Source organism: Sodiomyces alcalophilus, assembly GCF_042370955.1.
Source record: "Sodiomyces alcalophilus JCM 7366 unplaced genomic scaffold ACRALscaffold_10, whole genome shotgun sequence".
In the NCBI taxonomy this organism is placed as follows: Eukaryota; Fungi; Ascomycota; class Sordariomycetes; order Glomerellales; family Plectosphaerellaceae; genus Sodiomyces; species Sodiomyces alcalophilus.
The window spans coordinates 1,172,095-1,235,902 of NW_027263541.1; the positions used below are offsets into that span (position 1 = coordinate 1,172,095).

The 63,808-nt window shown below is 41.7% G+C and overlaps 5 protein-coding genes across 5 annotated transcripts; 3 read left to right on the plus strand and 2 right to left on the minus strand.

Moving 5' to 3' along the window:
- Nucleotides 1-28,714: 28,714 nt before the first annotated feature.
- On the plus strand, nt 28,715-31,940 carry ACRALDRAFT_1083760 (uncharacterized protein). Its single transcript, XM_071019505.1, has 3 exons — nt 28,715-29,593; nt 29,660-30,380; nt 30,436-31,940. Exons 1-3 carry the CDS (start codon nt 28,896-28,898, stop codon nt 31,789-31,791), a joined length of 2,775 nt encoding a protein of 924 aa, XP_070871281.1. The 5' UTR covers nt 28,715-28,895; the 3' UTR covers nt 31,792-31,940.
- A 374-nt stretch (nt 31,941-32,314) lies between these two features.
- On the plus strand, nt 32,315-34,718 carry ACRALDRAFT_1078263 (uncharacterized protein). Its single transcript, XM_071018750.1, has 8 exons — nt 32,315-32,699; nt 32,770-32,839; nt 32,895-32,930; nt 32,996-33,128; nt 33,189-33,281; nt 33,354-33,410; nt 33,493-33,964; nt 34,031-34,718. Exons 1-8 carry the CDS (start codon nt 32,662-32,664, stop codon nt 34,062-34,064), a joined length of 933 nt encoding a protein of 310 aa, XP_070871282.1. The 5' UTR covers nt 32,315-32,661; the 3' UTR covers nt 34,065-34,718.
- A 116-nt stretch (nt 34,719-34,834) lies between these two features.
- ACRALDRAFT_1078264 (uncharacterized protein) lies at nt 34,835-37,057 on the minus strand. Its single transcript, XM_071018751.1, has 2 exons — nt 35,851-37,057; nt 34,835-35,777 (listed from the first exon to the last, which is right to left on the minus strand). The coding sequence occupies exons 1-2, from the start codon at nt 36,835-36,837 to the stop codon at nt 35,193-35,195; spliced, it is 1,572 nt and encodes a 523-aa protein (XP_070871283.1). The 5' UTR covers nt 36,838-37,057; the 3' UTR covers nt 34,835-35,192.
- On the plus strand, nt 36,885-37,201 carry ACRALDRAFT_213720 (uncharacterized protein; the record flags this gene model as incomplete). The annotated part of the gene is made up of 4 exons (XM_071024127.1): nt 36,885-36,958; nt 36,993-37,022; nt 37,113-37,130; nt 37,162-37,201. The coding sequence occupies 4 exons, from the start codon at nt 36,885-36,887 to the stop codon at nt 37,199-37,201; spliced, it is 162 nt and encodes a 53-aa protein (XP_070871284.1).
- A 44-nt stretch (nt 37,202-37,245) lies between these two features.
- ACRALDRAFT_2114469 (uncharacterized protein) lies at nt 37,246-37,395 on the minus strand (the record flags this gene model as incomplete). The annotated part of the gene is made up of 1 exon (XM_071023686.1): nt 37,246-37,395. A coding segment is annotated over one exon (150 nt), but the record flags the coding sequence as incomplete, so codon positions are not given.
- Nucleotides 37,396-63,808: the final 26,413 nt, after the last annotated feature.

Here is a 63,808-nt window from a genome sequence, read left to right on the forward strand (position 1 = left end):
TCGCTATTATTATCGCTATAGAAACCTCTTACCTTAAAGCCAGTTTAACGCTCCTATATTATTATAAACGCCTTTACTTCACCTATCACTATTACCGCCTTCTTATCTCTAAGCCACCTTATATAGCGGTAGCCTATATATTACTTAACCTAGTGGATAACGTATTTATATTCTCCGAAGGCTAGGGGTTTAATCTTAAAAAGGTCTATATAGAAGTCTCCTAGAGTTAATAGAATTAAGGGTCGGATCCTAGATAGTTATTCCTTAGATTTAGTAAGATAGTAAGCTTTATAAGTAAAGCCCTCCACCTAGCTTACGTTAAACTTGACTCCTATCCCCTTATAGGCCTTAACGATCCGTGTTTTGCCTATATACCCGAGTCTCTTATACCACACCTTAAAATCGGCTTTAAGATACTTTATCGAAATAGCAGCATAAGCCAGGGCCTCCTCTACGTCGTAACCGTCTTTATCGATTTAAATAACTATAATATCCTTCCTCTAGTTAATTTAGGCTAGATATTAACCTGTCTTCCGTAGGTAAAGGGTTTCCTTATTATCGTCGTACCTAATTCCACGGCTACGGAGATAGCCTACCGCTACTAGGTTCGGTATTAGGGTGGTATCTAATATCCTTTAGGGTCTATTAGTAAGGTTTATTTATCACGGGGTCCGTTATCTTAAAGAAGACTATTCCAGTTCTAAGAGGACGGGCTCTGCTACCGTTTATAACCTTTATTAGGGGTCGTCTCGTGGTATATATTCCTTAAACCACTTAAGGTTATTAAATGTTATAGTCTAGCACCCCGTGTCCTAAATTATTTTATCGGTATAGACCCCTTATATCGATATAACTACGCCTATTATAGTATTATATTTAAAAAGGGCTTTATAAAGGGACTATTAGTTTAATACTGCACCCCCTAATTTAATATAGACTCCTTATATATTATTAGTATCCGTTCTAGATATAGTAGAATCCGTAGTGGTTATCGGTGGGACGTATTATACTTTCCCTATCTCCTTTTATTTAGTATATTTCCGCTTAAAGATATCCTTAAGTTATAGAGTCGTTACCTTCTCTGGATAGACTACCTAGTAGTTATCTTTCTTATATTTACCTTTATAGATCTTATACTTCGGTTTAGCTAACGCTATAGGTGTCGAGGATACTAGAGTCTCCTTAGCCTTAGGTGTAGAGGGTTAATTCTTAATCACGGCGTTAACGGATAAAATCTCGTAGTCTTCTAACTTAGCCTTAAGTTATAGATTATTAATAAGGCTCCTCCACTATATCTTTTTCTTAGATATATACCTTTCGGCCAGGGCTGGATATTTACCTTCGATGGCCGCTATGATAGTATAGACATCCTTCTTATCGTTAATAGATCCGATCTGGTTATCTAGTTGTTTTCGGATAGCGTATATTCGGGTTAGATATGCCGAGGTGGATTTAAAGCTCTTTACTCGCATCGTGTTCTATTCTTTAATAAGGGCCTTAACTGCTTCTTCCGACACCCTAGGTACTATTTCCTTAACCACTTTAAATAGTTCGTACGGACCTATATTATTCTTATTCTATCTAGATCCCTCTAGGCGTTATCTTACCGGTTTAACTATAGCCAGTAAGGCACTATAGACTATTATTCTCTCTCTATCTCCGGGCTCTCCTTTATTTACCGGAAAATCAAGAATATCCATTAGACCGTGGCTTATAAGGAAGACTCTAACGTCGTGTTCCTAATCTTAAAAGTCAGTATCGCTCTAAAGGACAGGGAACTTAAGTTAAGCAGGGGCTATCCTGCCTATAATAAATAGTGCCTTCAGGATATTATTCTATTATATAGGCTCTGGTTATAGGGTAGGATATAAAGGGCGTAGACCCCTGCGATTAAGAGATTACCGGATACTATCTCGGAGGTTATCTAGTAATTACGGGCCTTATACAGGGAGTCCCGTGTAGCGTAGTCCTGTCTAATATAGTTAAGGAAATCCTGTAGCATATCGATATTTTCCTCTAAGTATTCAGCTTACTCCTTATAGGTTAGAAGTTATTCTTCTTCTTAATCTGCTTTATAAAGATCTTAGAGGTTCGCTTCCTCTTCTTCCACCGCCGGTGGTAGAGGTCTAGAGGGAGCCCAGGACGGAGGCCTGGATAGGCCCCCTATATACTCATAAGCTATATCGTGAATTCCGATTAGCGCCTATCTTTAAGAGGTGGTTAGGTAGATCGGTGGATCGCCCGGCTCTATGCCGTTTAACCCTCTACTAAGCTTATAGGCGCCTAGTTAATCCTCTGCCACGGTAATCGTTAAATCGATTATTAAAATAGCTTACCTCTTACGGAAAAGAGGGCTTATAACCTATTAATCAGAAAGCTCAGAATTATCTATTATAGAAGGCAGAAAAGCTAAGCCTAAAGCTAAGCAGCTAGAACTCTGGCTATATTAAAAGCTGTTACCTGATTAGCTGGCTGGATGACTTTGTCGGTCACGTGACCTCCACATCCACAACAGTTCTTAGGATATCTAAGCGTATCCTTCCTACTTTATTAACGCTTCTCTTATAATACCTCTACACACCTTCCTATTCCTAGTATATAGGATTTCCTTTACGTTCTATTCGTTTTCTTCTAGACCGTTACGAATCGGGCTAGGCTAGGGGTTATATAGAACTTAACTAAGGAGCGGGTCCTTATTTACGTATTATAGGAGGTCTATATAGAACCTCGGGTATATAGTCGAAGGTATGTTTAGTTCTATTATATACGGGTTAATAACCTTAGCTACTCTATACTATAAGCGGCTAGTTACAGGTTAATCGCACTAAATAAGGCCGAATAATTATATTAGCTAGAATTAAGAAAAGGAAAGGAAAAGGTCTACGGAGAAGTGCAGGATTTACTAGGTTTATACGAATCCGCGGTAAGGGCAGCGCGAGGTCCGAGTATCGGATCTACGTGCTAATTAGCAGTTCCGGCCTAGTGCCGGAACTATACTTTTAAGGGGTTAACCCGTGATATTACCCCCCTCCTCCCCCCCCAGGGCCGTAATAACTAAGGGCCGGTTTCTTTTCGCTTAGACGCGACGCGAGGGAGGCGTGTATCCTCCCTTGTATCGGGCAGGTACGGGTCATGCGGCCTTCGCGGCGACTTTGCTTATAAGTTATTAGCACTCCGCGTCGCGCCGAGTACCTACCCGTTATATTAAATAATACCCGGTTACTCCTTCTTTATTCGTAAACTGCTATAATAAATAGCTCTACGGGCTTTTATCGTATTCTATAGTTTAATATTATAGTATAAGCGTAGTTTTACCCAGTTTTTTTATTTATAGTTAGTTTTTCTTTCTATAAGCGTATAACGTTATTTTAGTAATAAGCTCTGTTATTAGTTTTATACTAAGAACCCTGTTATCCCTCGCTAACTCGCGGCGTAGTCGTATTATCCTTATAGGTTTTCTTTCTTTTTTAATTTTATAACTCGTATTATTCCGTTTATTCTATCGATTATCGTGAGTCTCTTAATAAGCCCTCGCGTTAAGATAACAGGGTCGTAGCTAACGGCGCACGTATAGATATCCGCCCCCCGTTATAGTGCCTATAACGCCCGCGAGGGTAGTATTATTAAAGCCCCCGCCTCTAGCGACATCACGCCCCCCCCCCCCTCCCCCCGCCTCTAGTAATAAGGAACGAAGTTAATTAGTTAAGAGTATAGCTAAAAAGGCCCTCGCCTATATAGCGAATACCGGTAAGCGCCGAGCTAAAAAGGAGGTTCGTGATAAGGCCTAGTACTTTGCTACGAGGATCTTACTAACTCTTTACTAGGCTAGCACGCCTAATAAGCGATAGCGCGGCCCGAGCTACCGCCCTAGTCGTTACTATAGCGATTTTTACTGCCCCTACGCTAATTATATTACGGGCATTAAAATAAAGTTTAACTAAATATATTATAACTAGTCCGGGCCCGGCGTAGCCTATGAAAAGCCTAAATACTATAAATACGCTATAGGATCTTATATATACCACCTAGTACGTTCTTTACAATCCGAGGGCTAAATAGTCACGACTAACCTCCTTAGCTCCCTCCCGGTGCCGCTAAATTCGTTTATCCTATAGCTACCACGGGTCACGCTATATATAATAATCTAGACGATAATAATATAAGTATCCCCGAGCTTTCCTTCTAGGTCGCCGCTAACTCTAGTCTAGCTCCGCGAAGCCTTTAAGTTAGCTCGCGGCGATTACTATACCTCGTTATCTAAGGAGCCCTCCGCTACCGCCGCTACTACTACTAACACCGCCCCCACCTCCGCCCCTGTTAATAATAGCGAGAGTCTGCGCCGCGAGGTAAAGGCCCTCCGCTAAGAGGTTTGCGACTAGGGCGCCGCGATAACGCGCCTCCTAAAGGGTATTCTCGCCGCCCTCTAGGGGGGTAGTAATACTATTACCGGCAGTAATAGTAATAGTAATAAGGGCGGCTCGGGTAATAGTACCGCCGACTAAAGTCCTTTACGGAGGCACTATCTACCTTTTTAGGAATCGGTAAGGGGGCCGGTAAATCCCCGCCCTTTAATTAACTTACGACTAGAGGTTATCCTCCCCTCGTATTAGGGTCTCCTTATCTTCGTGTATTCCTTATAGTATAATCTTATAACGGCCCGTTATTCTTATTAGCGGGGCCGTATTCTGCTTCGAAAACATCTAACGCCATAGTATCCTTTACGGTATCTAGTGGTTCTTAAGTAGGTTTAGCGTATCCTGCCTAGTATACTAATACCTCGCGTTATACGCCGCGACCTTACCGTTTATTCTATATATATAAGATACTTTCTACCTCCTACTCTTCGTTACCGTGGAGGGCGTCCTGGATCGATTCGGGCTAGGGGTTAGTTATTACTTATCCAGGGAGGGGGTCGCGGCTAGCTTATATTAGGATATCGATATAAAAGTAAGAATATATCCCCGATGGCATATCTAACTTAACGATATAGGAGTTAATCACTTTCGTTACTCTATACTTTTAGTATAGCCAGCTTAGCTTCTTCGAAGGCCTAGGCGTAAAGTAGTTAGCTATAAAAAGCTAGGCGAGGTCTCCTACTTCGAAGCGCTCCGCTAGGAGTCGCCGCTTATTCGCGGTTTTCTTATCCTATAATTACTTTAAGGCTATAGGTACGTATACGAACTTTATAGCCTCTTATAAGCGACTTAGTAGATTATAAGCGGCGGCTATTTTCGGGCATACGGGTAAAGGGTTATAGATTTAGATAGGGTTAATATAGAACCCGTGTTCTAAGAAAAAAGGGCTTAGCTTGGTCGTTAAGCTCTTTCTGCTATTAAGCGATAACTATATAGCGGGTAATAAGCGACCCTAGTCGTCCTAGGAATAGTATATAAAGGCATAGAGGTAGGCCTAGATATCTTAGTTTAACTTTTCGGGTCCTTTATCAGTTTAAGTATAATAAGCTATACTAAGTCGCTCCTTAATCCTTATAAGTTTATAAAAGTATCGCTAGAACCTCTTAGTCTAGTTCGAACCTTAGTTATTAACGATTAAGAGGGGTATACTATAGAACTTAAAGTAATAGTTTAGGAAGCGTTCCGCGTAGGCCTCCGCTTTTATTATTTTTTTTGATAAATTAGGCTACGAGTAGTAGGCTGTACGCGCGGAAGAGAGGCATATCAAGCAAATAGCTGTTGAATTCGTAGATCCGTAGGATTACTGCTTGTTTCACAAAACGTGTAAAAAACGTGTGTATATAGAACTGACTTCTGGGATTTCTTCCTGGATCCGGGGCTGGCAAAAGACCCTGAAAGATTGGGTGGCGACTGTTACGTCAACAGCCTACGCGGCGGTTGTCACGCCACGTTATTAGCTTAAGTAATAACTAAGATATCGTATTTACGATACCTAGTATATTTATATAATTATTACTTATTATAAGTATAATATCAACACCCCCCCGTAAGCTGACTCTTATATAATAAGTGCAGCTTAGTCAGGTTATACTTATAGTTATGTTATATTATAGCGCAGTAATCCTAGTCTATCTAAGACTAGAATACATAGAGGAAAAATTAAAAAAAAAACCTCTTCTTTTTAATTCAAGGGAAAATTCAAAAACCCTTGTTATTATTGTAGTATATTATTCAAAGGAAAGTTCAGAAAAACCTTTAATATCTAGGAAAACCCGAAGGTAAAAAACCTAGTTATTCCCCTTATAAAGAACTAAGAATACTAAGTATTAAAACCTAGTATTTTAATTCTTTAATATTATTATAAGGCGGCAAATCATACTCAGGCAACGTATCGTCCTTATGACCTAGGTTTATATAACCGCAAAGAGTATTATAAGTCTCTTTTACTAAACCTTTAGTTATTATATCAGCTATATTAAATTTCGTATTTATATATACGATCTTTATTTTATTATTTTATAGCTATTGCCTATAGTAGTGATACTGCCTATCGATATGCTTTACCCGTTTATGAAATTCAGGGTTTTCGGCGAGCTTCTTTGCACTCTCACTATCTATTAAGATAGTAGGAATCTCGAGAGTATTATTATTATTATTATTATTATTATTATTATTATTATTATTATTATTATTATTATTATTATTATTATTATTATTATTATTATTATTATTATTATTATTATTATTATTATTATTATTATTATTATTATTATTATTATTATTATTATTATTATTATTATTATTATTATTATTATTATTATTATTATTATTATTATTATTATTATTATTATTATTATTATTATTATTATTATTATTATTACCTCTTATATTAGAATCTAGACCTGGATTCTGTAGTATATCTTTATATAGATTATAAAGATAGATTCCTTTTTTAGAAGCTTCTATAAGAGCTATATATTCGGCCTCTGTTATTAATAAAGCAACGACTTTTTGTTTAGTTAAGGTCCAACTAACGGGGTTATTTACTCCTACGCAGTAAATATATCCTAAAGTCGAGGTTCTATCCTCGATTATATCTAAAAAGCTGGCATCAGAATAACCGTAAATACCAAGGTCTTCTTTATTACAGTTATATAAAAGACCGATATTAGGATATGTATTTATATAAGCCCAGATTCGATTCAACGCAGTAAAGTGGTCTTACGAGGGATTACTTATATAGCAAGAACACTAGTTAACTGCGTAAATTATATCTGGTCTTGAATACAGGGCTAGATATAATAAAGCCCCGATTTCCTGTTAGTATTTATTTATATTATTAGTTAATGCTTGTTTAAGATTTGGTACTAGGACCTTCTTATGTATACAAGGGGTGTTAACCCTTTTTAGACTTCGTTTATTATACCTTTTAAGTATCTTATTAGTATAAGGTAACTGACTTATAGAAAGAGTCTTATTATCTTTATTTATATTTATTATATAACCTAGAAAGGTATTTATTTCACCTAAGTCTTTAAGTGTAATATCTTTAGATATTTCCTTAAAGAAATAGTCTAAAGTATCCTTAGAAGGGCTTAGAGTTATTATATCGTTAACGTGGCATAAAAGAATAGCTTGTTCTTCTATTCTTTTAATTTTATTATATTTATAAAAGGTAAAAAGTCCGTTATTATATTTAGAGACTCGGTAACCTAGTTTAGTTAATATCTTAACCAGGTAATTATACCAGAGTCTAGGACTTTGTTTCAACCCGTACAAAGCTTTATTAAGCTTGTAGAGTGTTATATAATTATTATTTTTATTTTTGTTATTTTCTAAGCTATCTTCTTTCTCGAAGCCTGTGGGTTGTATAGCGTATATCAGGGTATCTATATTAGCATGAACGAACGCGTTTTTAACGTCGAACTGCCTGAATTTCCAGCCGCGTGATACGCCTAGTATTAAAGCTAGTTTATAGCTTTCTGGCCGGCAGGTAGTTAAAAAGGTTTCTAGATAATCAAGACCTAGAACCTGATTAAAACCCTGAATAACCCACCGAGCCTTATATTAAATAGCTTCGCCAGAGCTATTATATTTAATTCTGAAGACCTAACGACCTCCTAGTACGTGGTAGTCTTCTTTTATTTTATTATAATTATTAGGCGTATTTTTTATATTTATTAAGTCCCAGGTCTTTCTCTTTTTAAGTTCTAATATTTCTGCTACCATCGCGTCTATCCATTTATCTTTATCTAGGCAGTTTATAGCCTGTTTATAGGTAGCTGGTTCGTTAATCGAATTTATAGTTAAAAGAAATAGGGAATTTTCTTAAAACTATAGGTTTCTAAGTATTATATCTTTTATATAATATAGTAAGTGCGCACTATTATTATAGGATATTAAATCCTTATAGTCCGGTTTTAATGGTTCTGAAGGTATTTGGACTTCTAGCCTGGTACTCTGGCTACTGTTATTATTGGCCGGGCTGTGGTTGATATTATTATTATTATTATTATTATTAATAGCTGGAACTTTATAGCCCGCTGCCCGCAGACGAAGACTCTTACGTCTATTATTATTATTATTCTCTTCTTTAGGTTAAATAGACTTAATAGAACGTTTCGAAGCGCGCGAAGGAATATTTTATAAAAATTAACCGGTATTTTCACTAAAAGTGATTCCTTTATTATACTTAACGGGTTAATAAGGCCCGCGGTTAGAAACCTGATTATATGCCTGAGTATTAATATAAGGAGGGAGGTTATTATTATTTTTAGGCGTATAGTTATTATTATAGTTATCTAAAGAAGAGTGAAGAAACTAATTCTCTAAGATATAAACGTCTCGAAACTAACTAGTCTTTCTAGTTACTGGGTTATAAACCTTATAGTTATAGTTATTAAAACCTATTAAAGCACCTCGAAGTGCTCTTATATCTAGTTTCTTTATATTCGGGTCGTTGTTTTTATAATAAATAATAGAACTCTAAACCCGTATATTATTAATATTAGGTTTCTGACCTTATAAAAGCTTAAAGGGACTCTTATATTTAAGAGCTAAATTAGGTGATCTGTTATATATCTAAATAGCTGAAAGCATAGCTTTACCCTAAAGGTATCGAGGCAGCCCTGAGTGGAAAAGAAAAGCTCGAACCTTTTTTATTATAGTTCTTATAACTCGTTTAATAGAGCCTTAAGCTTTATAAGTGTACGGTGGCTTTATATTATGCTTTACACCTATAAAGAGGCGTTAAAAAAAGGCGTTATTAAATTCTTTTCTACCGTTAGTATCTACTTCTTTAATAAAGAAGTGATATTTATTATTATTATTATTCTTACTTTCTACCTAAGCTTTCCACTCTTTTATAGCTGTAACTACCGTCGTTTTAGACTTGTCTAAGAGTAGTTATGCCTATAGAAACCGGGTAGAACGGTCTAGTATAAATAAAATCCAACGCTTTTTATTATAAGAAAGAGGTTCGATCGGTCCGTAAAGATCTATATAAACCTTCTCTAAATAGGAAAAGTCTTTATATTTATTAACTAAATCTTTATTCGTAAGTGTAATAGACTTACTCTTCTTATAGGCATCATAGCTCTGTATTTTAGTTAACTCTTCGTTGGTTATATTATAATCTTTTTCAAGAGTATTAGTATAAAGACTTTTCAAGGTAATAGGGTTAATATAACCTATCCTGTTATACCATAGCGTTATGTTTTTAGTTATAGAAGTAGTCCTTCGACGGTTATTACGGTCTCTTTATTTATAAAGCTCTTCTTAAGGTTAAAGAGGTTAAGGTTTCTTTATTATATTATTTCTTTATTAAGGTTTAACTAACCCCTTTCTTATATTTCTTTATTTATTTAATTTCTTTAAAGCCTATTCTTTAAACCTCTAAAACCTCTTTATTCTAGTTAAGTCTTGGGACTATTCTTTAGGTAAAATACCTCTTTATAACAGTTTCTTTGTGTTTTTTCTAGTATTTATTATATTTATTTTCTAAGACTTAACCCCCCCGTACGATAGTGCCCGTGCTATAGCCTAGTATAGCCCGTTATAAAGCAGAGCCGTTATATAAAGAAAGAGGGGCTCTTTATTATTAAATAATAAAAGCTTTTTGTTTCTAGTAAGACCGCGAGCTTCACTATTAAGATAAGAGAGACTAATAATATTCGTGCCTATTTCCGGTATATAAAGGCACTCTTTTAAAAGCAAAAGCTTTCTAGTATCCCTGAATTTTATAATATAGTCTCCTTTATCTTATATCTTTATTTCCTTTGCCTAACCCTAACAAATAGTTCTCTTTTTGGAATTATAAGTAAAAAAGAGTCTTTTATTTATAATAATATACGCTATAGCCCCGCTATCTATATAGAAATTCAGATCTAATTTAATACTGTTTTCTGCTTATATTTTATAAATCTTTTCTACTAACTAATCTATATTAAGGTTAGTATTTTTATTCTTTTTATTATTAACTTTAGAAGAGATAATAAATACCTGATCTATATCTATTAAATCCTGTATAAAAGGATTAGGACGGTCTGGAAGAGGAAACGGAGGAGGGAGGACGTCTTTAAAGATAACGCCGGCCTCTTCGTTTTTATTATCGTCTTCCTATTCTTTTTCCTTTTCTTTTTCCTACGGCTAATCCTATTACTAATTCTGTTAATCTATAATTATATTAACCGTAGCAGACTCGTCGTTCTCCTCCTTTAAAGACGTATCTAAGGCATACTGTTCCTTTACCTTTAGTACGAGGTTTATTATACGCTTCTCTCTTTAAGAGAGACTCGTCTTTCCTCCTTTCTTTTCCTTTAACTAAGACTTATTTACCCTATTCTGGGTATTTTTCCTTAATCCTAAATTATCCTTTATTACCCAGTTCTTAGGTGCTTTTTCAGGATAAAGAAAGTAATAGTTAGTCGGCGTATAGCCAGGCTTCTTATAGTTCTTATAGAATAAACCTTTAGTTTTTTTCTAGGGCTTCTTATTCTTCTATAACTTCGAACCTTATATAAGGAGGGTATTCGACGGCTAATCGACCTTTCTTAAAGCGTCTATTAATTCCGCTATTAATTTATCTAGTATATAACTAGTAATATCGTGACGGAGAGCTTAAGTTATTTACCTTACTATAGATTCGTACCTCTCGTTAAGACTATTAAGAATCCAGGTAAAGATCACCTTATCAGAAAAGGATATACCTCTTTAATTTAAGATAAGCAGTCTCTCTTATATTTTATATAAATACGCTTCGAGATTAGGGAATTCAGAAAGCGAGAGGTTAAAGAAAGAAGTCAGGACGATATAATCGGCCTGGAATCCCTTTGCTTTATATAAATCCTTTAGCTTTTCCTATACTTTTAAAGCTTCGTTTATTCCTTAAACCTAGGTTAAGGGACTGGCTAAAAGAGCAGAGAGAATATCTCCAGCTGCCTTTAGAGACTCCCCCTTCTGTTTTATAAAAGGATTTACTAGAAGGGGCTTTATAACGTCTTTAATATATTTTCCTTTACGAGCGAAGTGAGCGTGTATTCCTATAGTCTAGTTTTAATAGTCTATACTGCCCTAGAGCTTCGGGACGGAAATTTCTTTTCTAGTCTCTTATTAAGCTATTTTTAAGTAGCAGAATAATATTTTTTATTATTTATTTAGGTTAAAATTAACTAAGTTATTTAACGATTTATTTTTATTATTTTTATTCGTTTTCCTTTATTCCTTTTTCTTTATTACGTTATTAATAAAGGATAGAAATAAAGAATACTAAACCAAAGGTCTGATTCTGATTAGCCTAGCTTCGAAAAGTGGGTCTAAAAGTGGGTCTAAATAGTAAAGCTATCTATAGATCTCGCGATATAAAGAAAAGCGATGCTCGTATAAAGCGAATAACAGGATTTCTATAGGCGGACTTTTTACTAAAAGCTTATATACCATATTACGATATCCTGTTATTATAGGCAGCGCGGTAGGTCAAGTAGCTTAATTAATATAGCTATTATTCGTGGAGCTATAATAACCATAAAAGCAGCTACGTTTAATCCACGTATTCGTTATCCTTTTTCTTCTTTTTCAAAAAGTCCCTTTATAAATAAAGGAATAGTATATCCGATCGTGACAAAGAGTCTTATTCCGATCGTGTAGTTTTTCCCGGTTAAGAAGAGCTTAGCACAGCTCTTAGTAACCGTATTAGGAAGAATAAAGAGCTTTAAACTATAGTATCGGAACGAACGGTTCGATTCGATTAGCTATCTTCGGGAGATAAAGGGATTTTGTACGGTCGGAGATAAGGATCTACGACCGGGGGAGGATAAAGGGATAGCCTAAAAAGGCAGGTGGCCTAAAAAGGCAGGGAGTCTTTTTAGTATTTCGAGTAGAATAAAAGGGTAGAAAAAAGTAGATTTCCTTCTTTGCTAACCCGGGCTTATAACCTTTTAATAAATTAGGCTACGAGTAGTAGGCTGTACGCGCGGAAGAGAGGAATATGAAGCAAATAGCTATTAAATTCGTAGATCCGTAGGATTACTGCTTGTTTTATAAAACGTGTAAAAAACGTGTATATATAGAACTAACTTCTGGGATTTCTTCCTGGATCCGGGGCTGGCAAAAGACCCTGAAAGATTGGGTGGCGACTGTTACGTCAACAGCCTACGCGGCGGTTATCACGCCACGTTATTAGCTTAAGTAATAACTAAGATATCGTATTTACGATACCTAGTATATTTATATAATTATTACTTATTATAAGTATAATATCAACAATTTTTATCGCTTCTAATATTACTATCTTTATTAGCCGGTTTATAATTACCTATAAGAACCGCGCCCTGCCCTTACTAGTAGATAGTAGGTCTATTATAGAGTCTATTATAATATAGCTACGGATTCGTTTTAGTACCGGTAATAGTTTTAGTAGTCCGCGCTTCGTGTTCCGCTACTAGTCACTCCTATTCTACGGATTATAGTTATAGACGAATTTCCGTATATCCTTATTTATACCGGGCTAAAAGAATTATCGGGGCTATTATAGCGATTATATTCTCCTTACCCGGGTAGCCGCTAAGAATAGAGTCGTGGATCGCTTATACTAAGCGTCCCCTTAGCGGCGAGTCTTCTCCGAAGCCCGGAACCTAGAGACGATCCCGGAAGGTTATATATCCCGGGGAGTTAGGAGAATATTCCGCGATCCATAGCTATAGTCTAAGAGATAAGTTAAAGCTACGAGCTTTTATAGTAATCGCGGCGAGGACCCCTTAATACTAGGAGTCGGTCGTTATAGTTTTATCCTTAAATCGTTAAAGGTCTTTATTTACTTCTAATACGCGCTTAACGGATATCCTCTATATTATCGGCTCGGGGATCGTTTTCGGGATCGCGGAGTTAGGTATTAGTTAAATTACCCGCCCCTATTCCCGGTCGTCTAAACTATCCTTCGGGGCGTCCTATTCGCGATAAGAGAGTATATCTGCTATAAAGTTCTTAGTACCTTACCAGTACTCTAATATAAAGTTAAACTAGGCTAGTTTACCGGCTTAATAGCTTTACCTTTTAGTAGGGCACCGTTTAGTTATAAAGTACTTAAGAGCCTTATAATCTAATAATATCGTAAATTACTCGTAGCTAGTTAGTTCTGCCTTCTAGGCGAGTATATAGCTTATAATTACTAATATCTCCTTATTATAAATAGGGTAATTATACTCCGCTAGGGTAAGCTTATACGAGTAATATACGATATATAGTAATATCCTAGCTTATTTATATAGAATAAGATATTACCTAACACGTAGTATAAGTAATCGATTTCTAATATAGTCTTATAGTCTAGGTTCTATAACTATAGGACGGCTTTTATTTAGAAAAGTCGTTTTAGCTCCTTAAAGGCAGCGTCTTCTTCGGCCCCCTACCTAAAGAGTTAGTTTTTTTTATTAGTGCTAAGCGGGGGGCTATAATACCTATAAAGTCGTAGATAAATATCCGGTAATAGTTCGTGAATCCTAAGAAGCTTTGTACTCCCTTTAAGGAGGTAAGCGCCTCCTAGTCGCGGATAGCTTTTAACTTCTTAGGGTTATAAGACACTCTCTTATCTATTATAATAATAAAGCCTAGATATTTTACTATTATTACGCTAAACTCGTACTTAGCCGGGTCTAGGTTTAGGCCGGTGTCTATAAGCCTATATAGCACTAATTAGACCTTCGCCTTATAGTCCTTATAAGATCTACTCGAGTAGATTAGGATATTATCGATATAGGCTATAATAAAGTCGTTAAGGAACTCTTATAAGGTCTAGTTAATATACCGTTAAAAGGTTGCGGGTACGCCGCTTAGTCTAAAGGGGTATGCTAGCTACTTAAAGAGACCGAAGCGCGTTCTAAAGGCCGTTTTACTTTTATACCCGGGGGCTATACGGATCTTATAGAAGGCAGCGACTATATTAAGCTTTATAAACCACTTAGCGCTAGCTAGGTTATATAGGGTCTCGGTTATTAGAGGGAGGGGGTAGCGATCTCGCTAAGTAATCACGTTTAGAGCTTTATAGTTACAGTAAAAGCGTAACTTGCCCCCGAGCTTCTTTACGAATAAGACCGGCGTGGTAGCCGCTAAGCTACTAGCTCGTATAAATAAATCCCTTATCTATTAGGTTATTAAGTATCTTCCGGAGCACTAATAACTCTTCCCCTAATATACTATAAAGGGGCCCCCACGGCAGGGTCGGCTTAAGTCTTTTAGGACCTTGTTTTGGGGTGATTTCGTAGTTAACGCCTAGTCTGTAAGGGGGTAAGTCGTTAGCCTTATCGGGTATAAAAAGGTCGCCGAACTCTTATAGTATATTCGTAGGGATATAGTCCCGAGGGTCTACTGGTTCCTTTTTACAAAGGGCCTTATCGATATCTTATATACTAAGAGCCCGGATTAAGGCGTTAAACCCGTCTCTTTCTTTTTCCTTTAACTCCCTTTTTATTTATTATATCGTGGCTATAAACACTAATCCTAAGACTAGTCTTACTTCGTGGATAGCTTATATATCGGCTAGTTCTTCTTCGCCTACTAGTTATAGGTTAATATCGGTGACTCCGTGGTATAACCTATAATTCTTCGCGTAATACGTTATATTCCTATATTCTAACTATAAGTTCCCTGGGAATATATCCTAATCTAGTCCTTTTACTATATAGGTAAAGACTTATTATATATAGCCGCTAATCTTAAGCTCGAATATAGCGATCCCGGTGCTAGTAGCCGGCTTAGACGTATCCGAGAATCCTTTTAATAGTCGTTTCCTTTTATCGACTAATAATAACTAAGGTCTTTAAGTAAAGCGTTTATTTATAGTAGTATAGTAGTTATAACCTATATCTAGAAGAGTATATATATATCTTCTATTTACTCGCGTTAATATTAGGCCTAAGTCGCTGCTAGCTAGGTGTTTAAACGCCTCCTACTCCTGCCGTAAAGCGGCTATTAGCTTTAATACCTATTTTCGCGTTAAAGCTATTCTTTTTCCGACTCTTTATTATCTAAGCTATCCGAACTTATAGGGACGTCGCTATCCCCGGTCTAAACCTTCGCTACGTGGGCGCCCTTAGCCTTTAAGCTCTTATCCCGAGACTTATAGTTTATACGGATATATCCCTTCTTCCTATACCCCTAGCACTCCTGGTTATCGCGAAGTTAGTCTATAATTATATCGGGCCGGACCTAATTAATCCCGCCTATTATAACGTCTCCGTTAATATTAGTCTTTTAGTTCCGGGTTTAATTCGGTATATAAATATTCCGGCTAGTTAGGCATAGGCCTTCTAGCTTCTAGGCGATACTCTAAACCTTAGTTACCCAGCTTATATAATTATAGGGTAACTTCGTGGTAATTAGGGCGCTATATAGCTTCTGGCTTAGGGCTCCCTTAAGGAAAGTGATCTTCGCTGAGTCTCCCTACTCGCTACCACCTATTTACATAATCTATTTCTTAAATTTCGGTAGGAACTATATAAAGGTTTATTCCTCGCGCTATCTAAGGGAATATAGCGTAAAGGCTACGTAAGGCTATTTATTCTAGTCCTTATATATACGGTCTAGGTAGGTAAGGAACGACTCTAGGTCGCGGGTACCTCCCGACCCCCTAACGGTATAAAAGGCTAATACCACTTACTAGGCACTCCCTTCTAAGTATAAGTTAATATAGTACTATATTTCGGCTCGGTTATTAAATAAGTATTCGTCTAGCAGGAGCTTATCGCGTATCTACTACGACTAGGTAGCGTACTCTATTCGCCTTCTACTAAACTTCGCGGGGTATAGTAGAGGCTTAGTATATAGCGGGTATAGCTTATATAGGTCCTATAGGACTATAATCTATAGGGGAGCAGAGGTCGCCGGAGTCAGAGGGCCTGCTACTAACTCTATAGGTATATTCGTAGGGGCTCCCTCTAAGGGAGGCGCGAGGTTAGGGGTAGGTTACTATAGGGCCTCGGCGTTCACGAGACCGTTTATAAGTCGTTAGAGTAGCTCTTATTATTAAGCTATCTATTCCTATAAGGAACCGAGTATCGTATTAATAGCTTTAGTAATCCTTCTATCCGTCTACTTAGCTAGCTCGGCGGGGTTTATAGGACCGCCGCCGCCTAATAGCGCGTTTATATCTAAGTCTATACTAACGTAGCGCGTGGGGTTCGCTAAATTCTAGTTATATAAGCGGCTGGTTATAGGTTAATCGCACTAACTAAGGCCGAATAATTATATTAGCTAGAATTAAGGAAAGGAAAGGAAAAGGTTTATAGAGAAGTGCAGGATTTACTAGGTTTATACGAATCCGTGGTAAGGGCAGCGCGAGGTCCGAGTATCGGATCTATATACTAATTAGCGGTTCCGGCCTAGTGCCGGAACTATACTTTCGAGGGATTAACTCGTGACATATACTTCTAGTATAGCTAGCTTAACTTACGCGATAATCGCGGGTTAGAGTAGTTTGTAAATAAGAGCTATATAAGGTCGCCTTCTCGGAACCGTTTAGTGGGGATATAACGCTTAATTGCTAACTCTTCTTATTATAGTTATATAGCTACTATTATAGCTTAGGCGAACTTTATAGCTTCTTAGAGGCGGCGGAGCAGGTTATAGGCCGCGAACTCCTAAGCGTCGCTACTTAGTTCTTTATGAATCTAGATCGGGTTAATATGGTATCTATGCTCTAGGAAGAAAAGGCCTATCTTTATAATTAAGCTTTCCTAGTTATTTAACGCTAGTTAGATTATAGGTAGTAACTTATGCTAATCGTCTTAGGCATAGTAAATAAAGACCTAGAGGGTACGCCTATACCTCTTAATTCGTTTACTCGGTGGCGCTATCGGTCTAGGGGTAGTAAGCCGTGCTTAATTATTATTCGATTCTGGCTAATTTATACAAGTATCGCTAGAAGCGACTTATTTAGTTAGAGCCTTTATCGCTTATAATTAAATAAGGTATACTATAGAACCGAAAATAATAGTATAGGAACTATTCGGTGTAAGGTTTTGCTTTTATAGAGTTTATCACTTTAAGGGTAATAGCCTTTATAAGCCGATCGGCTATAACCTATAGGTACCTATACTTCTTCTTTTTAGTAGGAGGTAGATCCGTTATAAAGTCTATTAATAGGTCGCTCCTTATTCGTTTAGGAATCGGGGATGGTTTTAAAAGCCCTTATCGAGTATTCCTCTATATATAGCTCTAGTTATAGATATCGTAGTTACGTATAAACCTACGTATATCTTTATTTATCCCCGGCTAAAAGAAGTGTCTCGCTATAAGAGCGATTATATTATCCCGCCCCGGATAGTCACTAATCGTATAGTCGTGTATAGATTAGATTACTCGTATTCGTAATATATTCCTTTCTTAACCTCCCGGTACCTATAGGCGGTCTCGGAACGTTAATAGTCCTTATAAAGTGGTCCTATATTCGGTAATCTAGGCTCGGAGACCTAATAAGGGAGGAAACTATCGATTACCCTTAAATACGGCTTATATAACTTAGCGATACTAGTTATCCTCCTTTACTATGATATCCTATAGCCGTTATAGCTTATCGTTAGCTTCGAATACCCGTAGGTTCTTATAAAGGAGGCGGATCTTTAAGGGGATTAAGGTCTCTAGGATTAACTATATATATTATGCCCATTCCTATTTATTAGAGAAGTTCTTTAATTCGTTTTATTCTCTTCGCGAGAGAGTATTAATAATATAATTATCGGCACCCTTACGGTATTCTAGTTATTAGTACTATACCCAGGAAATAAATATATCTATATACGGTATAGTACGATATACGAAACCTCCTATAAGTCAGTGACTTCCTGAGTCCTCCAGGGTGCTCCCGAGTCTCCCGGGACCCTAGGTGGACTCACGGACCTCTAGGTAGGCCCACGGACCTTTAGGTGGACCCATAGACCTTTAGGTAGACCCATAGACCTTTAGGTGGACCCACGGACCTTCAGGACCTTCCGAGAAACCCACAGACTCTCGCCTATACTTCTAGGGCCTAGATACTAAAATAGTAGCTTGAATAAACATAGGAAAGGGTTATATATACTAGGCTACCCTCCTCCCTCTTTCTTTCTATTCTCTCTCTGTGTATCTTACTTCTATAGTCTTTATAGTCTTCTATAATTTAAACTGCCTCTTTTCCTCTAGATCTTCCTCTTCCGTTCTATCTCTTTATGGCCGTTATAAAGGTTATAATATAAGCCCGGGAAAGCAAAGGAATTTCTAGATCTCCCTTTTCTTCCACTCTCGAAGTCCTTTTTAGGTAAACTCTACCCTCTAAAGTCCTCTCCAGGCCGCTAGCAACCAGTTCCACCTCCAAAGCCCTCTTCAGGCAACCTCCAAAGCCCTCTTTAGGCCACCTCTAAAGCCCTCTCCAGGCCACCTCTAAAGCCCTCTCCAGGCCACCTCCAAAGCCCTCTCCAGGCCAACCCCTTTTCCTTTTTTTCCTTTTCCTTTTTCCGAAAAAACGGAAAAATATCATAACGGGACCCCGTTCCGAACAGTCAAGTCTTAGCATCCATACCCCTTACACACTAGCTATACCTCCCCACTATACCCCTATAAAGGCTATAATATTACGTGGCTTATAAACCCTAGTCTCTAAAAAGAAACTAAGCTCTCCTTTATAATATATAAGAAACGGCTCCACTTTTTTAATATTCGTAAACTATACTACTATATGGCCCTACTCTTCCCCGCTTTAGACCCACTTTTCACCTCTATATCCAACTCCTCGGGTAATTAGAACCAGAAATCGGGTAATTCCACTATTCCCCTTTTAATACTAGCAAAATAACCATAGTTTTAAAGCTAGGAAGATACTCAGCAAGGATTCTATCCCCACGGTTAAGAAACTATAAGGCAGTGCCGATTTTCCTTATTAGGGGATATCTATACACGCTTATTTTGCCTATAAAGGGAAATTCCTAAACGATATAACTAAACCTTTATAGAATCCCTCTTAGAAGTAGAAGGAAGACTCTCTTAAGCCTGCTAGTAAAATACTCTCTACCCTTTCCGAAGGACCTCTCGCCTAGGTTTAAGGGCTAGATACGGCCCACGAAGTCTAGGAAAAGCTAAAAAGCCTATACGAAAAGAAAGGCTTCTAAGCTGATTTTAATACCCTAGGAACCTTTTTTAATAATTCCCCCTTAGACTATAAAATCCTCGAATCCTTCCTATATAAGGTTTAAGAAAATCTAATAGCTCTAGAAGGAAGGGAGATTTCCTTTCCTAATAAGGTGATTTATGCGTGGATTCTTAACGCCCTGGATAAGAGATACGACTCTATCACTAACCAGATCACCTAGTCCCTCCGTCACGATATCCAGAGTTATACACTAGATAAAATCGTTACTGAATTAATAGATGCCTCGCGGAAAATAGAGCGTTCCCTAGTAAATAACACTCTCCTTATTAATGGGTCTAAAAAAACCTGGAAAAAGACTAAGGGACTATTCTGCGAGAACTATAAGAAACCCGGCCACGTCTCCTCTAACTGCTATTTTCTCTACCCAGACAAGGCTCCTAAGGGCTGGGTTATAAAGGAAAATACCGGAAGAAAGCAGCAGAATCGGGTCTCTAAGAGCACTAAGTCCTCCTCTTCCTCTAGGGGCAGATTTAGGTCTTTAAATCCTTAGTATAAGGAAAGGGAGGACGCTATTATGGCTCTCTAACTAACTGCTTTAGACGCTCGTAAATAATAAGGATTCTATGAATATAATCCTTAAAAAGTAACCTAAAGAATCCAAAGAAGAAGAAGATAAATCGATTATATTCGAAGATATCCTCCCGAACCCGGAAGCCAAGGATATAATAAACGTTAAAGAAGTAAATATAATAACTTAAAATCCCTAGAATACTCTAAATACTAACCTGAATATAGGTAGAATAGTTAAAAGGATTTTTAGGATTTAGGCAGAGCATAGGTTTAGTTAGAATTAAATTTTATATAGATAGCGGAGCTACCTCCTATATAATAATAAATAAATTTCTTTTCTCTATATATAAAACCACTACCAGGCTCGCTAGTTAGGGAAAAGTAAATATAATAAAGATAATAGGCGTAGGAAACTATATTATAAAGTTTAAAGATACTAGAAAAACACTATTTCTAAAAGAATACCTTTTTATTTCTAAACTAGGAACTAATATAATAAGTCTACTAAACTTCGATAATAAAGTCAGAGGTTTATCTGGTAATAAATAGCTTATTCTTTTTAAAAACGAAATAATAAAAGAGTCCCTTTATATAGATATAAGAGCTAGACTCTTTAAAGGTCTCTACTAGGCTGCAGCCAGGCCAGTTATCCTAAAAAGTAGGAATAAAGAAATAAATATAATAAAGGAAATCCTATAAAGCTTAAAATAAAGAAACCAGAAAAATCTAGACCTTCAGAAACAAAGAGACCAAAATAATAAGAAAAGAACTGTAAAAATAAAGGAGACTATATAACTATAGTATAACAGAATAGACCATATAAATCCTGTAGCCCTAAAAGACCTATATAATAATACCTCTCTCTTCAAGGACTTTAAAGTATCAGAACAAGAAATCATAGATATAAATAGCTATAATGCCTGCCGCCGCAGTAAGGCTATTATACTAGCTAATAAAGATTTAGTAAATAAATATAAAGACTTCTCTTACCTCGAAAAGGTATATATAGACCTCTACGGCCTAATAGAACCAATAAATTATAATAAGAAGCGTTAGGTCCTACTAATTATAGACCGTTCTACCCGGTTCCTCTAGGTTAAACTACTACCTAATAAATCAGAAGTAACCGTCGTTCTAGCTATAAAAGAGTAGAAAATACTAGTAGAAAATAACAACCACCATATAAAGATAAAAGAAGTAGATATAGATAGTAAAAAGGAGTTTATAAACGCCTCCTTTAAGCGCCTCTTCGAAGGCGCAAAATATAATATAAAAACACCATATACCTATAAGACTAAAGGCTTAATCGAACAAGCTATCAGAACTATAATAGAAAAGGTTCGTAGCCTGCTTTTCCACTTAGGACTACCTAGACACCTTTAAGGAGATACTGTATATTTAGCAGGATATATATATAACAGGACCCCGAATTCAGCCATAGGTTTCAAGACCCCTTTTAAGATAGTTAAAAAGAAAAAACTGAATATAAACTATATTCGGGTCTAGGGCTCTATAGCCTACTATAAAAATAACAACCCGAATCAGAAGAAACTAGATAGCAGAGCTATTCGCGGCGCCCTTATTGGCTTTAACGATTATAACTATAAGATATATAACCTGGTCTTAAGAAGGATCGGTTGGTTTAGAGACGTATATATACTTAAAAATCAGTTTCTACACTCTTCTTTAGACCTAAATACCAGTAATATCTCTCTCTAAGAAGAACAGGTTTCCAGCCTAGAGCCTTATCAGCTTCTAGAAAAACCTATATAATAACAATAACAGGTCTTAAAACGACCTTTTAAGTCTATCTAAACTAAAGAAGAAAATAATAATAATAACTTATAAAATAGACCAAGGAGTCTACGAGCAGTATTAGGCTACGATAACTCAGATAGACCTGAACACACCGGCCACTCTAGTATATAAGTTAAAATACCGTTAAAACCGAAGTTAGCTTTTAAAGACTATATATCAGTTAATAATAAAAATAATAAGCGCTTATTATATTTAATAGAAGATACCACTCTCGGAAACCTATAATTCTAACTAAAGCCTTACTACCTCTTAACTATAAACTCTTTATCAGAACCAGCTACCTATAAAAAGGCTATGCAAAGCTTAGATAAATCATAATAGATAGACGCTATGGTAGCAGAAATAATAGAACTAGAAAAGAGAAAGACCTGGGATTTAATAACTATAAAAGATACGCCCCTTAATAACATAAAGGAAAAGTATAACGTCCTAGGCGGACGATAGGTCTATATAATAAAACTAAATAATAAAGGAGAACCAATAAAATATAAAGCAAGATAGGTTATATAAGGCTTTAACTAAATACTCGGAATCGATTACTTAGAAACCTTCTCTATAACCTGCAGACCCGAAATATATAGACTTGCCTTCCTATTAGGCGTTTCCTTAGGCTAGAAATTCAGATAGTTCGACGTAACGAACGCTTTCGTATATACTGATATAGATACTCTGATATATACCGTTTAACTAACGGGTTTTGAAAAACAAGAAGGTAATAATATAACTATCTGCAAGCTGAATAAAGCTTTATACGGCCTGAAACAGAGCCCTAGACTCTGGTATAACTTTCTAGTTAAAATCTTAACTAACCTAGGTTATATAGTCTCCGAGTTTAATAAAGGACTCTTTATATATTATAATAAAGAAGACCGAGCTATATTCCTCTACCACGTAGATAATATCGTGGTTATAAGTGCTTTAGATACTATAATAAACCACTTTGATAAAGAAATATCCAAAGATATTTGACTAAAAAACTTAGGTAAAGTATATACCTTTCTAGGCAACGAAATAAATATAAATACAACCACAAAGACACTCTCTATAAGCCGACTGCTATATATAAATAAAATACTAGAAAGGTATAATAAACGAGCTGTTAAAAAGGTAGATACCCTATGTATTTATAAACAGGTCCTAATACTAAACCCTGAATAGGCGTTAAAAGAAGATATAAAGAAATATTAATAAGAAGTAGGAGCTTTAATATATCTAGCTCTTCACTCTAGGCCCAATATAACCTATACTACTATTAACAAGTATGCCCGATATATAAGTAATCCCTCGAAGGAATACTTTATGGCGTTAAATAGAGTGTAGGCCTATATAAACGTATACTCTAATATAGGTCTTCTATATAACTATAAAAGAGATAATCTATATATAGAGAGTTACTTAGACACTAGCGTTTTAGATATTCTTAAAGATAGAACGTCTACCTTAGGATATGTATACTGCGTAGGAATAAATAATTATATTAGCTGGACCTTATCGAAACAGAAAGTCGTTGCTTTATTAATAACAGAAGCCGAATATGGCTCTGACCGAGGCTATAAAAGAAGGAATCTATATACATAATCTATATACTGAACTTATGGATAACCTTAATATAAGATTTAGTAATAATAAACCGAGGATTCCTACTATTCTTATAGATAGCGAGAGTGCTAAAAAGGTCGCTGAAAACCCGGAATTTTATAAAAGAGTAAAGTATATCGATAGACAGTTTCACTTCTATAGATAATGACTATAGGAAAATAATATAAAGGTAGTATATATAAACACTAAATATAATATATCCGATATAATAACTAAAGGGCTACTAAAAGAGACTTATAATACACTCTGCGGCTATATAAACCTAGGTTATAAAGACGATACACTACCCGAATATAACCTACCACCTTATAAAGAAATAAAATAACTTAAATACTAGGTTTTTTACCTATAGACAGGTTTTCCTAGAATAAAACTAAAAAGGGTTTTTAATTTTTTCCCTTATACTATAACAAAGATAGAGGTTTTCTTTTTTTTCCTCGCCTTAATAATATATAGACTGTGAAATAACAAGCTAAGATAGGAGTTAGCTTACGGGGGGGTGTTAGTACTATATCCAGAAAATAAATATATCTATATACGGTATAGTACGATATACGAAGCCTCCTGTAAGTCAGTAACTTCCTAAGTCCACTAGGGACCTCCCGAGTCCCTTAGGGGCTTTCTGAGTCCTCCAGGGTTCTCCCGAGTCCCCCGGGACCCTAAGTGGACTCACAGACCTCCAGGTAGGCCCACGGACCTTTAGGTGGACCCTAAGTGGACTCACAGACCTCCAGGTAGGCCCACGGACCTTTAGGTGGACCTATAGACCTTTAGGTGGACCCACGGACCTTCAGGACCTTCGGAGAAACCCACGGACCCTCGCCTATACTTCTAGGGTCTGGATACCAAATCAGTAGCTTGAATAAACCATAGGAAAGGGTTATATATACTAGGCTGCCCGCCTCCCTCTTCCTTTCCTTTCTCTCTCTCTGTATCTTACTTCTACAGTCTTCACAGTCTTCCATAATTCAAAGTGCCTCTTTTTCTCTAGATCTTCCTCTTCCGTTCTATCTCTTCGTGACCGTTGTAAACTAGTATAAAGTCAAACTAAGCTAGCTCGCCGGCCTATCGGCTTTATCTTTTATTAAGTATCTTCTTTATTATAAAGTACTCTAGGGCCTTATAGTCGGATAGGATCGTAAAGCGACTATAACTTAGGAGCTCGGCTTTTTAATACGTTATATAACTTATAATCGCTAATATCTCCTTATTATAAATAGGGTAGTTATACTTAGCTCCTATAAGTCGCCGCGAATAGTAGGCGATTATATAACGACGTTCCTATTTATTTTCCTAAACTAATACACCTCTTAGTATAAATCCCGAGTAGTCAGTTTCTACGAAGGTCTTATTACTTAAGACCTATTATCGTAAGATCGGCTCCTCTTAGAACTTCTTCTTAGCTTCTTCGAAAGCCGCCTATTTATTAAGACCCTAGGAGAACACTTAGTCCTTGTTTATTAGTCTTATTAGGGCGGCCATAATATAAGCGAAGTTCTTTATAAATATATAATAATAGTTTATAAAGCCTAGACAGCTTCGTACTCCCTTTACTAAGGTCAGGGCTTCTTACTCTTAGATCGCTTTTAGTTTATTAGGGTTACACGAAATACCCTAACCGGCGGTGACTATAAATCCTAAGTACTTTATAGTCTTTACGCTAAACTCGTACTTCGCCGGGTTAAGCGTTAATCTTGTATCGCTTAGCGATTATAAAACCAGGTTCACCTTCTTTTTATAGTTACGGAGGGATCTACTTAAGTAAATTAAGATATTATCGATATATACGGTAATAAGATCGTCTAGGTAGCGCTATAGCGTTTTATTAATATATCGTTAAAAGGATAGGGGGGCATGACTTAGTCTAAAGGGGTATACTAACTACTTAAATAAGCCGAATCGGGTTCGGAATACCATCTTCGCTTTATAGCCAGCGGCTATTCGGATCTTATAGAAGGCGGCGACTATATCGAGTTTTATAAACCATTTAGCTCGCTTTAGGTTTCGGAGTATCTTAGTAATTAATAAAAAAGGGTAATGGTCCTTTTATATAATCGCGTTTAAGGCACGGTAATCGTAATAGAACCGTAGCCTACCTCCTAGCTTCTTTACAAATAGGACTAAAGCTTTAGTAGCAGAGCTATTAGCTTATATAAACCCCTTATCGATAAGGTCGGTAAGGGTTTTTTATAGGGACTAGCAGCTTTTCTTTAGATATATTATAAAGGGGGCCCTAGGGTAGTTCCAGCTCCTTACTATCAGGCCCTTATATTAGGTTTACTTTATAGTTAACTTTAGCCCGATAAGGAGGTAGGCGGTTTATTAATAAGTCGGGGAATAAGTCAGAAAACCGTTATAGGATCTCTTCTAGGATATACTTTAGAGGGTTAACTAGAGACTTACTCTAAAGGGCCTTATTAATATCCTTAATACTAACTACGTAAAGCGCGAGTTCTTCCTTTCTAAACTATTATTTCCTTTATAACCAGTATATAATACTGGTAAGTACCGACCCAGTTACTATTTAAGCTCTATAAATTACTTAGATATTATCAGGCTTTTCTTCGCCCTAGAGTCGGATATCTATCCGAGCTACTCTATAGTAGAGGCGGCGCCTTTTTATATAATAAGTGATATTATTATATTTTATCTAAGGTTTCCCTAGAAATATATTATAATCTAATCCTGGTAGTATATAGGCAAATAGTTATTTTATAAATCCACCGATCTTAAGATTATATACGGCGATACCGGAACTCTTAGTGGACCCTATAGTATTGGAGAACCCCGAGAGGGGTCTTTTAGTCTTATCGACTAATAGGAGGCGGAGGGACTTTATAAGACGTTTACTTATAGCTACGTAATAGTTATATCTAGTATCTACGAGAGCGGTAATTAACTTTGTATTTATCTGCGCTTATATAAGAGCTAAGTAACTACTATGTGACTAGGATATAAACTCTTTTTAATCTCTTTATTCCGTTATAATAGGCTCTAGTACCCGTTTTTCATATTAAAGATATTCTTTTTCTAAGTGTTTATCGTTATCCGTGACTCCTGTATAGGTTATCTCGTTATCCAAGGTTACTAAGACCTTAGCTATACGGCCTTCTTTCTAATTTTTGGCGTCCTTTTTCTTTAAGCGGTATTTTTTAGTAAGGTATCCTTTCTTCCCGTAGTTATAGCACTCTCTCATCTCTTTTCTCTTGGTCTATACTCGATCAACTCCTCTTATCTTTACGTTATTATTATAGTCGCGGGTATAATTATTATTATTATTATTATTATTATTATTATTATAAGATGCTTAACTAAAACGTGGCCTTATAGCAAGGGCTTCGAGTCTTTAAGTAATACTCTATACCTTAGCCACCTAAACGGGGTAAATATCTAGTAGTTCGCGGTAATAAGGGCAGTATAAAGGCGATTACTAAGAGCTCCCTCTAGGAATATAATCTTCACCGTATTATACTATTAACCTCCGCCCGTAACAGCTAGCTATTATTCGGACCTAGGTATAAAGCTACTAAATACTTAGTCTTCGTGTTACTATAATATCCGTAGGGCGTTAGCCGTGCGAGGTTATTCGTTAATATCCTTATATATACGATTAAGGTAATTAATAAAGTCTTTAGAGTTATAATAACCGTTAATTCCGCCTACCGCCTAAAAGGAGGCGATAATATAATAAGGGGCTTTATCTAGGTAGGCGTTAATAAAGTACTACTTCTCGCGAGGGCTCTAGAAGAGGTATTAATCTAATAGGAGCTTCTTATATATCTTAGATAACTAGCTTATATACTCCGAACGTTTACTATTAAACTTTTATAGTAGTAGGAGTGCCTTAGTTTATAGGTTCGAAACGGGTATGGGATCGGGCGTGGGTATCAGGGCAGGCGTTTAGGAGCTTTATATAACCTCCTCTAATAAAGTGGTTAAGCGCGGCGTGGCTATATATTATTAGTTTTATATCGCTTATAGTAGTTAATTAATAGCGTTCTGTTATTCTTAGATCTAGGTAGTTAAGGTGGCGACCTAAGTCTATAAAGGGTTAATAATCTCCCTCCTCCACTCCGTATAGGCGACTCGCTACTAGGCGTGACAGAGCGCCGGGAGGTAGATCGAACTAATAATCTATCTCTATTAGCGTAGCGTATGGGTTTCGCTAAGCTTTAGATATATAAGCGGCTAGTTATAAGTTATTTATAGAGTAAGGCCGAATAATTAAATTATCTAAACCTAAGGAGAAAAGAAGGAAAAGGGGAAAACTCTATAGGTGCTTACGACCTAAATATAATATCCCGGCGACTCGCTAGGAACACACTATAATTAGTCGGAAAATCCAGTGCTTTACCGGACTATCTCCACTGGGTTAACCCGTAATAGATAGATTACTAAGACTCTATCTTAGTAATAATAACAGAAGAATAGAGACTAAGATAAAGTTCTTAAAGTAATATATATATATTAGTGGTTTTATAGTATATATAGTCCTAATATAGCGGCTATATAGTGCGGCGCTTATATATATAGCATAACTTTTGTTATTATAAAGTGGAAGGAGTTTTTATCCGAAGTGCTTTTCTTCTTTCTAGAATCTAAGAGAGACTATTACCTAGAAGGCTAGTCTAGTATTAGCTAAGCAGTAATAGAGTACGAATAAATAAACATTTACTTAGCAGGTATATTATATATACTAGGCTATAATAATTATAGAATATAATTTTTCTATCTTAAAGTAGATTTAGATTATTTATATAATTATAGATAGAATTCTGTTACTAAAATCAAGAATATTAAATGAGTATATTAAATTAAGAAATCTACTATTAATTTTATAAATACTAGTTATATAAAATAATATAATATATATTTCTAAGGTTATAGTTTATATATAAGATATTTTATATAACTATATTCTTTTAGATTAAAGTACTAAAGATAAGTTAAATAAATACGGACTTATTAGTTAGCTATCCGAGGATTCTATATATTATAAGACTATAATGCGACTCTGATTTCCTACGCATTGATTAATCGGATTCGGTGAACCTTCCTAACTACGATAGGCGCTTGCAGGGTACCGAACAGGGGTTATGCGGGATACTGTTACTCGATCATGACCAAGATCACCTGTACGAAGTATATAGCCCCGATGACCGCCCTTTGATGTGGATGGCCCACGCTCCATCAGTCCATCCCAATTTCGAACACATAAACACCAACCAACTGCCCTCCGCTGCCGCACTGATTAAGGACTTTCAGAACACAACTGAAGAGCGAGCAGAATCCGTCGCCTCCCTAAGCCTCTGTCTGGTCATGACAATCAGATCCTCTTCTCAAGGGTCCCCTATTTTAGGGCCACTTGCCCAAAATTTGCCATGACTTCGACCAACGTCTCTCACTTTTCTTCTTCTGAGGGGGAAATGAAATCTTTCTACGAAGAGCTGAGGGGTCAGGAACATAATAATACACTCATTGGGAACCATTTTGGCACAGGAGTAGACGAAGAGAACTGGAATCAACAATTCCACGACCAGGATCTCGATCACGTCACATCCGTTAATTCCGACAAGAATCACACTGGCGGAGCAAACCCAATAAGAACAACTCACAGGGTCTCTCGACAACAAAAAGACGACCATGGACTTTATAGGGTCAACCGGGCTCCGACTTGGAAGAACCCCAGCAAAGATGATGATGGGGATAATGACGTTCCGGGTTCACTATTAATTGAACGGCATGACAATGGGCAATCAAATGCACCGGGTGGACGAAAGCCGCCGCGCCCAATTCTGCTTGCCGATATTACGCCAGGCCGCCCATCCCATAAGTCTCGTGGTCACTCGGGACAGGCTCAAGCAACCCAGCAGAGCTTGCCACATGAGGTTCCATCATATCCAGTCGAGTCCAATTCTTTCTCTACCGACACTCGCGGAATTACAAGTCACATGAGAGAGAAGGCTTTATGGAGATGGATCAACGTTACAAACCTTGATTTCTTCATGAAAGATGTCTACGAATATTACCTCGGCAGCGGTTTTTGGTGCATTATCTGCGAAAGGGTTTTGCATCTGGTGTATGTCTGGATCCTCATGCTTTGAGATGTGTTAACGAGGCGCTTGTTTTCTAATCCATGGCACAGACAATCTAGTTTCCTCGCAGTATTCCTAACGTTTTTGACACAGTGCATCGATTATGGTTTAGTACCTCGAAGCAAAGCGTTGTCGGATGTGGTAATTCCACAATGTACTAAGAACATGACTTGGTACTGGAACCTAGGCCTCTGGCTCTTCGTGTTCTATATCATCTGGAAAACGGTTCAGTTCACAGTCGACACAAGGCGCCTCTTGAACATGCGAGATTTCTACACTTACTTACTTGGAATTCCCGAACAAGATATGCAGACCGTTTCTTGGCAAGATGTGGTTGCGCGTGTCATGACTCTTCGAGATGCAAACCCGAATACAGCCATTAACATGACGCCATTGCAACGACAGTGGCTTCGGGCGCACTCCAAGCAACGGCTTGATGCTGTGGATATTGCCAGCCGGCTGATGCGAAAAGACAACTACTTCATCGCCATGATCAACAAGGATACTTTGGACATGACTCTTCCAATACCGTTCATGCGACAACGCCAGTTTTTCTCTGGGACCCTTCAGTGGTGGATCTACTTCAGCATCATAGATTTTGTCTTCGACCGTAGTGGTCAGGTAAACCCGGAGTTTTTAAAGTCCGGTCGCCGGAGTCTCTTGAGTCGCAAATTGCGTGAACGATTCATTGCCGCCGGGATTCTCAACCTTCTATGCACTCCCTTCTGGATTGGCTATCAAACCTTCATACATTTCCTGAACTATTACAATGTGTGTCAAACCCCACTGCCTAGCTTCCTAAAGGCATTGCTAAAGGTCGAAGTAGGAATACAGGAAAAACTCTGCGACTTTGAGCGACAGGCGATACACTGCCCTGGCTCGATGGAAATTTCGGGAATTCAACGAACTGCCTCATCTTTTTCAAGAGCGGATCAATATGTCATATCCATTCGCGAGCCGCTATATCGACCAGTTTCCTAAGCGCCTCACTGAGCAAGTGGCTCGATCAGTCATGCTTATGTCGGGTGCCATCATATTTGTTCTAACAGTGGCTTCCTTCCTCGATAATGAGCTCTTCCTCGGTTTTGAGATCACCAAAGAGCGAACTGCTCTCTTTTACATCGGTGTCTTTGGTACTGTTTGGGCTCTGGCTCGGGGTATGATACCCGAAGAGACTACTGTTTTCGATCCAGAGTACGCGCTCAAAGCTGTTCTCGACTTCACCCACTACATGCCGGACCATTGGCGGGGCAGGCTGCACAGCTTTGATGTGAAGCAAGAGTTTTCCCAGCTGTACAAGCTGAAGGTGGTAATCCTGCTGGAAGAAATAGCGGGCATATTCCTTGCGTCGATGGTCCTTCTATTTTCTGCGCCCAAAAGCAGCGACCAGATCATCGATTTCTTCAGAGAATTTACAATTCATGTGGATGGACTCGGCTACGTCTGCTCTTTCGCCGAATTCGATTTCAAGGAAAAGGTCGTGGGAGGTAAGGAGGGGTTGGACAGGCCTGATCCGCGAGATGATTATTACTCGGCGAAACATGGAAAGATGGCCGCGTCATACTTCGGCTTCTTGGAGAACTACATGGTGAATCCAAAATCGAGTCAACTGGGAGGCCATGCGCCTGACACCACACGGAAACCATTTCGACCGTCCCTGGCCTTATCCGGTGTCAAGTCTCCCGCCCTCATGACCGAAATTCAGGACTCAAGAATGGGGAGACGCATCCGTGCCAGAGGAGTCATAGGAGATCATGGTCAGCTGGGCGGATTGTCAAGATTACCACCACCTTTAACGACGCTTTCTCCAATGCCGTCAGTGCTTCTTGACCCGCGCCATCAGCCACACGGGGTGAGTTTAAATGCCCATAACTTATATGCTCCACGAGGCCAAGTGGCGCTCCCTGGTGGTCTCACGGGGAAGGATATCCTTGACGAATCAAAATCAATACAGGGTGGCGGGCATGCCCAAACGCAAACCCAGAGCCATGCGGATGAAGCTGAAGATGTTTTTGATAATGAGGGAACACTAGGAGAATCTGCATGGCAGACTTCACCCTCCAAAACAATTAGCCGAGACAATAGTGAAGTCGAGACACTGGGCCAGGATACTGGCGTTCTCGGGCTGATACATCAACTTCAACAAGCCCAGCGAGACAATCGATTGGGTGGAGTTTCGTAGGATGCGATGTGTTAGTCGTTGGCTTCGAAGACGATAAAAAAAACCATATGTGCGTGCCCGCTCCACTTCAATGGTCACTGGTAGGACTCGCACCTTTTTTAAGTTAGTTCTTTTCATTATAAGCAATGAGCAATGATACTACATGGTCGCCGATTACAGTACCGTTAGGCAACGAAATGGAAGGCAAGTAGTGTAAGCGATCCGCGAGTTGAGACTTAAGTATCTCAACATCGATTTATCCGAAATCACAGTATGGCGTGTATATAATCTCTGTGAGAGAGTACAGTGGGTTAGCATTAATAACGAGTAGTTTCTTAGCCACGTACGAAGTATGCACATTGCCTACTCTTCACCTATGCTTAGTCACATGCTTAGTCACTAGACCATTATTACCAGAAGGGCCGAGGTTTTGCCACAGTTAGTTTGTTTGTCGGTGCACTCACTCTCTAGGGCTTAGACACATAGATAGTGACCTATCCGAGCGTGATCTGGTTCAACTTCTTCTTTGTACCTATGGAACATAAAATTTTTGGTCGTTCCTCTTTGACGACATTCGACGAAGGCATTACGGCCAACTTTTCAAGATCACATCCATCCCCAATCGCTCTGGCGAGCATTTTTGGACCAATCTGGCAACCCACACTACAACTACTACCGTCGTGCTGCTGCTTTCGTCGCGTGGCAATCGCGCAACCAGCGGACGTGGCTATCTTAGCAATCTCCTGACGTGGTGTGGGCTAGTCACGATCTTCCAACTGCCATCCTCGCTTTTCAGTCTCAGGACATCGTGTCACCGTCGTTTTGACAACTGCCAACCTGGCGAGCTTGCGACCCAAACCTTACGGCGAGGCATCTGAAGCTGCGGCCGCAATGGCCCAGCCAAATGCGGAGCCCGTCGAGGAATACGAGTGCGCGATCTCTCCCTTGCCGGTCGTCAGCATATGGGTTGAATGAAGGTTGACTGACTTTGCGCGACAGCTATGAATCGCTCCCACCTAATTTTTCCCTTTTACAAAACATGGCGGCCGGGGCGTTCGCAGGCATTGCCGTACGACGACGAATGAACCCCTGAACACAACGTCAAGAAGCTAACATGTTTTTAGGAACACACAGTCATGTACCCGATTGATGCGATCAAGGTACGTGTCCTTTCCATACAGACTTCTTTTCATATCAGGCTTTATTAACGCGACTTCGGACATAGACGCGAATGCAAGTTCTGACATCCGGTCCGGCAAATGCATCCAATGGTGCCATCCAGGGTACATTTCGCATCGCTAGCGGGGAAGGGTTTCTCAGTCTTTGGCGAGGCGTGTCGAGTGTTGTTGCAGGAGCAGGTGGGTATTGAACCATCTCGGATGTCTCCATCTCATTTACCTGTGCTAAACCACCACAAGGTCCCGCGCACGCCGTGTATTTTGCGACCTACGAGGCTGTCAAGCACATCATGGGAGGTAACCAAGCCGGGGTGCACCATCCTCTGGCTGCTGGTATGCTTTAATCACCGGTCCCCCTTCTCAACCGTGGGCTCGAGTTTGGATTGACTGACAGGTGTGCTCTAGTAACGAGTGGGGCCTGTGCCACCATTGCCAGTGACGCCCTGATGAATCCTTTTGATGGTACGGCAATGACACTGCGCCCGGCGGTGCCTGATGAATGAAACTTGGTTGGTATTGTGCTGACAACTTGGGTATTGTTCAGTTATCAAACAGCGAATGCAGATGCGGGGTTCGGCCAAAATCTACCGGTCCATGATGGACTGCGCGAAATATGTCTACCGAACCGAGGGTCTGGGTGCATTTTATGTATCCTATCCCACGACACTCTCCATGACGGTTCCATTCACGGCTCTGCAGTTCCTCGCCTACGAGTCTATATCAACCGTGATGAACCCGACGAAGCATTATGATCCCATTACTCATATCGTAGCGGGAGGCGTTGCTGGAGGGTTTGCTGCTGCTCTCACGACGCCAATGGATGTGATCAAGACAATGCTGCAAACACGGGGGACAGCGGCGGACCCAGAACTGAGAAGAGTCGACGGATTCATGGCTGGGTCAAGGCTGCTCTTGCGAAGGGAGGGCTTCAGGGGCTTCTTCAAGGGAGTTGGTCCAAGGGTGATCACGACCATGCCAAGTACCGCGATCTGCTGGTCGGCCTACGAAGCCTCAAAGTGCGTTTGATTCCTTGTCCCCTGAACTGGACCCCTTATGGGTTACCGCTAACATTATTATGGCAGAGCATACTTCATCCGACAGAACGACGCACTGTAAGGATACGGCGACTGACTGGCGCTACAGCACATCCGCCGACACAGCATCACAAACAAATCCCGCAACTTAATATTACTTGGAAGTATGGCAAGAGGCCGATGCTCCCGTGAAGACGCCGGATTGTTCAGGTGCTCAACCATATAGAAAACCTCATGCCTTGGCACTACGGATCTTGGGCCTTTCCAGACCGTTTTTTTTACTGGATCTTGCATGGCTACTTCCTAGTTTGGGGATCATGGGCTAGTTGTACAAACCATTGTAAACAAACCATTCGGAGCATAGGGCGGTGGGCAGGCGCTCATTCCATCAGTGGCGTGGAAGTGGGCATGTACAAGATATACTGGAACTAAAATATGCGAACATCTCCTCTGGTCATTTACGATCGTTTGCCTGTGATGGACGCCTAATCTCCATGCGGGCGACCCCGAAGAGTTGGTGTCCTTCAATTCAATGAGGATGATTCACGGCCAGAAGGGTGCATCATCAGCTGCGACGCCTCTAAACCCACCAGGGCCGAAGCACATCATTCGAATACGGCTCAGACAATCCACCGAGTCTTATGTCATGATACGCGACGATTGCGCCGGGCCTCTTTTCTGTGCTCATGTAGGTGCTTGGAGACTTTTCCATGGCCAATGTATTGATTGACTGGTGGTACAACAAACCCGTAATGACCTCAGTGAAATAACAATCCAACTGGTATGGTAGTCAAACCAGCCAGATGTCAAGGGGATCGAGCCCTCCACTGGGTTGGAAAGGGAATGAAAACCCTTGGCTGCATTTTGAGATGATCAGGTCTGGAAACTATGGTTTCTTAGGCTAACGCTCGGTCCAACTGTTCAAACAAAGTCCTAAGTAGGCCTGACATACAAATTTCTTATCCATTGGTATTGTTAACAATGTTACTGATACGGCTCCTACTCTACTCAGGCAGCAGATTGCTCAGCATAAAGGCAAAGAGCCTCTTGCCGCTTAGCCTGATTAAAACAAATCCTTCAAGACGTAACTCCCCAACTCCTCTCGCTTGATCCTCTTCCCATCCCAGGCATAGCCACAGCGGCTAACCGACGCGTCAGGGGGGCAGAGCCGCGCTCCCGAATAGCGCTGGGAGGCTTTTGTGAATACATCTTAAAATGGAAATCCGCCGAAGCCACCACCGCGCCCTCCGTAATGAAACTTGAACTGCTCCCCTCCACCACCTTGTTGGAACATAAAAGGTGAGCCGAAGGGGTTTCCTTGTTGGAAAGGATTCCCCCGCTGTTCTGTATCGTTTGGGTCATCGCCGTGGTCAAACCGAGCACGCAATTCTGGATTACTGAGAACTTCGTACGCCTCGTTGATCGACGCCATCTTCTTTTCGGCCTCCTCCTTCGTCATGCCCTGCCTCACAGCCTTGTCCGGGTGATGTATCTTGGACAGCTTACGGTAGGCCGACTTGATTTGACGGTCATCAGCGTCGCTCGGGACGCCGAGGACCTTGTAGTAATCCTTGGTTTTGCTGCGTTTGAGGGCCAACTTCGCTTTTTGCAAGAGAGGGTGGATCACATTTCGTTTGTCGGGCCTCAGATCCTCGAGCTTCTGTAACGTCCGGACGGCGTCTTCAAATTCCTCCCTTGCCATCAAGTCCCGGGCCTGGTAGAGAAGGCCGAAGAAAGAGTCCGGATTAAGAGCCAGGGCGTCGCCGCAATATTGCTTGGTTTTTTTCCCGTTCATCTGCCAGGGAATACAAATGTGAGAGATCTTCAATCACCCAATATGCTATGACGGGAGATGTGAGTCGACTTACCTCGTAATAGCCTTCGCAAGCCATCTCTACTACTCTTGCGTACAGACGAGAGGGTGCTCGTGGGGGGATAAAGCCCTTCTGCCTCAAGTCCTCGTCCTGAGCCTTGATGCTGCTGATCAAACCATTATCGTCTGCAGTATCAATGAGCAACTTGACGCCTGTCATAGGTTGGTTCTTTTCGAAAGCTTTGCTGACTTTGCCGAGGATTTTGTCAATGGCTTTTTGCTGCTTGAGCAACTGCTTGCAGGGCTTCGAATCAGGATCCGAGTGCAGACATTTTTTTATCTGCGCCATGCCATTCTCCAGGTCACCCAGACTGTGAAATGTCGTCGCAGAGACCGTGAGGTGAGGGGTGATATCGCCCGGCCGTAGCTGTAAAACGTGTCGTAGATCGCCCAGACCCTCCTCCACTTCACCACGGGCAAATCGACAGCGAGACCGTATCTCGCGCAGGGAGACTGCTCGGTTCGCCATCATCAAGGCCTGTCCAGCATGGTGGACGCAGGCCTCGTAGTCCCCGGCTTGCTCGGCTGCCTCTGCTAGATGAGCTTCATTCTCTGCTTGGTCGAGAGCCGCCATCTCAGCTGAGGAGGCATCCTTGTTCGCCTGCAAATAATGCGCCCTCGCGCCAGCCCAATCTGCGCTTCGCGACTTGATCTTGGCAAGCTGGACATGAGCTCCCTCAAACCCAGGCTTGAGCGTAAGAACCCTGTTGAAGTCTTCCGTCGCTTGCGATGTTCGACCAAGGGAAAGGTAAGTAGTGGCGCGCTTGAAGAGAGAAAGGTAATTGGATGGGTCACGAGAAATTGCCGCGTCGTAAAACACCAATGCGTCGCTCGTCTCGCCCCTAGAGAGATGACTTTGTGCAGAGTCGAGAAGGGCGGAGACGGGAATATCGACGGGAATACTGTCTGCCGAGAGGGCCGATATCAACGTGGCAGAAAGGAGTCCCGCAGCTAATGCGAAAGTTGAGGCGTTCACAAACATGGTGCATGAGAAATATGCCAGGAAGGAGGAATTCGGCGAGAGCAAACATGCAATTGAAGACGAAAAAAGGAGGAGGGGGAGATGACAAGAGGGCGGTCGATGGCGCGCCGAGTAAGCAACTGTAAGTTTCCGTTATAATTGTGTGTAGGTGGAAGCTTCGCGCGGTCAAAGGCAGTTATACTTCAGTGAACAGGGTGCCCCCTTCGTAATGTTAACAGAGTATTCACGCCTCCACTAATTCATATCCCAGCTGACCTGCTTCCTGCACACTTCAGGAAAGCTGTCCTTACTGAGTACCGGTAACCGAGTACCACTATTTGCAAGCGGCCTGTCTACTATTTGCAAGCGTCCCAAACCCAATTAGGAAGGTTACGCGAGCCCGCGCAGTAGTCTATATACGCCACGATCTTAGCTGCAGATGTCCCGTACCGGTACATAGGTACATAGGTACATAGGTACATAGGTACATAGGTACATAGGTACATAGGTACATAGGTACATAGGTACATAGGTACAGAGGTACATAGGTACATAGGTGCATAGCAGACGTTTTGTATACGTAAGACAGCCGTCAATTAATATAACTTATACACCTCTCCAAGGATTAAATACGTTAGTTTGTGACTTGGTCCCACATCCTAAGCGGTCATTGGTTTATACCGCCGATCGGTATCTTTATATACAAATTTATATAGAGAGGTACAAAGCAGTACGACAGCATGGGACTAACGTCAATCAGGTAAATGACATCTGAAGCCATCACCACTTCCTGCCTATATACAACGTATAACGTACGTTGTATAGGCCAAAACACCCTAACTTAAATCAGTTATAACTTTATAATTTTTTAACGATCCGTATTTAAAGATATTAATAGATTTATCAGAATAAGCTCTTTACGATAACTTCTATTAACCCCAGCCTCCTATACGCCTGCCTTAGGTTATTAAGAGGGATGGCGGTATACCTATTGATGGTGTTAAGTCGAGGAGCTGAAAATTTGAATAGGTATATATACATCGTAATATTAGTATTTACTATATATTTATATGTACCTCTACCTGCGGGGCCACTGCCGATCTTTATCCAGTTATATTATATTGTATATAAACTAACGTATTTAATCCTTAGAGAGGTGTACTTAATACCCTACACTATTTTATTTATTTATTTATTTATTTATCTTACTCCGCTATCCTATCTTAATCTATATATAGGAGCCTGGTTAGGCTATACGGTCCTTCTTAGATTACTATAAAGGGGAAAAACCCTAGGGTAAAAAACCTCTATACACTTCCTTATAGTGGAGTAATGCCACCGCGGGGCCGATATAGCCCCGGTTCCGCCGCGTTACGTATCTGGATTATACCTCTAGTCTAGTAGCTAATAGGAAGGAGCAGGCTAAGGTATAGGTTAGCCTAAGTAAAAGGGTAATTAGGCCTCCCGGGGAGGTCGGCTAACCCCGAAGGGCTGCCGAAAGGCGTCTATAGGAGGACCGCCGAATACGGCCCCTTACGTCCCTAAGGGGCTAATCCCTTATTCTATCGTTAAAATAATAAAGCAGGAAGGCGCCACCTGCCTCCTTTAAAGCAGGTAGGTGCCTTCTAAATCCGGTAAGCAGGGCAGGGCCCCGCCTATAATCGTAGATAGTTAATAGATATCCTCGCCCTCTTCCTTTTCCTCTTCCTTTTCCTTTTTCCTATAACGTAACCGATCCCTTTATAGGTTATCCGCTAGCCACCCCCGCGCCCGTTCCCGCGTATTTTCCGTAGCGGCGCCTTATTACTAATAGCGCGGCTCTATAGCGTTATTTTCCTTCTTTTTCTAGATAATTTATAGTAGCGGTATATAGCTTAAGTGGCGGGCTTATAGTAGGTTTACGGTGGAGGTGGCTAATAGGCTAGATAGCCGAATAATATAAGAAGTAAGTAGTAACGGTAATAATTAAACTATAGGTGGTCTAATAGCGTGGTGGTGCCTTTACGGGCGCTCGCTAATACTAACTCTAGATACCGCCTAAGAAGATATCGCCTAAAAAGGGTAAGAGTAAGAAGAAACCGCCCGCCGGTAATAGTCGTGTATACTAGGCCGGGTCTATTCGTGTTATACTATATATAGTTAAGGTAGTGCCGATATAAAAGCTTAGTGGCTGACTTAGGGTAGGTGTCTACGCTACACTAAAAAGCTTAGGGGTAATAAGCCTAAGAATATAAAGAGATACGCTAACACTACCGGTATAGGCGCGGCCTACGTTTAGTGCGCTAATAGCTATCGGATATATTAGAATATAAGTCGTTTCGGGGTTAAGGCGGTGCCACCTCGGTGTTATCGGGGAGCTATTAGGCTTAAGCTAATAATAGATAGGTGGGTAATAGGTCCCCTTATCCGCTAAGAAATACTAGTTACGCCTTATAAACCGTTACTCGGCTTTCTTAACGGTAATAGCCGCTAGCAATAATATCGCCGCTATAAATAAACTCCTTTCGGTGCTATAATAATATATTACTAACTTCTTATATAGGCCCGGTAGCGACTAAAGGAGGCTAGCGCCTCCTTTATACGGGCTATTAACCGCGCCTAGCCCTCCGGTTATACTACCGGCGGCACCTTATCGGCGTCTTAAGGACGTATATTAGCTAAAGTTAATAGAAAGCTTAATCTAATTCTGGATTATCTTATAAGTGGTCTTATTACGGTGGCTTAGTGGTGCCTACGGCTAACTCCTTATAAGGCCTTAAATACGCTCCTAGTAACGTTAGTGTTTCCGATAACGATACTATTAGTAATACCGTTATAGGCGCCTCCGCTAAGGAGGATAATTAAAACGATACCTTTAAGTAATAGGGGTAGGGTAGCAGCTTATCGGTGCCGAGGGGGTCCCGGCCTAGAATAGGCCCCTAAAAATAACTAGTAATATCCTACGCGGTGCCGTGTCTATCCCGTTATTATACCACTATATTCTTATAAACGGTTATAATTTTAAGGGCTAGCCGGAAGTCGTTTAGCCTTTCCTATTAAAGGAACCACTTCGCGATTACCCTAGCTTCGGACTTATATTTAAGTGCGTTATAAAGGTCTCCCCTTATCGTGAGTAGTCTCCCGATAGCCCTAAAAAGGTCTTATCGCGCTTTATCTTAGATATTTTAGCACTAGAGGATTATATACTCTACTATTTCGGCCCCCTCATCGCCGTAGGGGTAGCGTAGTGTTAAGAAGCCGGGGACCCTGGCCTTAGCTAGGAAGGCTCTTAGGCCTAGCTTCTCTATCCGGATTTACGTAAGCGTCGAGCTCTACGGTTTAAGGAGGCCTTTATGTTTCTAAAGGGCGCGCCGTGTCGGGGGATAGTTCGGCGCCGTTATAGTATAGGTCTAGTGGTTCCGGCTTTATATCCAGGACCGGCCCTAATCCTTTAGGAGAGCTTTATAAGGGGTAATAGCGGGGCTTCCGATCTAGGTTATTAGATCGGCGTTCTAGGTAGTCTAGGCTAGGGCGGCCTAGGTCCTATAGTGTCGCCTTAGTGCTATAAGGGCGCGTATCGCGGCGTAAGCTCCGGCTAATAGTTATTCCGCGGCCCCCTTTTCCTAAAAACGGAGGACCTTTTACGTACTAAGGCGCGAGAGGTAGAGGTTAAGAGGGGGGATAAAGGTCTCTTTTTCTAGGACTCGGATTAGTATAGCTTTACATACCCCGGCGATAAGACGGAGGCACTAGTTCTATACTAAGGTAATCGCTATAGCGGGGCCCTGCTTAGGGCCCGCGCTAATTTTATAGATAGCTAAGGCGTAATAGGCGGCGATTAGCCGTATTACCGCGAGGTAAAAACGCTACGCGTTAGCGAAGCTATACCCCTACGCTACCGCGCTTAGCCTAAACAGGGTATAGGTTTAGGTAGCGAGTCGGCTCTTTACTTCTTTAGTATACCTTTAGAAGTTAAGTCTCTTATTAAGCTAGATACCTAGGAAGCGGGTCGACTCCGATAATAAGACCGATACGGTAATAAGAAGGAGTAGGGTAAATAAGGATTATCGGGACTTTATAAAAGGGATATATATACTCTTCGCGGGTTCGAATTATAGTCTACTCGCCTCCGCCTAGTCTAGGCAGGTATCCTACGCGGTGGCGAGGCGGCGCCACGTCTATACCTCGGTCTTCCCGAAGGCCACGATATTTATATTATCCGCGAACCCTACGATTATCGACTTAGGCACTCTTTTAAGCTCTTTATAAAGGGTAGAGATATAAAGGATAAAAAGAATAGGCAAGACTAGGGAACCCTAGGGTACTCCCCTATAAAGGTGCCGTGGTGGTATTATTTCGTTATTAAGAAGGAGTTATACTAAGCGGTTATATAAGAAGCTATAGATTAAGTTAATTAGCTAGGGTAGGTAGCCTTTCCTTTAAAGCATTTTAAGGAGTCGGGTATAAGGGACCGTATTAAAGGCGCCCTTAATATTAAGTTAAAGTATCGACGCGGTGCTATTATAGGCCTAGCTCGCCTATACTGCTTTATAAACCCTTTATACGGCGGTCTTTATGCTTTAGCCAGGGCGGTTACCTATCTATCTATCTAGGAGGAGCCCGTGTTCCTCCGCTATAGCTATAATACGATTAGCGAGAATCCCTTTAAGGACCTTACCTAGGGTGCTAAGGAGTAATATCGGGCGCTAGCCCTTTATAGTCTCGTAGTCGCTTAGTTACCTACCCTCTTTCTTAAGGATTATAATAATAGCGCTATAGCACCGTGTAAGGAAATAGCCTATTACTAGGCAGGCCATGAAGATAATATTAAGATAACGGTAAAGGGGGGGCCCGCACGCCTTAAGGAAACCGGCTAGGAGCCTATTAGGACCGGGCGCTACCTAGGCCTTTATCCTTCGGAGGCGCTCCTAGACGTTTATAGGGGTAATATCGCGGCGTACCTCCTACCCTAAAAGAAAAAGCCTCCCGAGGGGGCGGGGGCTAATAGGTTAGGGGGGGGGAAGAACTTCTAGCTAAGGACCTTAGCCTTATCCTTATACGATATTATTAGTTCGTTATTACTATTATCGTGGCGGAGTAATAGGACTAAAAAGGGGTCCGGCGGGGACTATTCTTTAGTTCGCGCCTACTTTTATAGGCGCTAAAGGAGACTATCGTTTTATTAAGTAGAGTATAGGAGGTGCTGCTAGTATTATCGCTTTACTAACGCGGTGGTATTATTAAGCTTCCGCTCCGCTTCCTAGAATTCCTCTTACCGGTTATAGGACTTTCTAGCTATATACCGGCGGTAAAGTCTTCGGGTATTATAAGTTAGGGCGGTAAGCTCTGCGTTCTACTAGGGGCGGGGGGGGTAGCTATTAGATCCGGCGCGGCGCCGTGGTGCTGCCTTATCGGTAAGGTTAGTAAGCTCCTTGATTAGTGCGTCTAGTATTATATCGATCTTTTCTACAAAGGAGAGCAGGCCTAGCTAGCGGATCCTAGTAAGGGTAAGTCGGTCTATAACTAAGGAGTCGAAGTCCTTTTATACCTAGCTTAGTCGGCAGGGGTCCTGTTATAGTATCATGGTTATTATAGGTGCTAGAGTTATATATATATAAATAATTTAGGAGTAATAGTCTAAGCTAATAATAGCTTTATCGGTGCTATTATAATTATAGTAGAGCCCCTATAAGGCCTATATAAGGTTAATAGTGCTGGCTTACTAGCCTAGGCGGTGCTAAGTCGTTATACTAGGTAGGGTGACTAGGTTTAGGTCTTAATAGGTTATAAGGTTAAGGAGGGCGTCGGTTTTAGGGTGGTAGCGTAGCGGCCAGGACTAAAGGGGGTGGTGGAGGTTAAAATCGCCGATAAGGATATAGCGGCCCCGTGGCGGTATAGTATTAAGGGTATTAGTAAATAGAGTATTCTAGGGCGTCCCGGCGGATTAATAGTTCTTAGAATATATAGACTAGACTATAAGGGCATTATCTCCGGTTCCGAATATAACCGTATAGGAGTCGTGGTAGGCCCGCTATATCCACGTATACGGGGGGTGCTTTTTATATATATAAAGGAGGGCGCGGCTACCTCCTTAGATTAGTCGGTAGGCCCTATAAAAGGGGTAAGCAGGGCTTTTCGTAAAGGGGTTAAGCCTAGGCTCTTAAATCGTAATTATATTATACTCGGCGCGGTACCGGAGTAGCAGCTCCCTCCACGCCTACTTCCTCCCTATATTCTATATAAGGACACGGATACCTATTATTAATTAGAGGGTTAGGGGGGTTAGGCCGAGGCCGGTTTAACGGCCACGGCTACTACCGCTACTTAGCTCCGGGGCTCCTACTACGGTATCTTATTTATACCGCGCTGGATTATATACGTGCTTATCTAGCCGGGTACCAGGGAACCCTCCTAGCCCCTGGTTCTTTTAAGGGGGCGGCCTTTAGCTTAGCGGGTTAGCGGTTCTTAGCTTAGGGGTTAGGAGAAGTTTAGCTAGGGTATACTTAGTTAGTGCCGTAGGTATACCGCTTTGGCTTAGCGGGTAAGGTTAAAGTCTTATACTCGGTACTTATAGGCTTCGCGTATTTTCTTTAATTCCTTTTTTAGGAGTGGGTAAGAGTCGTTAAAGGCCTTATATTTACCGTTATAGGCTACGCACCTACGGGGTTAGTCCGGTGCCGCCGCGCTATATTATCCGAGTCCCTACTAGTATATTAATTCCGGTTTAGCGTAATAGCGGTATACCCTCTCTGCTATAGCGTAGCTATTTACTTAGTAGCCGAACTAAAGGCACTTATAATAGCGGAGGGGGCTAAGATCCGGGTTATAGGGTTTGTATATATAGTTACCGCCTTCGAAAAGGAGGGTAATATATATAAGGCTCGTGGCGCCTTCCGGGGTAATCGACTCGATTAATAGCAGGGTAACCCTACTAGTACCGTGGCGGGGTAGCCGGGAATAGGCGTAAAGGATATTCGCCTCGGGGTTTATAGCTTATAAGGAGGCTAATAGTTTTTTTTCGGATAATATACTAAGGGTATTATAGGGGATAGCTTTTACGAGTACCGGGTAGGTCCTAATAGCTAGGGTCGCCCCTTTATTAAAGGCCTTTTCGACCTAAAGCTCCGCTTAGGTAGACCACTATTATACCCTTTCGGTAAAGGTAAGGTAGATATTACCGCTAAGTAACTTTTATACCGTAATAGCGTCGTATCAGGGGGTTATAGCGTTTACGGCTTAGATAATCTCTTTAGGGGTCCGGTTTTATAGTTATTAGTCCTTAGGGAGGTCCCTATAACGGATAATTAGTTCTTAGTAGTATTTAGTAAGTATTATTTTAGGGGGGGCAGGGTCCCTTAGGGGTGCTATAGCGGCTTAGGCGGCGATAATGGCCTAAGTCGGTTTAGCCCCGCCTATCCTTTTACGAAGCTCCTCGCGGATAGTCTGTTTTACTATTACGTGGAGTTAGGCTACCGGTATTAAGGTAATAGCGCTACGGAGGCACCGGAGCGTTAGCAGTTCTTCTATTAACTTGACGACCTAATTAATCGTGTTCCCGTTAGCTAGTAGATTCTGGATTACCGTCTCGACTCTGGATATATCTTAATTCGGGGGCTATAGTGGTCCCCTTTCGGTCTCGGTTCGGTTCCGCGTAGTATTTTAGCCTAAGGGGGGCGGTTTATCGGGTTATCCCTACGATTAGGGTAGGTGGGTTAGGGGAAAATTCTATAAAGTCAAGGTAGGAACGACCCCGTCTATCGCGTTAACTCGCGATACGGCCATAGCGCCGCCCTTACGGCGTCTCTACGACGGTATCCTAGGGGGGAGGCGGTAGTTATCTTCGGGTTCCCGATAGTTTAATCGATTTTACTCGCGTTGCGCGCTCGTGGCCCGTAGTTAATTAACGTTACTATAAGCGTCCTTATGCGTTCGCGGTTAGTATTAAAGATATCGTACCCTACACTATAAAATCGCAGCTATTCTAACCTGTTTTCCATTATATCAAAGTACCTTAAAATATATTATGTCCTTAGGGTGGAAAAACGAGGTAGAAAAGAAGTGGAAAAAGTGGTGGAAAAAGGAAGTGAAAATTTTTTAAGGTAACACGTAATATCACACAGATAAGGTCTTATCTATCACACAGATAAGGTCTTATCTACCACACAGATAAGGTCTTATCTATTACACAGGTTACGTAACCACTACCACCTATCACTATGAAAAATTTTCCACCTTCTTTTTCCACCTTCTTTTTCCACCTCTTTTTCCACCTCTTTTTCCACCTGCTTTTCTACCACTTTTTCCATCACGACAGCGTGTATTCTTCTTAACTAGAGCTTTATATAAGGAGGTTAAAATAAGCAGTGAATTTATAGTAACGGATATTCGTAATAAGCTAGGGAGAGAAAACCTTATCGTGATATATCTATACGGGATATCTACAGCTAAGATCGTGGCGTATACAGACTACTACGCGGGCTCGCGTAACCTTCCTAATTGGGTTTGGGACGCTTGCAAATAGTAGACAGACCGCTTATAAATAGTGGTACTCCCGGTAACCCGTATCCCCCTTACCCGGTATCCCGCCGAAGCTATCCCTAAATAAGATAAGTTACTAAGTCCGATTGCCGTGTTCGAAATTAGAGTCCGTGCCCGAAGTCTCGAGATATACCGAAACTTCGGATAACTAAAAGACAAAGTATAATCTCTTTAACTTATTCTTAGTGCTTTAGTTTATAGATTTATAGCTATTTTCGATCGTATTTATATTAATCTTAAGTTATTAGAGTCCTATAATATTCTTCTCTTATCCGAAGCCGTCCCCGCCTATAAGGTATTATTATATAAATAACTACTCGAGTTAGTTAAGGCGTTTTATTATAGCTATGGATTTTTTTTTTTTATTTATTTTATTACGCGCATACAGCCCTAGAGCTATGGCGCGGCGGGCTATAGCGCTAGGCGCTATAGTCCTAAAAGACAGCTAAGTATAGTGCTATATAGCAGTAAATCAGTAAATAATAAAGGAAATCCTCCGTATTAATCTGCCTAATACCCTGTTCTTTACGCTAAAGTCAGGAAAACCAAACCAGGAAAATCAGACCGCAGAATCCATAGTGATTTACCCCTTAAACCACTCTGCCGTAGCTATCTTAGTAGCTAAAAGAAAGGCCTATAAGCCCTATAATCCTTTTTTAGTACTAAATAGCAGCGGTAGAGTTAGCGGTAGGCCTGCTAGGGCTTCCCGTAGGGCGACTCTTTCTACCCTATAAATAGGGCACTATAAGATTAGATACGCTATATCCTATACCGGGGAGCCCGGGCAGGAATAGCGGTCTATAGAGCAGTTTTAGGCCCGTTTTTAGTGGGGTCTTAGGTAGCCGAATCCGGTTTTTAACTAGATATAGGCTGATTAGAGCCACCATGGGCCCTATAAATACAGGGGCTTTCGAGAGAAGCGGAGGTTATCCTGAACTAGGCGTCTATATAGGCGGCCTAGCCGGACTGTTTTACCCCTTTTTTCGGCCTTTTCTTTAGCAGCCTAAAGGGATTTCCAGTCAGCTATCATAGCTGCGTTTACCCTGCGTTTTAGGTGACTAAGGGTAACTAGCTTAACAGATTTAGTGGCTTTCCCCGGGTCTAGAGCCCGTTTAGCTACCTTATCTGCTAGTTCGTTACCCTCTATCCCTATATAAGCCGGGACCCACTAGATAAAGACCGAGGTGCCTTATTATTTAAGGCGGGAGATATGGTTTTTAGCAGTTATAGCCTACTACGAGGGGCCCTGAAGCTTCTAAATAGCCGCCTATAAATCGCTGAAAATATAGCACTCTAGGGGCCTAGAAGACTGTTATAGGGCAGTCTCTAGGGCCTAAACTATAGCGTATAGTTTAGCGTCGGCGACTTTAGTAAAGGGGCCTAGGTTAATTCCTAGGGCTTTATAGGGCCTATTAACGGGTAACCACTATATAATAGCGGCCGCCGCCTGCTTAGGCGTTATAGGGCCCGGGTAGCCTATAGGGTGGCCTATAGGGTGGCCTTAGGAGCCGTTAGTGTAGAAAACAGATACCTAGCTGCTAAGAGACTGGATTTCCGCTAGGGCTTCGAGGTAGGCTATTTTAGGGTCGGTAGGATCTTTTATAGAGGGCTACGGCGCTATAGGGCCAGGAAAATAGGGGCGTAGGTCCGCTAAAAGCGCTAAGGCCTAGGGAGCCTCCTACTTAGTAGACGGGGCCTTTATATCCTAGGAGGACCCTACTAAGGCCGGTAGTTCCCCCCCTAGCTTATAAAGCTGTATAGAGGGCTATAGGGTCTAGAAGAGGGCGAGGTCGTTATCGTTATTACTTAATTCGTCACGGACACTATCTAGGAGCTCCTTTTTTACCGGGTGGTTCGGTAGGAATTTTAAGATCCTAAAGGCGTAGAGCCTATTCGATCTATTTAACCGAACCCGGGCCGGTAGAACAGCGGCTTCTAGTTCTAGGGGGCGGAGGGGGGAGCCCCTAAAGGCACCTAGGGCCCTAACTAGAGCGCCGTATTATAGGCGTTCTAGTCGGTCTACTAGGTGGGTTTTTTAGGACCCGGGGTCCTACCAGAGCTATAAGCCGAAGTCAGCTATAGTGGATACATAGGCTATATATAACTACCATAGGGCCCTAAAAGACAGGCCCTTCTAGGAGCTAGCGAGCCTCTATAGTCGATTTAAGGCGCTAGTAGCTAAGTTTAACCGTTTTTCGACGTAGGGTTTAAAGGATAACTTAGGGTCGAACCAGACCCTAAGCCACCTAATAGCCCCCTCGGTAAGCCTAATTTCGTGCCCTGCTATAATAGCTAAGTCGTTAACTATAGAGCGTTTATTATAGAAGTGGATAAGCTCTGTTTTTTACGGGTCAAAGAGGACTTAGTTATTTTCGGCGGCGCTAAAAAGGGCGTTAGCTACTAACTCTAGGGCCCTATAGTTCCTACTAACTAATTTAGAAGCTACGGATAGCTAAAAATCATCTATATAGGAGAGCTATAGGCCCTAGAACCCTTTATCCACTATAACCCCCCTAATATATATCAGGAAGAGTATAGGGGATACGGGGGAGCCCTATAGGACCCCTATATTTAGGGGGGTAGGCTACTAGACCTGCCCCTCGAACGCTAGCTGGATACGCCTATTTTCTATAAAGGAGGCGACCTAGCTAACTAGGTTCGGGGGCAGTTAAAGCTATTATAGGGTACGGAGGAGCTATAGCCTGGCGACGTGATCGAAGGCGCCTTTAATATCCAAAAACAGGGTCGAAATAACTGAATTTTTCTGATTTTTCCGTTATTTTTGGATATAATTTAGTAAAAGAAGGGCTATATCGATAGCTAAGCGTTATTTCCTACCCCCTATTTAACTAGGGTATAGAAGATCGTTACGTGAATTCGTAAAGAAGGCGAGTCTAGCAGCTATAACCTTTTCGAGTACTTTACCTAGGCAGTTTAAAAGGGCTATAATCCTATAAGACTTAGGATATAAATAGTCCTTTTTCCCTGGCTTAGGCAGGATAATACTAAGGGCCTCTTTCTAGTAGGTAGGGTGGTAACCTACTAAAAAAAGAGCTAAATAGGCCTATAGGAAGACCCCCGGTATCGTATTATAGGCTTATTAGATGGGTTTTAAACCTATACGATCCGGGCCGGGTGCCTTGCCTATAGCGGCTCCAAAGATAGCACGCTATAGTTTAATAGCCTATAGGCTAGGCCACTCCTAGGGCCTTTTAGAGTCCTTACTATCTAAACTAGTTAGGTTCTAGGGCACTCTAAAGGGGCTAGAGGGGCCTAGGTCCCCTAAAGGGCCTATACGAATAGGGGCTTTAAGGGCGTCGGTGGCGGTGGCCTCGGTGGCCTCGGGGGTAGGAAACAGGGTCCTTAGGAGTGTATCACACTTATCCTCGAAGGTATAGGCCTTCGGGCCTTCTAGTCCCTAAATAGGGGGTATTTTAGCGTTAAGGCTGCTTTTTATATAGCTATACGCCTTAAAAATCTCGTTACCTTCGGCTTAGGCTAGGAAGGCCTCCTAGTAGTCGGTTTTTACTGTTTTTATAGCGCGATAGTAGGCGTTTCGGGCTGCTTTCCAGGCGGCTTTAAGAGGGGCAAGCCGGGGGGCCGGGGCCCCCTTTTTTACCTCTTTCTTAAAGACCCTAAAGGCCCTACTACTCTCTTTTCGTAGGGTCTTTAGCTCTTTAGTCCACCACGGTTTCGAACGCTCTACTACTTTAAGCCTAGGCGTGGAAGACTCCAGGGCTATAATAATAGAGCTTAAGAGGTAGTGACCTATAGAGTCCTAATCTATAGCGTCGATCGCCTATTATAGCTAAAGGGTTAGTTAGGGTTCTAGGTCCTTTAGAGACCTAGAGAATAGCTCCTAGTCCGCTAATTTATAGTTATAGGCGGGTAGGATAGCTTTATTTATAGGGCCTTCAGGACCTAGAACAGCTGCCGAGATAAGGATAGCGCGGTAGTCGGAGGTGGTATTATCGATATACCTCCAGCTATTAAAGTGGAGGCGGTAGAAGCCGGGCGTATAGAAAGCTAGGTCTATAACTAACTCCCGGCGTAAATTATCCCTAATCAGGGTCCCTCTATACAGGTTAACCTTTTTAGGGTCCACTAAACAGGTAGCTCCGAGGCTATCTAACTAGTCTACTAAAGGCTAGGCCTTAATAGTATCCTGATTCGACGCAGCCCCGTTCCACTACTAGTGGTTCCTATTAAAGTCCCCTATAATAAGGGCGGGCCCAGGGATCGAGAGGCCCTATAGGACCCTTTCTTCCGTCCAGGGGCGGGCTATAAAGCCTAAAAAGGGGGGGGAGGTCAAGGGGGGGCTAGGAGGCCCCGGGGGGGTCATAAACGGTCTAGGGGGGCCCGCGGTGCCTAAAAAGGGGCGGGGGCCCCTAATATTCTTTAAGGGGTCAAGCTCTTCTTAATTATAGACGTATAGGATATAGAAGGTCTAGGGGAAGTAGACCTCTATAATCTAAGCGTCTAGGTCGTCGAGGAGGTTATTTCGAAAGGAAAAGTCGATATTACTAGCCTTTTTAACGTAGGCTAGTACCCTAGGCCTAAGAGGGAAGACCTAGGAGGTGTAGGAGGTAGGGGGGGCGGTATAAAAGGCCGAGTAGTTTTTAATCACCTAGCCTTCCGGTTTTTAAAAGCAGTAGGGTTCCTAAATTAGGACTATATTAGCCGAAGCCTCTAAAGCCTATTCCAGGATCGATTCGTGGGCCGGTTATTATTTATTAGCGTTATATTAGATAAAAAGCAGCCTGTTTTTCGAGCTTTTTTCTAAGCTAGAAAACCCACTATTTATAAGAATAGTTAGGCTTTAATAGCTCGAATAACCTTATAATCCGGGCTATCCGGGGGGTAGTCGCCGTTATAGTTATAGCAGTGATATTTAGTATAGACATAGATACCGTATTCTTTATAGCGGTTATAGTAGTATTCGGTATAGTGCTTATAGTTACCGGCGCAGATAAAACAGGTCGTTTCGGCCTTATAGGTGCCCCTGGTATAGCCGAATTTCCAGCACTTAGAGCACTGGGTTTTCGGGGTAATAGGCTTATATTTATAGACCTTAAGGCGTTAGCCAGCGATCTATAGGCCGAATTTTAGGTAGTGCTTTTACTCTGCTTCGGTAGGCACTACTAGGATAATAATACCGCTATTAAATAGGGGGTCAGGGCAGCCTAGCCACCTAGGCTAGCCTACGACCTTAATAGGGTTAAAGGTCGTAATTTTAGTAGCTATACCGGCTAGGCCTTAGCCTAGGCCGGAGCGGAGGCCCTAATCCTCCTAGGGGGCGGTAAAGGGGTCCTATTCTTCGAAAGGGTAGACCGGGACCTATTTAACGACTAGTTTAAACCAGTCGCTAGTAGGCTAAGGGGCCTAAAAAGGCAGGTCTTTTAGCTCTTTAAACCACTAATTTTATAATTCTAGGAGCTATTCGGCAGTGTATTTCGGGCCTAGGGTTAAGACTAGGTTCCCCTTAGTCGAGGAGCTAACTACTATAACGGCGGGGGTTTTTAGGACCTTATTAATCCTATTTCGAAGCTTAAGAGGGTCGATTTCCCCGAGGGATTATCCTTTAGTAGGCTAGAGCACTACTCTTCGGACCTTTTTCGGGTTTTTTAGAGTAGCAGGGGGGGGAGGGGTAGGCCCTATAGAGCCCGTAGGCCCTATAGAGCCCGTAGGCCCTATAGGGCCTATAGCTCCCGAGGGGGCTTAAGCTCCTTTAGCGGCAGCCTGACTATAAAGGGGCTGCTACTACTACTACTACTATTATTCTATAAGTTTACGAATAGCCTAAGCTAGCTTATTAACCTTCTATTTAAGTGCAGAGGCAATAGGTGCTATAGGGGTTATAGGACCCATAGGGGTTCCTTCGATAGTGGATTTAAGCCCTATAAGAAGGGCCTTAATCGGGGGGGCGGCGTTAAGGCTATAGGCCTACTAAACTAGCTAAAAAGCCTGCTAGAGAAGTCCTTTAACCTAGGCCTTACTAGCCGAACTAGTCGACTTCTAGGGCAGAGGGGGGAATTCTTTAGTAGGTCTTTAGGTCTTTTTAGCCTAGGCAAAGCTAATTAGACCCTGTTTTTTAATAGGTTTAGCAGGGGGGGGCCCTAGAAGGGGTCCTAGAGGGGGCCCCTAAAGGGGGATCCAGGGAGGCTTTCGACCTCCGAATCATCGGCTATATACCGGTTTATACGGGTCCTAAAGGGGGCTCTAGGCGTAGGGCTTATAAAGGCGCTACGGTCCCGTTTAAAGGCTTATATAAGCGTTTTATAGCGGGCTATTTTATTAGAATCGTTATTAGAATCGGCGTCTTCTATAGTTATATCCCTTTCTCCGTCCCTAGCCGTTTTAGGAAAAGTGGGGCTAGGTAAGGCCGGGTCCAGGGTCGAATTCGGGGGTTCGGGGCTACCGCGGCGGCTAAGGCGGCCGGGTTAGTCTTATTACGTTAAAATCGGGCGTTATATGAACTTAGTCGTTTACGTGCGCTACTATAGCTATACGCGTGGCTTAGTGGGTGGCTTAGTGTGAGGGTGGGTGGTCTGTGCGGGCTGTTTAGAAGGCCCGGGCTCTGATTAGGCGGCGGGCGCACGGGCCACCTTAGAATTTTCGGGCGGCTTTACGTGCGCACCATGCTGCGTTTTCGTACCCATTTTACGGCATAATAACGGCTTACGTAAAGCGAAGCTATGTGTGCGTATAACGGGCTCGAAAAGAGTAATTAAACGATACTAATATCGGGCGTTTTGGGGCGTTTACGCGGAAAAGGTGGGTCCAGCTCGTGGAGGTGGAAGAGTATAAGCTATGGATTTAAAGTTATACGCAAATAAACCTTTAATTACTCTAGATCCAGTATAGTCTATCGCGTATAGCTTAGGTATAACCGTGGCAGCTATCTATAGGTATTAACGGCTATATTTAAAAGCAGTAAAATAACTAAAATTAAATACGGTTAGCTTACCGATTTAAGGAAATTCGGGGATAAGTAATAGCTTTATATTAATCTCAAGCAAAACTTTTATAATCACGGGCCTTTTCTATCTACGGCTATAGCTATTTCGGTAATAGCTAGGCTTAATTCCTAATAATCGGCTAGTATTGCGAATATTAAAGATATAATAAAGAGTTTTTCGGAGCTAGGTAAGCTAATAGCCTTCGAAGTAACTAAGTAAATATAGTAGAAGTTAGAAGCTGATTAGCCTTAAAAGCTCCTGATTACTAAACAGAATATCCGTAACTATTAGCGGTAGTTATTATAAACAGCGCCTTTTCTATCTACGGCTATAGCTATTTCGGTAATAGCTAGGCTTAATTCCTAATAATCGGCTGGTATTACGAATATTAAAGATATAATAAAGAGTTTTTCGGAGCTAGGTAAGCTAATAGCCTTCGAAGTAACTAAGTAAATATAGTAGAAGTTAGAAGCTAATTAGCCTTAAAAGCTCCTGATTACTAAACAGAATATCCGTAACTATTAGCGGTAGTTATTATAAACAGCGTATAACTTAATTACGTAAATAAACGATCGATCTATTAGTTTAATTAACTCTATATAAAACTCTGATCGTAGTGCTAAAATCCTATTCTTATTCCTACGGCAGGTCTAATCCTATTTTCGGGCCCGGAATAACCCGTTCCGAACCTATATTAGGCCAGCCTATAAGATACACCCCCCTAATTAAATAACTATTCGGCAGTTATTTAGTTATAGTTATTTATAGGCTCCCTCTATCGAAATATCCCCTTCTATAATATCCACGCAGCTTCTATCCAACTTCTCTTCCAGCTCTTCTAAGTGCTCTAGTAAGATCTCCTCTAGCTTATTTATATAAAGACGTCCCTATATATCCATCACTCCTACCTATTTCCTAAAGCTTATAAACTTTTCTTTAGATAGTACTTTCGTTAACCTATTAGCGATTATTAAAGAAAGGCGAAGCCGTCACTATACAGAACGGCTTAGGCAGTATAATCTCGGATAAGTCTTCGATAATAGGAGTGCTTAAGACCACGAAGTGTATATAACTAAAATAATCGTCTCTGGGTCCTAAGCTTTAGAAAGGACTCGCTATCTATAACTTTACCTCCACGAGCTGGACCCACCTTTTCCGCGCAAACGCCCTAAAACGCCCGATATTAGTATCGTTCAATTGCTCTTTTCGAGCCCGTTATGCGCACGCACAGCTTCGCTTTACGCAAGCCGTTATTATACCGTAAAATAGGTACGAAAACGCAGCGTGGTGCGCACACAAAGCCGCCCGAAAATTCTAAGGTGGCCCGTGCGCCCGCCGCCTAATCAGAGCCCAGGCCTTCCAAACAGCCCGTATAAACCACCCAGCCTCACACCAAGCCACCCACCAAGCCACGCGCATAGCCGTAGCAGCGCACGTAAACGACTAAGTTAATATAACGCCCGATTCTAACGTAATAAGACCGACCCGGCCGCCCTAGCCGCCGCGGTAGCCCCGAACCCCCGAATTTAACCCCGGACCCGGCCCTACCTAGCCCCACTTTTCCTAAAACGGCTAGGGGCGGAGAAGGGGATATAACTATAGAAGACGCCGATTCTAATAACGATTTTAACGAAATAGCCTGCTATAAAACGCCTACATAAGCCTCTAAACGGGACCGTAGCGCCTCTATAAGCCCTACGCCTAAAGCCCCGTCTAGGACCCGTATAAACCGGTATATAGCCAACGATTTAGAGGTTAAAAGCCTCCCTGGATCCCCCTTTAGGGGCCCCCTCTAGGACCCCTTCTAGGGCCCCCCCCCTACTAAACCTACTAAAAAACAGGGTCTAATTAGCTCTGCCTAGGCTAAAAAGACCTAAAGACCTGCTAAAGAATTCCCCCCTCTGCCCTAGAAGTCGACTAGTTCGGCTAGTAAGGCCTAGGTTAAAGGACTTCTCTAGCAGGCTCTTTAGCTAGTTTAGTAGGCCTATAGCCTTAACGCCGCCCCCCCGATTAAGGCCCTTCTTATAGGGCTTAAATCTATTATCGAAGGAACCCCTACGGGGTCCTATAACCCCTATAGCACCTATTACCTCTACACTTAAATAAAAGGTTAACAAGCTAGCTTAGGCTATTCGTAAACTTATAGAATAATAGTAGTAATAGCAGCAGCAGTCCCTTTATAGTTAGGCTACCGCTAAAGGAGCTTAAGCCCCCTCGGGAGCCATAGGCCCTATAGGGCCTACGGGCTTTATAGGACCTACGGGCTCTATAAGGCCTGCCCCTCCCCCCCCTATTACTCTAAAAAACCCGAAAAAGGTCCGAAGAGTAGTGCTTTAGCCTACTAAAGGATAATCCCTTAGGGAAATCGACCCTCTTAAGCTTCGAAATAGGATTAATAAGGTCCTAAAAACCCCCGCCGTTATAGTAATTAGCTCCTCGACTAAGGGGAACCTAGTCCTAACCCCAGGCCTAAAATACACTACCGAATAGCTCCTAGAATTATAAAATCAGTGGTTTAAAAAGCTAAAAGACCTGCCTCTTTAGGCCCCTTAGCCTATTAACGACTAGTTTAAAATAGTCGTTAAACAGGTCCTAGTCCACCCTTTTAAAGAATAGGACCCCTTTACCGCCCCCTAGGAGGATTAGGGCCTCCGCTCCGGCCTAGGCCGAGGCCTAGCCGGTATAGCCACCGAAATTACGACCTTTAACCCTATTAAGGTCGTAGGCTAGCCTAGGTAGCTAGGCCGCCCGGACCCCCTATTTAATAGCGGCACTATTATCCTAATAGTGCCTACCGTAAAAGAGCAAAAGCACTGCCTAAAATTCGGCCTATAGATCGCTGGCTAACGCCTTAAGGTCTATAAATATAGGCCTATCACCCTAAAAACCTAATACTCTAAGTGCTGGAAATTCGGCTATACCAGGGGCACCTATAAGGCCGAAACGACCTATTTTATCTACGCCGGTAACTATAAGCACTATACCGAATACTACTATAACCGCTATAAAGAATACGGTATCTATATCTATACTAAATATCACTGCTATAACTATAACGGCGACCACCCCCCGGATAGCCCGGATTACGAGGTTATTCGAGCTATTAAAGCCTAACTATTCTTATAAATAGTGGGTTTTCTAGCTCGGAAAAAAGCTTGAAAAACGGGCTACTCTTTATCTAATATAACGCTAATAAATAATAACCGGCCCATAAATCGATCCTGGAATAGGCTTTAGAGGCTTCGGCTAATATAATCCTAATTCAGGAACCCTATTACTTTTAGAAACCGGAAGGCTAGGTAATTAAAAACCACTTAGCCTTCTACACCGCCCCCCCTACCTCCTATACCTCCTAGGTCTTCCCTCTTAGGCCTAGGGTGCTAGCCTATATTAGAAAGGCTAGTAATATCGACTTTTCCCTTTAAAACAACCTCCTTAACGACCTAGACGCTTAGATTATAGAGGTCTACTTCCCTTAGACCTTCTATATCCTACACGTCTATAATCAAGAAGAGCTTAACCCCTTAAAGAATACTAAGGGCCCCCGCCCCTTTTTAAGCACCACGGGCCCCCTTAGACCGTTTATAACCCCCCCGGGGCCTCCTAGCCCCCCCTTAACCTCCCCCCCCTTTTTAGGCTCTATAGCCCGCCCCTGGACGGAAGAAAGGGTCCTATAGGGCCTCTTAATCCCTAGGCCCGCCCTTATTATAGGGGACTTTAACAGGAACCACTAGTAGTGGAACGGGGCTACGTCGAATTAGGATACTATTAAGGCCTAGCCTTTAGTAGACTGGTTAGATAGCCTTAGAGCTACCTGTTTAATGGACCCTAAAGAGGTTAACCTGTATAAAGGGACCCTAGTTAAGGATAATTTACGCCGGGAGTCAGTTATAGACCTAGCTTTCCATATACCCGGCTTCCACCGCCTCCACTTTAATAGCTAAAGGTATATCGATAATACCACCTCCGACCACCGCGCTATCCTTATCTCGGCAGCTATTCTAGGTCCTAAAGGCCCTATAAATAAAGCTATCCTACCCGCCTATAACTATAAATTAGCGGACTAGGAGCTATTCTCTAGGTCTCTAAAGGACCTAGAACCCTAATTAACCCTTTAGCTATAATAGGCGATCGACGCTATAGATTAGGACTCTATAGGTCACCACCTCTTAAGCTTTATTATTATAGCCCTAAAGTCTTCCACGCCTAGGCTTAAAGTAGTAAAGCGTTCGAAACCGTGGTGGACTAAAGAGCTAAAGACCCTACGAAAAGAGAGTAGTAGGGCCTTTAGGGTCTTTAAGAAAGAGGTAAAAAAGGGGGCCCCGGCCCCCCGGCTTACCCCTCTTAAAGCTGCCTAGAAAGCAGCCCGAAACGCCTATTATCACGCTATAAAAATAGCAAAAACCGACCACTAAGAGGCCTTCCTAGCCTAAGCCGAAGGTAATAAGATTTTTAAGGCGTATAGCTATATAAAAAGCAGCCTTAACGCCAAAATACCCCCTATTCAGGGACTAGAAGGCCCGAAGGCCTATACCTTTAAGGATAAGTATAATACACTCCTAAGGACCCTGTTTCCTACCCCCGAGGCCACCGAGGCCACCGCCACCGACGCCCCTAAAGCCCCTATCCGTACAGGCCCTTTAGGGGACCTAGGCCCCTCTAGCCCCTCTAGAGTGCCCTAGAACCTAACTAGTTTAGGTAGTAAGGACTCTAGAAGGCCCTGGGAGTGGCCTAGCCTATAGGCTATTAAACTATAGCGTGCTATCTTTAGAGCCGCTATAGGCAAGGCACCCGGCCCGGATCGTATAGGTTTAAAACCTATCTAATAAGCCTATAATACGATACCGGGGGTCTTCCTATAGGCCTATTTAGCTCTTTTTTTAGTAGGTTACCACCCTACCTACTAAAAAGAGGCCCTTAGTATTATCCTGCCTAAGCCAGGGAAAAAGGACTATTTATATCCTAAGTCTTATAGGATTATAGCCCTTCTAAACTACCTAGGTAAAGTACTCGAAAAGGTTATAGCTACTAGACTCGCCTTCCTTACGAATTTATATAACGATCTTCTACACCCTAGTCAAATAGGGGGTAGGAAATAACGCTTAGCTATCGATATAGCCCTTCTTTTACTAAATTATATCCAAAAATAACAGAAAAATCAGAAAAATTCAGTTATTTTGACCCTGTTTTTGGATATTAAAGGCGCCTTCGATCACGTCGCCAGGCCATAGCTCCTCCGTACCCTATAACAGCTTTAACTACCCCCGAACCTAGTTAGCTAGGTCGCCTCCTTCATAGAAAATAGGCGTATCCAGCTAGCGTTCGAGGGGCAGGTCTAGCAGCCTACCCCCCTAAATATAAGGGTCCCATAGGGCTCCCCCGTATCCCCTATACTCTTCCTAATATATATTAGGGGGGTTATAGTAGATAAAGGGTTCCAGGGCCTATAGCTCTCCTATATAGATAATTTTCAGCTATCCGTAGCTTCTAAATCAGCTAGTAGGAACTATAAGGCCCTAGAGTCAGCAGCCAACGCCCTTTTTAGCGCCGCCGAAAATAACCAAGTCCTCTTCGACCCGTAAAAAACAGAGCTTATCCACTTCTATAATAAACGCTCTATAGTTAACGACTCAGCTACTATAGCAGGGCACGAAATTAGGCCCACTAAGGGGGCTATTAGGTGGCTTAGGGTCTAGTTTAACCCTAAGTTATCCTTTAAACCCTATATCAAAAAACAGTTAAACTTAGCCACCAGCGCCTTAAATCGACTATAGAGGCTCGCTAGCTCCTAGAAGGGCCTGTCTTTTAGGGCCCTACGCTAGCTATATATAGCCTATATATCTATTATAGCTCACTTCGGCTTATAGCTCTAGTAGGACCCCGGGTCCTAAAAAACCCACCTAGTAGACTAACTAGAACGCCTATAATACGGCGCTCTAGTTAGGGCCCTAGGTGCCTTTAGGGGCTCCCCCCTCCGCCCCCTAGAACTAGAAGCCGCTATTCTACTAGCCCGGGTTCGGTTAAATAGATCGAATAGGCTCTACGCCTTTAGGATCTTAAAATTCCTACCGAACTACCCGGTAAAAAAGGAGCTCCTAGATAGTGTCCGTGACGAATTAAGCAACGATGATAATAACCTCGCCCTCTTCTAGACCCTATAGCCCTCTACATAGCTTTATAAGCTAGGGGGGGAACTACCGGCCTTAGTAGGGTCCTCCTAGGATATAAAGGCCCCGTCTACTAAGTGGGAGGCTCCCTAGGCCTTAGCGCCTTTAACGGACCTACGCCCCTATTTTCCCGGCCTTATAGCGCCGCAGCCCTCTATAAAAGATCCTACCGACCCTAAAATAGCCCACCTTAAAGCCCTAGCGGAAATCCAGTCTCTCGGTAGCTAGGTATCTATTTTCTATACCGACGGCTCCTAAGGCCACCCTATAGGCCACCCTATAGGCTACCCGGGCCCTATAACGCCTAAGCAGGCGGCGGCCGCTATTATATAGTGGTTACCCGTTAATAGGCCCTATAAAGCCCTAGGAATTAACCTAGGCCCCTTTACGGAAGTCGCCGACGCTAAACTATACGCTATAGTTTAGGCCCTAGAGACTACCCTATAATAGTCTTCTAGGCCCCTAGAGTACTATATTTTTAGCGATTTATAGGCGCTTATTTAGAAGCTTTAGGGCCCCTTATAGTAGGCTATAACTACTAAAAACCATATCTCCCGCCTTAAATAATAAGGCACCTCGGTCTTTATCTGGTAAGTCCCGGCTTATATAGGGATAAAGGGTAACGAACTAGCAGATAAGGTAGCTAAACGGGCTCTAGACCCGGGGAAAGCCACTAAATCTATTAAGCTAGTTACCCTTAGTCACCTAAAACGTAGGGTAAACGTAGCTATGATAGCTAACTAGAAATCCCTTTAGGCTACTAAAGAAGAGGCCGAAAAAAGGGGTAAAACAGTCCGGCTAGGCCGCCTATATAGACGCCTAGTTTAGGATAACCTCCGCTTCTCTCGAAAGCCCCTATGTTTATAGGGCCCACGGCGGCTCTAATTAGCCTATATCTAGTTAAAAACCGGATTCGGCTACCTAAAACCCCACTAAAAACGGGCCTAAAACTACTCTATAGACCGCTATTCCTGCCCGGGCTCCCCGGTATAGGATACAGCGTATCTAATCTTATAGTGCCCTATTTATAGGGCAGAAAAAGACGCCCTACGGGAAGCCCTAGCAGGCCTACCGCTAACTCTACCGCTGCTATTTAGTACTAAAAAAGGATTACAGGGCTTATAGGCATTTCTTTTAGCTACTAAGATAGCTACGGCAGAGTGGTTTAAGGGGTAAATTACTATGGATTCTACGGTCTGATTTTCCTGGTTTGGTTTTCCAGACTTTAGCGTAAAGAACAGGGTATTAGGCAGATTAATACGGAGGATTTCCTTTATTATTTACTGATTTACTGCTATATAGCACTGTACTTAGCTGTCTTTTAGGACTACAGCGCCTAGCGCTATAGCCCGCCGCGCCATAGCTCTAGGGCTGCATGCGCGTAATGAATAAAAAAAAAAAAAAAAAAAACCAAAATAATATATATAATAAGGAGACCTTTAAAAGAGGTTCTTAGAGGTGCGCGCTGCTCTAATCAGGGCAACGTAGCTTAAACGAAGTGAATATAGTAAATCGTGGTAAAACTTAGGGTTAAAAGGATAATAATTGTATAGGACAATAAGCATCCTTTATATCTAGGTGGCGTTACCACGTATATATAATATATAAGATAAATAAAAAAGCGCGCGTCTTATAACGTTACGTAACGTCCTAACGATATAGCACTAGGTCTCCGATCCACCCCTCTATAATCGGCCCTAGTTATCTTACTTATATCCTCGTGGCTATAATAACTCTAAATATAATTAGGTTACCCTAATTAAGCTAAGTATAATCTAGTAGAACTATTTAAAAACTCATTTACGCTTACGGAGAGTCCGTCCGCCGATTATATAATCCTCCTTCTCGGTATACGCTCGCTCTATAATAGCCGTAACTATATCCTCGTCCTACTTAATCCTAGTATTATACTATAACTATCCTTCCTAGGGAATCGCACGTAAAGGCGGTATATATAAAGAACTATTAACGGCGGCGTTATAAAGTATCGCGCAGTAAATACTATTATACGAGTAAACCTAGTTATCTCGGGAGAATAAGCTAGGTCTAATCGGGCTAATATAAGAGTCTATAGGGCGAGGATTATATAGTCTATAGAATAGATAACTACGAGATATCTCGACGCCCTTATCCTGCTCCTTTATATCCTTAACCTATTTACCTTAGATATTAATTTTCCTGGGCTATACTAAGACCTTCTTTAGCGATATCTAAATAATCTTATAGCTATTTAAGTTAATACTAGCGAACTTAGAAGGCTTGGAGGACTTAGGAGTCTTCTTAGGACTCTTCGTAACCTTAGTAACCTTCTTAGGCGTGACCGGTGCCGAAGGCTTCTTAGAGATATTCTTAGGCGTTTTAGGACATACCGGGATACTAGTATCTTTCTTAGGAGTGCTCCTAATTAGCGCCTAAGTCTTCTTTTTAACCTAATTAAAGGAACCAGGGGTAGTAGGCTTAGACTTAATAATAGGCTTATTAATAGGAGTAAAACCTATACTTTTAGGAGGAGGTGGCTAAGGGGACTAAGAAACCACTAGGACCGCTAGTATCTTCTAATAACTAAAACCGAGGATTACTCTAATATAAGATAGCTATTTTTCTTTAATATAACGAGTATAAGCTGCACTATTATTCCCGTAGCAGCGTCCTTATACGAACCGGTGAATCTTAGAGCTTTAAGGGAATAAGTAGCCCTCCTAGATAATAGCTTATATCTACTCGATAACAAAGAGGCCGTATAAGTAATTATCTGTTTAGCAAGGACCGGGAATAATATAAAAACGGCGGGTAAGACTAGAGACGGCCTTATTAAGTGTATTAATGCTATATAGCTAACCTATAGCGTACTTAAATAACCGTAAAAGGCGATCTTTAGTATTACTAGTATTCTAAATACTATTATACCTATATATACACTATATCTCTTAATCTATAATTAGACTAATAAAGTGGTTATTATAAGCGGCTGGTCATAGGTTGATTGCACTAAGTGAGGCCGAATAATTGTATTAGCTAGAATTAAGGAAAGAAAGGGAAAAGGTCTATAGAGCAGTGTAGGATTTACTAAGTTTATATGAATCCGCGGTAAGGGCAGCGCGAGGTCCGGGCGTCGGGCCTGCGTGCTAATTAGCGGTTCCGGCCTTATACCGGAACTATACTTTCAAGGGGTTAACCCGTGATATTACCCCCCTCCTCCCCCCCCCCGGCCCGTAATAACTAAGGACCGTACCCGTTTTATCTAAACGCGTCGCGAGGGAGGCGAGCATCCTCCCTTTTTTTTTTTTTTTTTTTTATTCATTACGCGCATGCAGCCCTAGAGCTATGGCGCGGCGGGCTATAGCGCTAGGCGCTATAGTCCTAAAAGACAGCTAAGTATAGTGCTATATAGCAGTAAATCAGTAAATAATAAAGGAAATCCTCCGTATTAATCTGCCTAATACCCTGTTCTTTACGCTAAAGTCAGGAAAACCAAACCAGGAAAATCAGACCGCAGAATCTATAGTGATTTGCCCCTTAAACTACTTTGCCGTAGCTATCTTAGTAGCTAAAAGGAAGGCCTGTAAGCCCTGTAATCCTTTTTTAGTACTAAATAGTAGCGGTAGAGTTAGCGGTAGGCCTGCTAGGGCTTCCCGCAGGGCGTCTCTTTCTGCCCTATAAATAGGGCACTGTAAGATTAGATGCGCTGTATCCTGCACCGGGGAGCCCGGGCAGGAACAGCGGTCTGTAGAGCAGTTTTGGGCCCGTTTTTGGTGGGGTCTTAGGTAGCCGAATCCGGTTTTTAACTGGATATAGGCTGATTATCCTCCCTTATATCAGGCAGGTTTAGGACGCGCGGTGTTCGTAGCGAGTTCGTTTATAAGTCGCTAGCGCTCCGCGTTATACCGCGTGCCTGCTCTTTATATTTAAATAACGCCCGGTTATTCCTTCCTCTTTATTTATAAACTGCTATAATAAATAGCTTTATAGGCTTTTATCGTATTCCGTAGTTCGATATTATAGTATAAGCGTAGTTTTGCCCGGTTTTTTATTCGTAGTTAGTTCTTTTTCCTATAAGCCTATAACATTGTTTTAGCAGTAAGCTCCGTTATTAGTTTTATACTAAGAACCTGGGTACTCCTCGCTAACTCGCGGTATAATCGTCTTATCCTTATAGTTTCTTTTTTTTTTTTTTTATTAACTCTATAACTCGTATTATTCCGTTTATTCTATTAACTATTATAAGTCTCCCGACGGGCTTCCGCGTCGATTTAGCAGGGTCGTAGCTAATACCGTGCGTATAAATAGCCGCCCCCCGCTATAATACCCGTAACGCCTATAAGGGCAGCGTCGTTAAGCCTCCGGTCCCCGGCGAAGTCGCGCCCCCCCCCGCCTCCTATAGCGAGGAATAAAGTTAATTAGTCGAGAGTACGGCTAAAAAAGCCCTCGCCTATATAGCGAATACCGGTAAGCGCCTAGCTAAAAAGGAGGTTCGTGATAAGGCCTAGTACTTCGCTATAAGGATCTTACTAACTCTCCGGTAGGGTGTATCGCCTTATAAGCGATAATATAGTCCCGTTTATCCCCCTAGCCGCCCTTATAAAGCCTTTTACTATCCCTATACCGATTATATTACCGGCGTTAAAAAGAAGTTTAACTAAACATGCTATAACTAATCCGGGCCCGGCGCGGCCTATAGTAAGCCTAAATACTACGAATACGCTATCGGATCCTATACATGCCGCCTAGTAAGTTTACTATGAATCGTAGGCTAGGACGTCGCGACTAACCTTCTTAGCTCCCCGCCGCCGCCGTTAAATTTATTAAGCCTATAGCTAACACGGGTCGTGCTATACGCGATAATCCCGATAACGATAATATAAATACTCTTAAGTCTCCTTCCGGTTCGCCGCTAACTCTAGTCTAGCTTCACGAGGCTTTTAAGTTAGCTTATAGTGATTACTATACCTTTCTATCTAAGGTAACTCCTACCGCCGTTCCCGCTCCCGCCGCGGCCCCCGCCCCCGCCACTACCACCACCCCCGCTAACGCCGACCTCGCCCCCGCCCCTATTAGTAACGATAAGGGTCTCCGCTATAGGGTGGAGGCCCTTTATCGGGAGGTTCGTAAGTAGGGCGCTACGATAACGCGCCTCCTAGAGGGTATCCTTACCGCCCTCTAGGGAGGTAGCGGTCCCGCTACTAGCGGTAGTAGTAATAATAGCAGGGAGGGCTCGGGTAGCGATACCGCTAATTAAAATCCTTTATAAAGGTATTATTTATCTCCTTAGAAACCGGTAGGGGGGCCAGTAAATTCCCCCCCTTTAATTAAACTTACGACCACGGGTCGTGCCGCCCTCGTATTAAGTTC

Excerpts from the sequence above, each read along its gene's own strand:
- ACRALDRAFT_1083760 (XM_071019505.1), top strand. The coding sequence starts at position 28,896 with ATGACTTCGACCAACGTCTCTCACTTTTCTTCTTCTGAGGGGGAAATG. Across the intron at positions 29,594-29,659 it reads GAAAGGGTTTTGCATCTGGT|ACAATCTAGTTTCCTCGCAG; the intron begins GTATGTCTGGAT and ends TCCATGGCACAG. Across the intron at positions 30,381-30,435 it reads ATTTCCTGAACTATTACAAT|GAATACAGGAAAAACTCTGC; the intron begins GTGTGTCAAACC and ends AGGTCGAAGTAG.
- ACRALDRAFT_1078263 (XM_071018750.1), top strand. The coding sequence starts at position 32,662 with ATGGCCCAGCCAAATGCGGAGCCCGTCGAGGAATACGA. Across the intron at positions 33,411-33,492 it reads CCTGATGAATCCTTTTGATG|TTATCAAACAGCGAATGCAG; the intron begins GTACGGCAATGA and ends GGTATTGTTCAG. Across the intron at positions 33,965-34,030 it reads TCGGCCTACGAAGCCTCAAA|AGCATACTTCATCCGACAGA; the intron begins GTGCGTTTGATT and ends TTATTATGGCAG.
- ACRALDRAFT_1078264 (XM_071018751.1), bottom strand. The coding sequence starts at position 36,837 with ATGTTTGTGAACGCCTCAACTTTCGCATTAGCTGCGGGACTCCTTTCT. Across the intron at positions 35,778-35,850 it reads CTTGCGAAGGCTATTACGAG|ATGAACGGGAAAAAAACCAA; the intron begins GTAAGTCGACTC and ends ATTCCCTGGCAG.